Here is a 53,224-nt window from a genome sequence, read left to right on the forward strand (position 1 = left end):
CATTTATTGTCAGGTTTAATGATGTGCAAAACTGGTTTGAATTCCCTGCTATAGAATGCGGACTATTGAAAGACAATAACGGGCCATTTATACCTTTCTCTTTTGTTTCTTCTGTAAATCTTGATTTCGCCCTTGCTGACAAACACGTTTAAAGGCGCTGTTGTAGTATCGGAGCCAATTATGTTATTATGGCTTGTTATAATGCGATTACAGGGCTTGATCCCGGTGATTGTCTCTTTAAGAAGCAGTGAGAGTGAGAGGAGGTGGTGCGGTTTCACACCCCGGGGTGGGAAACGTGGGCGGGGCCTCCAACCGCTGACTGACGGCCGCTCAAAGGTTCTCCCGCACTCCGCCGCGCAACCAGCGCCCGCGACGACCAATCAGATGAGAGCTAAGCCCGCCCATCGAGGCGAACCAGCCAATCGCAGCGGGCCAGGGGCGGGTCCTCCAGCAACTGTTGTGGATCCAACGTGGGACCACGGAACGATCGCGGAGAGAGGAGAAAAAAGGAAAAGTAATTCAAGAAAGGAAAAAACTCATGGTGGTGGTACACGCACGGAGAGGAGGGGGACTAGATTTTGCTATTGACCAGATCGTCGAGGTTTCGTGACCGCAGTCTGCACCTGATGGACCGACGGAAGAACTCCTCTGGGACGGACTGAGCGCATTTGGAAGTTGGATCTATTCGACCGGAGAAGGAGCTGCGGGCAACACGGGGAGCTCCGCCGGAGAGACTGATGATTCGGGATCCGTTCCCGCACCTCCCGCACTTACTGTCTGCATCCTCAACTCTGTGGCTGGCATTTACAACGACCTCAAAAGTCGCCGCGTTCACCGTTTTACCAACTTAGAAGCGGCTGTGATTTATTTTTTTTAATAAGAGAGACTACATTCAAAGCTACAGTTCGCTGTTTTTTAAAAAATGTCACTAAAGTCACCAGCACTGCCGATAAAGTAGTTTTTACTGCTTTGCGGACAACTTTTTTGGGACGTTATCTCCAAGTTTAGGGTGACGCACACAGCCGGTGATCTGGGAATCACCTTTGATTTCCAGCCCGCGTCGGACACCAGAGAAAGTTGGACTGGGGAGCTTGTCTTCTTAACCCCTCTTCCCTGGGATGGAAAGCGCTCCCCGCTGCAGCAGCCTGTGTGAGATAGTTGCCAAACGAGACATTTAATGTGCTAAAGCGGCGTGCGGTCTCCCCCCAGAGCTGTTCCCGGTTTGTGGGTGCGAGGACATAGTTCAGCGGTCGCGCTATTAAAAGTGGATACAAAATGGCGGCGTCCCTGGGACGATTTGGATTTGATCCCCGGTGTGTTTTGTATCTAATTTTGTCGGTCCAAGTGATCGTCAGTTCTGGAATCAGTTCGGACTTACCCTGTGCCCTGAACTGTACCTGCAGCGGGGACTGGGTGGACTGCAGCAGCCGGGAGCTGACAGCTGCGCCCCCGGACCTGCCGGCCCGGACCGTCTCCCTGTAAGTGAAGTTGCCCTTGCCTATTTATTGACGTGCCCATAACGGGGCAACGCTGTAAAGGTAAAATGGGATAACGTGCAGAGGTTTTCCTCACTTAAACTTTCAAAAGTTTGCAGTGTTTTTTTTAAAGTTTGCGTCCAGAATAGGCTTTATGGAGGGACAATGTTGTGGTTCTGCTCGTCCCGCTGTAATGAGCACCGATGTGCTCGTTTTAGCTTTTTAATTTCTGTTATTTGGTGAGTTGAGTGGAAGGTCCCTTGCAGCGAGCCCCAGTCCCCTGGTTTAGGGCCCCATTTCTTGTGAACTGAATTAATTGAAGCGCCAGCGGCATTTCTGCAGGGGACCCATCTCATTCGGGCTTGAACAAGACTGTTCTTGCATTTTAGTTCTTTTTACCACGTCTCTTCCAACTACGCTGTGCCATTTTTTTTTTTGTTTTTCAGTTTCTGAATTAAGGTAAGAAAAAACGAAATTCCCTTGAGTCGTGACGTGCATCTGCCCTTTCTTTGGGGCAGAAACTACAAATCCAAGTGTTGGAGTTTAAATTCCCCTGACTTTTGCCTTTGAAAACCTCCTTTTTACTGAACTAACTGCTCTCTTAGGTTTGAGAGGTAAATAACGTGTCATAACTAATAAACTTTTGCTTTCCTTACACACGACAGGTTCGGCCTTAGTTTACAAATCACATTTCCAGCAAGTGGAGCATTGTCTTCAGGATGGAGGCTTCAACAATCGGAGCCCTGTGCCGCCGGCTTGTTTAGGAAATTGGCCAATCTAGAACATTATCATGGAACCTCAGGAAATTTCAGGAGTTACCAAGTTGAATGGCACAGTTTATGTAAAGACCTCGCCGTGCGTTTTAAGGACGTCCACCGGCGGTTCTGAAACTTCTGCCACAGTTTCACATGTTGCTGCAGAATTTACGGCATCTGTGTTTGTCGCTGGGAATGCGGGGTTAGAGACCAAAGGCTCCCAGGGTTTTCTCTGGCTCAGAATAGACACGAGGGTGACCGTGCACAGCAGTGAGCAGCGGGATCCATCTGCGTAGCGTCGTCTGCTAAAATGTTAGCTGACCATTTGGTATCCAGCGTTCTTTTGTCTGGGCAGCCACGCCGTAGCTGTTTTTTTCCCCTAACACAACTTTTAAAAAAACAGCTGATATCACATTACTGATTGTTTATCTCCTTGAACCTGCAGATTTTAATATTTAGGAGCTGTAATCTCTTTCGACAGGTGATGAGAAACCTAGGCTGTCCGTTAGCGTTCCCCTGGGAAGCAACCTTTGCGCAAGTCCGGTGAAATGATGAATAACAAGACTTTGTCTCTGGCAGCACCACTTAGCCCAAGTTAAAGTGCAGATTCTGTTTTTCACGTGCGCGGAGCTGCTGCAGCCCTGCTTAAATACCAACGCTCAAGCTTTGCTTTGTGTAAAGAAGAGTCCTTTGGGAAACTCACACAAGTCCGCTTGTAACATCTACTTTATGATTACCTTTACCTTATCTTTCGAGATCCAAGGAGCCGCCGTCTTGTTGTTTTCCGAGGGAATGGCTTTATGGCTTCAAATTATCTTCTAAAACACCTAGGTTGCATATTTCCACGCTGCCCAAGATAGGCTCATTATGCTGGCGGTTAAATCAAAGGGAGCCGTCAGACAGACAATTATTGTCCTCCATTTATAATACCCACCCACGTTCAGACCTTTGGGTGCTGCCTGCCGCGCACAGGAGGGATTTAGGGTTTAAACCATACCAGTTGTCCTGTGCTGACTCCAGCCACCCGAGTCAAAGTGAAAGCAGCACGGATTTGACCACCGCTGTCACGTTTATCTCGTGGAGGGCGGCACGGCGGTGATGTTGACAGGGAGGACAGGATCCACATGTGTCGGTAAACACAGGCTTTCCCCCTGCATGCCTCCATCTTCCATACAGTTTTAAGTACATACAGGCGTGTTTCACAACAACCACAGTGTTTTGCTTTACTCCCAGTGGAGGCGGATTAAACCCTTTTTAAGATAAATCAGGCGCTGCCCAACCGTTGGTGTGGGTTTTTTGCAGTTATCTTAATGCAGGATCTTAAATCCAGCTTACGGTAACGGACAAACAGCTCACTAAAGGGAATAGATGCACATTTTTTAGAGCTTTTGCATGTTCTATGTGCTGAACTCGGATGATAAGGAAATCCTGCAAAAACTACCTCTTTGCTGTTAAATATCTGGCCAAGGTTTGTCTATTGCTTCTGTTAGATGAAGAGTTTAATAACATTCAAAGCGAGTCGGGTCCAACATACTCACATGTTGCCTCTCAGGAGTGGTGCTTTATCTTATTTGGAGTCATGGTAATGTGCATAAAAAGCATTTTCCCCCCACCCCACAGTGCAACAGGCGTAATGTGATTTTCAGAGCAAATAGCAACAAAAGCAGTAATTTGGCCCCCGATAGCTGCGGTTGGGAAGAAATAAGGCAGATTTATCGTGTCATATCCTTACAGCCAGTGTTCCTCCTTTTTAAATCAATAAAAAAGCTAATTTTTAAAAGGTTGTTTAATGTTATATCTGCTACTGTGGCTATTCCCCAAGGTGCCGCGTTAACCAAATGTTCTGATGCAACTCATCCTCGAGCCCTGACCTCAAACCTTGCTGGTAAATAACCCATCATTGTTGGTTTTGGTGGTTTCCATCAGGAAATGAGTCTGTGTTGGTGGTTTCCGGACTGGAGCTCAGACCTCAGCTGGGTGGTTGGTGGGTGGAGGGTAAAGCTGCAGATTTACCTGGCCTGGGGGGGCGGCTGATGCCTTCAGATCCCTTTTCCATCAGTATTGACTCACCACTTATTTATTTTTCCTGTTAGTTGTGCTCACATGGACTTGATAATGGATCTGAAAGTATAATAAATCATAAGTTTGTGTTTTATTATAGCGTAGGTGGAGCTACAACAGCTGTATTACTCGACTGCACGGCCCCTGGTGGTTTTAGTGCATTTCTTTTATGCACTTGCAATCTCGTGGTAACGGGGACGATTATGGCAACTTGGTTGACTGGCGGTCTTCTTTAGATATTTGGAAGACCAACACAAGGATTTAAAAGGGTTTGCGTTATATTATCCACGGCCCTCACTTTTTATGTTGTTTTTTGTCAGTGTCGGAAGCTGACGGTCGGTACATGTGCTGTGGGAACAGCTTTATAATAACATGCTAATAACAGTCATTAAGTGTTGCTGTTAATGGTGCTGCACATGTACTCGGCGGTCATCAGGCTATTGTTTCTGCAGTTGGATGATATTGTAGAATCTTTTTAAACCGAATCAGGAATGATTCCCACCCCCAGTTGCAGCCCAGATGTGGAACAGTTTGGAACTTCATCGTGGCTCCGTGGTGTTCACACAAAGGGCTAACAGGTGCCCCCTCCCTCAGTCTAGTGTCTTCATGGATCTCCAACTCTAACCCCTTCTCTGCATCCATCCAGTTGTCCCTATGAAGGCACACAGGGGTGTTTTCCCGCGCCCATGAATGCAGCGTGTAAGAAGCATGCTCGATCGATGAACATCTGGTCGGACTTTCGCAATGTGGAGAGGAAGAGGAAAAAAAAGTGTGACTTGGACAGTGCGATTGTGCGCAGTTAAAGAAGCTTCTCCCCAGGAATTCTGGCTTACTGGAAAAAGCAAAGCGGCCTCAGAGTCCTTGTGTCTAGACAGTTTTACATGTGCAGGCCGCCATTAAGACAATCGTTCTCCCCAAATGGGTGGAGGGTGATTGCAGAATTGCTGTATCCCGCTAACAAGCAGGATAGAATTTGACTGATGGCCCTGTCTTTTTCTCTGCCCTTGAGTCGAGGGGTCAGCCTGTAGCACTCAAATAATAACCGTAGGGTGAAAAGACATACAGCGCTTAAGTACTCTGGACTTATTTGTTCAGATTAATTGGGGGACACTCATTTCCTTTAACTCACAAGGAAAGTAATTGAGTGCCATTAGTTTAAAACCGTGTGTGTACATTATGTGTATATTGTGTGGATAGCAGGATTATTGTGCCTCTTGCTCGAGGAAGTCTGGTCTGGCGTCGTTTGGCTCGACTGAAGGTTCACGCAGTGCCTTGGGCAAGTGCAGACGCTCCTTCGTGACCTCTCCCTTGTTGGTGTGGAGCGCCCCGCGTCCCCTTCAGCTTAGCCCCAAAGTGGCAACAGGAAGCGCGGCGGCGCACACGCAAACGATGTTGTGCGTTTATTGTCGTTAAGGCGAACCTTTTTGGTCGGGGCGTGCCTTGTCAAAATTGTTAAAACTGTGACCTTGTTGTTGTCCGTTTCCTACCTCTGCATAAAATGGTGGCCTGAAGCTGGTGTTAGCGTTGTGTACACTCTCGCTGCAGTTGCCCGGCTATAAACTGGCTTTAATGACAGGAAGGTTTCTGTGTGTGTGTGTGTGTGTGTGTGTCTGACAGTCAGACACTCAGGTTATTATTTGACCAGCTTTATGACACTCTGAAATCAGGCACATTAAGGCTTCTTTACCTCCCAAATGGACGACAGGAGGCTTATCGCTGACATCACTTTACACTTTCAGTGAGCAAATTTCACGCTGTATCAGCGATGGAAAGAGGAAAATAATGATGATGTATGTGTACATGAGTTAATCCTTGCTCTCTTCCTCTCTCCTTCATATCTGTTCTCTCCCACATGCAGACCGTGTGCTGGCGTACATACTGTCATGTGCTATGACATCACTCTTCTCCCCTGTCCTCTTACTCCCATGGCAACAATAATACCACTATTTATAAAAGCCTTTTAATGAGTGTGATGTGTCAGATCACCCGTAAGGTTCAGCGTTCGAGGCTGATCAGCAGTTAACAGTGCCGTAAAGTGATATTTGACAGGTAACGGTAGAATTATCTAACTTTTATGATGACGGGGGGGGTGCCATATAATGCACACATCATTGATAACTATTAATTTCTTGGAGATCGGCCGCGGAGCCACGGGTTAAACGGGTTTTTTGTCTCAGCTTTGTGTTGAGGGAAACGATTTCTCATCTGGTCCTGAACATTCTGTAAGTGTTTGTTATAATCCAGCACACATTTGTGTTTTGGCAGCTGAAGGAGGATCCCGGTGAAGGTGTTCATCTCTTTGTTCTTATCCAGATGTTTTTATTTCAAATGCTCTGCGTCTCTCACAGAATAGTTTGGAGAACCCAATGAAACAGTTCTAGGAGTTAAATACGGCCCATCTTCTCCATATAAGTGCATATTTAGTGTCAGTTGCCCTCCAGACAGAACAAATTGAGCTCGGTGTCGAATTCAAAATAAAAGAATTATAACACACATGCCACACAATCGGCACAGAGCACTTTCTTTTAAGTGTCCTCGATTTTGATCGCGCTGACTAATGTCAAACAGTCCAGCCGGTTTGTTTAAACTAGTTGTACCGTACAATGGAATGTTGTGTTTGAACCATTACGGCCAACTGCTTTGTAGTCTTGGCCATGATTAATCACAGGGGCCTGAATCTATTTCCATCATGCATACTTTTCTAGGCAGATGAGCTCCAAACTAAAAGAAGCTGCCGTCTTATCTCTGGTTTTTGTGGAGCGTCACAAAGAACTTGTCTTCTCTGTCCGAGCAACTAAACCCTAACAATGAGCATCTCTGACAGTAAAATAGTTCTAAAATCTTCAACTCAAATGTGCTGTTTGCAGTTCTCTCAATCCAACTGACAGGTGCTGGTTTTTACAGGAGGGCCGGAGCCAACAGTGGTGGTTCGTGACGAAAGCTACCGTCAAAACGCCGCTGGCCTCCATCTCAGCCAATTACAGGACTTCAAAACACACATTTTTACCACGAAATAGGCCAAATTGAAATAGCTTCACTAAAACGTCGAGAGTTGACCCCGGATCAATCAACAACGCTACTTTATACCGAAATACATTTGATTTCAGCAGGAAAAAATAGATTTTGGGCTTTAGTTGCTCTTGAAACAGGACTGATGAGGAATAATAAGCTTGCTGCGGCTGCTCGGCAAACACTTGGAGAAATGACCTAATTGGAAGGTCACTCTGGAAAACATTAACTGCACTTAGAGTCCACCCCATCTTCATCATCCAGCGGAGGCCGGATGGGAGGCAGTGGTGCAAACCTTTTAAAAGTTTGAGTTGTGTAAACAGCTCAGGTGAAGGACAATGAAGCACATGCGTGCTTGTGCACGTGTTGAAAGTGGCTATGGCATCAGGCATCGCTCTGTTAAGATACACAGAATTGAATTGAATTGAATCAGATTTATTGCCATTGTTCATGTAATACACAGTATTACACAAGCTAGGAATTTGTCTTGGTGTGACGCTGCGACATTCAACATAAAGAAGACAACAGAAAAGCCCTGGGCTGAATTTGTGTTAAAAAGGATATATTTCAAATCTGAGGCTCATCTCTTAGGTGACCACACTTTCCCGGTGTTGTATGTGTGCTGGCTGAATTTATGACCCTCCAGCCCGAGGTGTCCCTTAGGCTCATGACTGGGAACCATATGTGTGTCCCTGTCCCAGGGGACGGACACACACAGGCTGTACAATGTTGAAAATCTAGAGGAGGCTCATAAAAATGTGGAAACCGGGATTTTGTTGAACACTTTTTACATTTGTCTTTCCCGTTCCCGCTCATCCGGCGGGCAGCCAGCGTACTCTAGACACGGTAACGCACCTCCCAGTCAGACCTGTGCCTGGGGGGCAGCAACAGGCTCTGCTATTATCTTGTCACACAGATGCAGAGAAGAAAGCCTTTTTTGAGGGGGGCTGTCATTATCTGCAATCAAGAACAAAAGACTAGAAATGGAAACGTGTCCACTAAGGAAGGTGTTGAGATTGATGGGAGTAAAGGCAGCGCGAGGCGTGTGATTCCAGCCTGTAGTGATATTATTGACCCCACCTCCACCAATACTAGTTCTGTTTTTTCTGAATAAATCATTGATTTGACGTAACAACCTCTGTCCAAGACTGCCCCCGTCCTTTCTGATGAACGTTTATGGAAGACCAAGGGAAAGTTTGGAGAAATAGACCAGGCGGCCGGGAGGCTCGGCCCGTCCGGGCCTTTAACACGCAGCATAAATGAGCCTAAAGTTACAGGTCAGAGGATTTGTTGGTCCTAATCCCACAGACGAGCAAACAAACCAACAAACCTCTGGGAACAAATAGCCATCTTTCGGCAGGCCTGCGAAACATTCCTGGGCTGTCTCTCACGTCTGGACCAGAGGGACGGAGGGGTGGGAGGCAGTCGGCTCAGTGCTGTGGGTTCCATTGTCTCGCCTGGGTTAAACTCCCCACCACACAAACACCACTGTCACTGCCGCATTCCCTCTGCCAACAGGCCGGCGGTGTGCCAGCCAGGCAGGAGGTTGTGTGTGTGTGTGTGTGTGTGTGTGTGTGTGTGTGTGTGTGTGTGTGTGTGTGTGTGTGTGTGTGTGTGTGTGTGTGTGTGTGTGTGTGTGTGTGTGTGTGTACATATTTGTTTGTGTGTGACAGAGATAGCACTTGTTTATGGTAGGAATAAATTTGATTCATGGAGCCCGAGGAGCTCAATCTCAAATATAAATGTGTGTTATACACACACACACACACACATACACACACACCTCTCATCACTCTGATGGCAGTAATGTTGTATCACCGCACAAATCACACTAACAAGCCTCCTCACAAGTCAAGTGTCGGCTATTAAATACACTGTTAGCGGAAAGTGCAAATTGACTGGCAGAGGCGGGCTGTGTGTAATGTTGGGAAAGGGAGCCAGGACAGAATTGATGGGATTGATTTTGCGTTTTCGGGTGCGCTCACTGATGCCAGAGACAATTGTTGCCATTGATCTGTGACAAATACAGGGAGTTTGGTGAACAGTGTGGTTATTACATTTAATAACTGCTTTTTTTTGTTTGTTTCTTCTCAGAACTCTCAGCCACAACAAACTGACAACCATCGACGTTGAAGCGCTGGACAACCTCCCCAACCTGAGGGAATTGTAAGCAGAACAGGGTCCTGAATCCTTGGACAGGCTGTGAATAATGCAGGCAGAACATTCACATCATTTCTCAATGACCACTGCGCTTCTGCTCCACTTCCCAGGAGCGTTCGCCTGCGTTGCCTTGAACTTAGTCCAATTTAGAATAAAGTGTTGGTTTTCTATATTAAGCTTCTTCTCCAGCACCTGATACTGTAGCCACTGCTGGCCTTGTAAATATTTTATATGGTGAGGAGAGGTCTTGGCTCTGTGTCACTCGACGCCTGTGTGCGTACACACACACACATACACGTACGCGCGCACACACGCTAGGCAAGTGATGATACCCACTATGGTGACATCTTTAGCAGCCTTGCCAGCCAGTCATCTATTACAGGGATAAAATACAAACTGCAGGTTCTGGTATTGTTTTGAAGCCGCTAAGCTACCGTAGATGATCTCTGCGAGGAAACTTCAGCTCTTTTTGTCTTTCTTCAGTTTTGTTCTCTGACCTATTGTCGTTTGTTCTCCTCATCTCAGGCGGCTGGACCACAATGTGCTGACCTCGATACCACATTTAGGACAGGCTGCCTCCAAGATCGTATCGCTCTACCTGTGAGTACCCCTGATGTGCTGCTTCACATGGTAACAGAATTACCCTGCTCTCCGTTGCTGTATTTTTAGGCGAATAGCCTCTTTGAAATGCTCTAGAAATAGTCTTTTGACATCTATGTAAGGCCCATACACCCTCGCATCTGTGAAGTAACACAACCTACTTATTAAATTTAGCTGTGAGTGTAATGCTGTTTCATTAAACAAGTTCAGATGCTGCACTTGAGATCTGTTCGAGTAGAAATGGGGCTTCGTCTTGAGCAACCGCCGTGAGGTCACATACAGTAACTGATCGGTCTTGTTCATCTGGCTGTGTGCCTGCGGTGACTGTTGCTGGTTGCCTGGAGTGTCAGCATGTAACGTTCCACCTTGACTGCCTCCCTGTTGTGAAACTGCGCCTGTAGGGACTGCTTACGCTTGCATCTCACTGGAGATTTAGTATCTCATTCAGGAAGGGCGTGTGTGCTCTTGTCTATGTCAGAAAGTCGGTGGCTAGCTTTATTTTGATTTGAATTTTAGAAGCTAGCGAAAGGAATGCTTCTGAAAAATATATCCTGTTCAGTTGTGTCATTAAATTGTGTCATTCTGAGGTCACGACAGTCTGAAAGCTCATTTGGTTTGTGGGAATTTATTTCTGCAGAGATAGTTGACAGTTTTAGAGTTAGATGTGAATTATGGGAAGATCGGGACATGCATGTTTATTTAGCACTTACTGAATTAGCTGAATACATCATTTTGACAGATTACAGTGGGATGTTGTACAATTAATGGGGAAATGCAAGATAATTGTGTATAAATGTCTCGTCTTTCTGTCAGTGAATGACCTCTCTGTCCACCTTGTGGTTTGATTGACGTTTCCTCCCAGGAAAAGTCATCTGTGTCGGAAAAGTTGTGAAATCCAATAACGGTAGCCTCTGAATCAGAGTTTCTTAAGACTTTAGATGTAATACAGAACAACAGCCATGAGACACTTCATATTTTAGATAATGTTCAGAAGTATCGTCATTCCAAGTTTCTTGGGATTAAATATCAAAATGCAAACAATGGCCATATTATCACTAAAATATGTAAATTAGAATCGTAGCCTAGTAAAAGTGACAGTTTTAACAGCTGCATCTGTTAAAATAAGACATAAATGATATTTTAGTTGTGCTATTCATGAGTTTTACATTAACCCAAAGTTGCTGTGGTACCGCAGCTCCTAACGTCTGTGCTGAACACTGGTTTATGCTTTTATAGTTTAGTTTTAGTTTGGATTACATTGGAGATCAGATAGCCTCGTGCTAAGTTGCCTGAATTCTTTAGTGCTTAGTGCTTGCATGCTGATGAACTGACTGTGCAGCCGAGTTCCTGTAAAATCACAGTCATGGTGGAGTCACTGCAGGTGGTAGGAGTCTCAGCTTGGGCTTCCACAGTCTCATCTGTCTCTGAATTTATCCTGATGATCAACATAAAGACTTATCACGTTAACAAAAGGTGTGTGTTGTTGTTCTGCCTTCCTTTTTAGTCTGGAGCTGCAGCGTTAGCACAAACGGTCTTTCTCTTTGTTTAAAGCAAAACAGACCGGAGCAAGTTCACCTTTACTTGTGCAAACTAGAGTCACAGCCTCTCCAGATGATCAGGGTGTCTTTTTTTGGACCGACCGGGGGCCTGTTGCTAGGGGAAAGCCTGTAGGTCTGATGGGAGGGTGGGATCTTTCCAAAGCCACGCAGCTGAAGAGAAGGCCCACTTCCAGCTGCAGCTGTCACTCACATGGCCAGGCCAGCGTGGAAGAATAAAAAGATGGGAAAAGAGAGGTGGGCAGTGGTATCTCAGGGGTCACGACACCACCAGAACACACTTTTTCAGGAGTACGGAAGTACAACAACAGGAAAATATTGGAAAATTAGAAGCCAGAGTTGTTTCTATAGGCTAATGTGGTTTGGAATGTTGTCAGACTGCAAGTTTGTTCAACAGTGACACACGCACCTCGTTAGCTTGCTGACAGTATCACTGAACACGGCACGCTAATCAGCCTCCTCACAGCTGCCGAGTCTTTGAATAAATCAATATTATGGAAGAGCATGTAGGCGATCTACATTAATCATGGTTTACATGGAGATTTTCCAGACGAGAACCAGGTACAAAGAAAAGATGTCGGCCTCTTTCATTATTAGTGGGATTTGGAGTAAAATGTAGAGTCTTTGCAACCTGTTGTTGGTCTGTGGCTTCTCCCAGTTCAGTGTCCAGCCTGGTAGAATGAGTCACAACTATTATTCTGAGACGGTTTAGCCACCGAGGCTGAATAAAAGTACTCTGTTGGACAAAAGAAGCAAGCCGTTTAAGGACAAATCCAGTCTTTTCATTGGTGGAGAACTGATCCAGCCTTTTTACTGTTTCCTGTAGCCTTCAGGCTATTGTTCTCATTGACAGACAGCATATATCCTCTCTGGTGGGAATCATCAGGAACAGATAAGCTCGCGTTTTTATGAGGGTAGTTACTAACCCTAACCTTGTTAGTCACGCATCACTCAAACGTTGTGCTAGTTTCTGGTCACTAACCTTAGATGGACTGATGGAGTTTTCAGTTTAATTAGATAGCCTATCAAAGCAGCCCAAATCAAAACGACCCTCCGTGGCAGTGGTCCCAGAATGCACTTGTCAAACCCGCTGGGTGTGCATGACTTAACACAGCCAGGCTGTAAAACCACACAACGCAGTTAAAAAAGCCAATATGGAAGTTCCACCACGGAAGCCCAGACTTCTCCTTTGTTTCATTGCTCAGTGAAGATCAAAGAAGCTTTTTAAAACAGGCTGCAGTGACCCGAACCTCCGGATGATTCGACTTTGACGCGATTGGATTTTAATCCCGACCGTAACTTCAGACCTAGAAGGAGAGGACGAAAAAAAGCTTCCCTGGTGTAACGCCGTGTACATCAAAGAGGTGTCGAGATGAGTGAGGCTTTGATAATCAGATGGTCAATGAGGCACTGTAAAAAGATTTAGAATTTAGAGGTATTTAGAAGCAGGACAGAGCGAAACGAGACTTCAAAGGCAGCAGAAACGAACTGGGCTCATCTTTATCTGAGATGTTGGAGGCCCTCTGATAATCACATTTGTGAACACTGCCAGAGACGTGAGTGTGTGTGTGAGTGTGTGTGTGAGAACTTCAGCTACGCTGAGCTCGAGCTTCATCTGTGTGTCATCCACAGCTGGAGCCTGACTGTGGGAGGGGTGAGGTTTAGTGGTGGGAGAAGGCGGGGGAGGGGAGCAGAGAGGTCAGCCTCTCCCACCAGTTTCAGACAGATCTGTTTTTCCCAGCAAAGGTCACCAGCTGTTGACCCCACTTACCCCATCACCCCCCCATACCTTTCCTGAGCTTTTCTGCTGGAGCTCACTGCAGCCACTGTCTGCTGCTTTGTCCCACACGTGCACTTATTTGTTTGCGAGTGCGTGCGTGCGTGCGCGGGGGGGGGGGGGGGGGGGGCTCGTTTTTTAATGGTTCCTGCCACTGTTTATTCAGGTGGGCTGCTGTGACGCGGACCCTCCTCGCCTCAGACACCATCAAATGTGTGTTTATGTGTCTGTGTGTCCATCTGCTGGCTGGAGGGTAGAAAGAAGGGAGGGGCGTCTCAGTTGGGACACATTTTGCCTCCAGGCTGTGTGGTAACGGGTGTTTAACACCCCCCCATTAAAAGTTGTCAGTGAAAGTCAGGAGGCGGATTATATGGAGTGAAGGCGGACAACAGGGGTGAGAAGGATGCTGCCTGAGGGAAGAAGTGTTTACTAAAGAGACACGTTCTCAAGGACGCCGTCACGTTGCAAACGCGCACGTGCCGCATCAGATAAACATTCGATACTTGAGAGCGTCTTTCTGTTGGAGGACCGATCCTGTAAAAACAAAAAAAGGTGACTTATGTGCTATGAAACGCAGCAACGCCACAGTTGCCGCCTGTCTGCTGACGTTTGAATGCAAATTCCGCCGCCTACACGGAAGCATAAAGGTGCAGCCTCCGTCGTGCACCCGCTCTCCTCAGGCGCTTCGTGCATATCTGGAATATTTCCCCGAGTTAGGAAAACTGATTCCGTGATGGAATCTGGTCTCCTCCGAAGTTCAGATTTTAATCCCCTTTCCCGAGTTGTAACGCGGAAACACGCTTCTGAAACATGGCGTGACGTGACGTGGCGTGACGCGTGCACACACAAATGTAAACATCTCGACGGAGACTCCAGGTGTAACGAGGTGGACGTGCAACAGGGTTCTTTATTAACCTGTGTGTTTCCAAATGGAGCATCTGTGTTGTGTCGCTCTCTAAACTGTCCCCCGGTTTTGAAATGCAGAACAGTTCCCCCGTCTTTGTCATGTTAAATTTGACCCCGATTTCCAAAAATAACCCAACACAAATTTTTAATGGCACAGAAAATGCAAATGAATAATTCAAAGTCGTTGCAGTCAGATCCCCCAAATAAAAGCTGCGTGCTTATGAACGGGGTTAAAAGGTGACCAGTTAAAGTTTCACTAGATGAAAAACTGCAGTCAACTAAAATAAAACTGGGGAGGGAAAAGACGATAAAATGACTCCTGTGCTCCCATTAGTGTCCTCAAACCTTCATTTCGATGAAGAGAAGTTGTGGATCATGTGAAAATATTGCTGCTAACGGGATGACAGCACCCAGCGGAGGACCAGCAGAGACTCGCCCTCCTTCTCTAACCTTCTCTAAAGAGGCCAAATATGATCAAGATGCTTCATCCATCAAACCAATTCTGCATTTTAGCCTCGGCGAGGATTACAGCCGTGTCCTTAAAGGAGGCCAGCCTCTCTCCTTAAGTACACATTTAATGGTGCACGAAGTCCTCTTTGTTCTGTGTGCTCTGCTCTTGTGCCAGAGTGGCTTTAGGGAAGTCTGGGAATTTGGAGTGGCTTCCTCTGGTGACAGTAACTCCTCTGGTGCTTTCACAGCCAGTGATGGGAACGCTCTGCAGGTGGAAACAGTAGGTCTTCAAATGCAAACAAGACTCACCTTTTTGTGTTTTATCCTCCTCCAGACATCATAATAAAATACGCACGATAGAAGGCAGTCGGATCGCACCGCTGGTGTCCGTGGAAACTCTGGATTTGAGCAATAATGACATCACAGAACTCAGAGGATACAGCTTCCCAGCAGGCCTCCAGATAAAAGACCTGTGAGTAGAACCTGTTGATGATACTTCGTTGTAATTCTAGTGATTCTCAAGAACTGATGTGCTGTTGCGTTCAGGTACCTGAACAATAACAAAATCGGCGCGTTGGAGCTGGGAGCGCTGGACCACCTGGGCTCCACCCTGCAGGTGCTGAGACTCAGCAGGAACCGCATCAGCCAGATCCCCGTCAGAGCCTTCCAGCTTCCGAGGCTGACCCTGCTGTAAGTACCCCCGCATCCATCCATCCCCAGGCCCGTCAGGGTTTGATTCTAATCTGTCAGAATATTCAGCTTTAGTCTTATTACAACCGTTATATTGTGTTGCGTGAGTACTTAGCATCACGGCTGGTGTGTTTTCAGTGCTATTAGCAGGAGCCGTCTCTCCAGGGTTGGATAAAACCCAGCTAGGTAAACACCTGAGCCATATGAGCAGTGATTTATTGCCTCCATCCTTATCCCCACAGTGGCTGTTTCAGTCCCCACACTGTGAGTCTTTATCTTTGTTAAACTTCCCGCTAGCATAAGAGCGCGCTTAACTGATTTGTTGCTCAGCGGTTCCAGTCTAGTGAGCGACACACTTAGCGCCGTCCTCCCCATTGTGGCTCCAGCAGTTTCCTCAGGTGCCTTTTGTCAGACAGGTGGACGCGGTGATGCTGCACATCGCGCACACACGAGCTCATGGGGATATTTATGTGGCCGACCTGAGGGCTTTGACAGCCTGATTGACCGCTGCAGCATGAATAAATAACCATCACAGCGTTTAAAATTTTACGCCATGTTTGTTGCTGGGGCATCTCTTTTGTGTTACTGTTAATTTATGGAGTCATAAGCTGACCCTGGTCGGTAGGCTAACCCCTCAGTGTATAGAGTCCTGGCTTCCTGCCACCGGTGGAACGGACACCAGAGAGGAATGTGTGTAAAGCTGGGGGATTGTTAGCTACAACCCTCTCTGCCTCCAGCTGAACCGTGCAGGATTTCTTGGTTTTGACTACGATGTGATGGATGGAAGTGTACAATGAGGGCGAAGCATTCCTCAATCAATGTCTGTTTTACAATGTGGGACATATTTTGACACTTTGAAGTATGATTAAACGTCTCCCCGACTCTTTTCTACTTCCTTTCAAATGTTTTTACTTTCTTTTTCTTCTTCTGCAGTGAGCTGAACAGGAACCGCATACGTCAGGTGGAGGGTCTGACCTTCCAGGGTTTGTCCAGCCTAGAAGTTCTCAAATTGCAAAGAAACAGCATCAGCAAACTGACTGATGGAGCTTTTTGGGACCTGGCCAAGATGAAAGCCCTGTATGTAAAAAAAAACCACAACCCTGCGGTTTGAATAAAACGCTAAGAAGATATATTTATCTGACATTCGTCTCTTGCAGCCACCTGGACTACAACAATCTGACGGAGGTAAACAGTGGCTCCCTGTATGGACTGACCTCCCTTCAGCAGCTATTCCTCAGTAACAACTCCATAGCCCGCATCAACCCAGATGGATGGAAATTCTGCCAAAAGCTGAGGGAGCTGTGAGTAGCACTAGCATTTAAATTAGCCCAAACCCTCAGACCCTCATGCCAGATGCCCTCATGCAGAAAGCTTTTGGTAGACTGTGGTTAAAGACCGTAATCCTGTAAAGATGAGCGCCAAGGGAGAGCGCAGGGCAACAGAGAAATCAAAGCTGATGCAGTTTGATAAAACAAATTGGTAGTTCTTTTTAAAGCTAACTGCAGAATGTGTTACGTATCGTGTAATCTGAACCTCTTGTCCTGTAGAGAATCCCAACACAACCCGCCCATATCATCCTCTGCTCTCTGAAGGATGAAGTGACACTGTGCTTTAACGCTCAATACACAACGCTATTCTCAGTATAAGCCTGTTTATCCCATAATTAGAGCTCAGCTCAATAGCACTGAAGCCCTCTGACAAGAGGTTTTGTATTCGTTTCTGAAGCGCGGGGTTTTAGCAAACCAGCATGTAATCCTTTACCGGTCGTGTTGTGGTAATTTCACTCAAGGATCACGTTCACAGCCTTTGTCTAGCAAATTTGTGAGCCTATCCTGTTGTGTAGACACGGCTGCTGTCATCGCTGATGTAAAGTGCCTCCTAAGCAGAGGCCTCGCTGCCTGTAGTGTCGTGGAGTACAGACACAGCTAGCATTCGCTTTAGTCCGTTTGTGCTCCCAGCAACACCAGTGACAGCAAAGAGTGACCTGTCCTTATGAGGAGGCTGTTATTGCATTCCTGAGGGGGGGGGGGGGCAGGGTGGTCTGTGCACACATGACTGGTCGAGCACACCTAAGGCTTGGTCACAGAAACAGAGGGCAAGAAGGCAGCAAAATGTACCGCTCTGCCTTTATCAGCTCTTTAAGAAATATTATCGGCTTTGTCGACTGTTTTCATCCGCGAGATGTGTAAGGAATAAATTAGCAAGAGAAAAAGTTTTGTGGCTTGTTTGAAGGTTTTGGGCAACAGCACGTGGAGTAGACATCTAACCTAAGTTAACAGCGCCTGTTTCCTTGGACGGGTGACAGCCAGTCGTCTCCTTCCAGACCTCACACAGAACCGTCTTTTTCCCCTCCCTCCGTCTCCCCCTTCATGTCTACCTCCAGAAATCTGTCATACAACAATCTGACTCGCTTGGATGAAGGAAGTCTGTCTGTGCTGGGAGACCTCCACACCCTGCGCCTGGGCCACAACGCCATCAGCCACATCACAGAGGGAGCCTTCAGAGGCCTCAAGGCCTTACGTGTCCTGTAAGTACATCACCGTGGTATTAAATAATTCACTATAGAGGCCTCTGACGGAACACCGCGTACCTGATAACCCACCATAAAGGCTGGGGTAGGAAGAAGAGGACGTGGGAGCATTACCTCAGTGCTTCTCTCATGTTTTCCTTTCTTGGCTTTCATTAATCACCTTGTTTCATTTTGCAATGACCTTTAAAAGCTCTCTTAATGCACATTTCTTCCCCTCTTATCTTTATTGTGTTCTGTCATATGTTTAGGTAATCCTTCTGTGCACACACACGTCTCTGTCTTTTTATTCAGCTCGATCTGCTCTTTCAGTTGTATTGCCCCCGCTCTCGGTGTCTTTGAGGCAGCCCTAATCTAATCAGTGAAGGGCAGGATGGGCGTAGACTGGGCCCTGAAAAGGAGCTGGGGGAGCTTTAATTGGGCCTCTGCTGTGGGTTATGCTGGCATGGGGCTGGAGCCTGTGTCAGGGTGTGAAAGCTCCAAACAAGCCAGTCTTCCATCTAATTCGGCCACGGGGGCTGTTAGCTCGCCGGTGCCCTCCCTCCTCTGGAGCCGATCTCGCTGCTCGACACCCCCACCACTGGCCTTGCTTTAACAAGGCGGTGGGCATTCACATCCAGCCAGCCAGAAAGAGAAGGAAATTGGCAGCCCCCTTTCTCCAGTCCAACTTAGACAGCAGCCAAAGGAGGCTGAAAAGAACCAGAGGGGAATTCAGAAAGGAAGAGCAGGAGGGGGGGGTTATTGTTCACAGAAAGAAGGGTCCTCTGGCTCACTCACTTGTGTTTTCGATGCACAGAAGTGTTTGAACGTTGGGACACCAGCAAAAGCAGCTCCCCGGGCCGTCTGAGGTGTTCAGGAGTGCTGCAACTGGGTAGTTTCTGGTTTTATTTCAGAACTTTTCCTGGTCATTTCTTCCTGAGGCACTCTCCCCCCTGCTGGGTTTGCAGAGAAACATCAATGCACACACACACACACACACACACACCCTCCACTCTTCTCCAACGGAAGAACGTGCTTGATTGGCAGAGCAGAGCCGGTCTTAAGACCAGGTGCAGCGGGGGTGTGGGGTGGAGCGAGGGAGTGAGCAACGGCCAAGGGGTCACCCGTGACTCCGAGACCGGACTGTGTAATGCCTCAGCGCTGGCGAAGCCTGTCCCTGTCCCGCTTCTCCTCCCATCTCTCTTTCTCATCCCCCTCTTTTCTCTCACTCTCCACAGGGAGCTGGACCATAACGACATCTCGGGCACAATAGAGGACACCAATGGGGCCTTCTCTGGGTTGGACAGCCTCAACAAGCTGTAAGTGTCTCCCATGGTGCTTTTTTTCTTAACCTCGGCTCCGCCCCCTCCTTCGTTATCGCCCGCTCATTCTCACCAGCCAGAAATTCGATTTTCTCTCGTCTTTGTGGACAGATCGGAGCTCTTTCTTCGGTCCATCGTGGCTCAACCAATATCAAATATGCCGTAGTCAGCGTCGGTTTGCCCCCAGTTCAGCCTGGCTTTCATTATTTCACTTTTTGTAATCTCACCAACAAGTGGAACGCCCAACGTTGAAAACTATTCCAGAGTTTCTGGCAGCAGCACTCATCAACCTGTGGGATGAAAAGATGATGTCCTGCCAAGATGGTTCCCAGTGTGAGCCCTGCTGAAGGAGAAAGGCCAAGCTGAGGAGAGAGAAAAGGGGCTTTTCTTCAAGCTGGCGGGGGTTAGCGCCCCAATAGGCTTACTTCTATTTCTGCTTCATGCCTCCACTCTCCCCTCTCTTGCACAGCCCTTGTTGTTTGGAACTGAGAGAGGGTGAAATTGAGGGCTGCATTCAGCCATCAACATCAAACGTCCCACACAGCCCGCCCTCTTGACCTCGCCCCTTTTGTCACGGCGTTGGTGGGAGAAGCCCACTGCATCCCAAAGCTGCCAGCGTGAGCGATGGGGGGAAAATGCAGCAGAATGGATGAGACATCAAAGTGCTCATCACAGCAAATGTCTTTAAAGCAGCTTATGAAGGAGGAGAGAAGGTTCCACAGATGAAAATACTGATCAATCATTACTTTCCTGTAAATGAAAGAGTGGCTTCTGGTCGTCCCTGGGGAGGTGCACATTTGCTTGTGTGGATGAATCTGAACACTGGGGTCTTCATTGTCAAGCAGCCAGCCATGTCTCCCCTTCCTGTGAAGCCTTCAATGGGGGGGGGGTAGCAGTAGGGAGAGGGTGGAAGGAGGGATTAGGACCCTCAATCAGAGGGAGCAGCAGCTCATTTCTGGGCTCAAACCAGGCTTGACAGAAAAACACACATGCAGACACACTCACATGAGTATGTCCTTATAAGATCTGCATGGGAACACACACACACACACACACACACACACACACAGACACAGTAGTTGCTGTTAACGTCTAATAAAGATAAAAGTGGTCTCAGAAGAGCAGCGCAGAGTCCAGGTGCTCCCTCCCTATTTCCCAGTTCCCTCTCCAGTTTGATCTCCTGCCCAGTTCAGATTACCAGTCCCTCAATCCCCCTTTTCCACTGGCAGGTTCAGTCACTAATTGTGTGTCTCTGCTTGTTTCTACCCATCCTTCTCCTGCACAGAATTCTGTTTGGGAACAAGATCAAGTCAGTGGCTGAAAATGCCTTTTTGGGCCTGGAGAGCCTGGAACACCTGTAAGTATCCAACGTTGATCTCCCGCTCATCCCAGAGACAGAAACCTAAACCCATTTATTGTGCAACGACAACCACGTTTAGTCTGCTCACACACACACACATGCACGCACACACGCGCGCACACAGCCATTTATTCATGACACATCTCAGTCCCAGAAAAGGTGAAAGTCTTTTGCATATTTGGGATTGTGAACATCATTTCCTGTCCAACAGAAACCTGGGAGGCAACGCCGTGCGCTCCATCCAGCCTGATGCCTTCAGTAAAATGAAGAACCTCAAAAGCCTGTGAGTTCTCTTCTGTTTTTAACACTTCCAGCGTGTTGATTTATGCGGGCGCTGACACTCCGGCTCTTTCCAGTCTCATCCAGAGCGACAGCTTCCTGTGCGACTGCCAGCTCCAGTGGCTGCCCGGCTGGTTGGTGTCTCGTCTGCTGCAGGCGAGTGTGAGCGCCACCTGTGCCCACCCAGAGGGCCTCAAAGGCACCAGCATCTTCCAGGCTCCTCCCAGCAGCTTCGTGTGTGGTGAGTATGTGACCTTTGCCCCCATCCTGGAATTCACACACTTGCAAACGTGCGGTTTGGATTCGCCGGCCTCTTCAAGCTACAGTTTTCCGTCCTCTTCCCTTCAGACGACCTCCCGAAGCCTCAAATCATCGCCCAGCCCGAAACCACCCTAGTGGTCCTCGGCAGCGACGTGCGTCTCACGTGTAAGGCCGTGAGCAGCAGCTCCTCCCCGATGGCCTTCGCGTGGTGGAAGGATCAGGAGCTACTTCGCGACGCCGAGACGGAGAACTTCGCCCACGTGCGGGGTCACCGCCCAGGCACGTCCGAGGCCCCGGGGACAGGAGCAGGCATGATGGAGTACACCACCACCCTGCACCTGCGGCACGTCACCTTCGCCCACGAGGGCCGCTACCAGTGCATCATCACCAACCACTTTGGCTCCACCTACTCCAGCAAGGCGCGCCTCATCGTTAACGGTGGGTTGGCAACGCCGAGGGGCTCTGGGCTGAAGCTGCACGGCGTGTTCTTAGTCGCATTTGGATGTTCTGCCCACAGTTCTTCCGTCCTTCATCAAGACGCCCAGTGACAGCACCATCAGGACGGGTCACAAGGCCCGACTGGAGTGTGCCGCCAAGGGCCACCCCGCACCGCAGATCGCCTGGCAGAAGGACGGCGGCACAGATTTCCCCGCCGCCCGGGAGCGCCGGATGTACGTCATGCCCGACGACGACGTGTTCTTCATCACGAACGTCAAACCGGAGGACATGGGCTTGTACAGCTGCACCGCCAGGAACACGGCCGGCACCGTTTCTGCCAACGCCACTCTGACCGTGCTGGGTAAGAACCAGAGCAGGTCGAGCCTGCGCTTCCACTACAGATGGTGACCCCCCACCCATCCCGCTCCGCTACTGGGTGTTGAGCACGTCCACGTGCACGCGCGGACAGGCGGGAGCGCCGTCCTGCACCGCTCAGCACGGAGCTGCAGAATGATCCTATTTTTCTTTCTGTGCAGCTGTGGCCTTGCTGTAGGTCAAGGACCAAAGGTCAGAGTTGGGGGGTCAAAGGGGGGGTTGGGAGGGAAGAGAGGAGTGGATCTCACAGAGGGGCGTTTGTTCGGCGTCCCCCCCCCCCTCCTCTCTGTGGGAGGGATGGTCACGCCTGCTTCACTGCTCCCAGTTTATTGGCTGTTTTACACTGTTAAATCAAACAACGCGGAGCTGCGACCCAATAACCATCGCGGGACACACACCAGCTTTTGTCCTCCGGCTTTGAACTGAGCAGAGCTGCTCGTGGTTAAAAAAAAAAAAAACCACAGGAAATGGCGACGCCGCCTACAGGCCCGGCGGCCGCAACGCAGCACTTCCCCGAGGGGGCTGAAACTGAGGGGCCCCCTGTCTGGACAAGGAGAGGCTGGGAGAAAAATGGGAGGCAAGGACATAGAGAGTGTGTGTGTGTGTGTGTGTGTTGAATTCATAGGTGGAGAATGGAGAGGGAGAAAGTATTGATGGGGGGGCTCCTGAAGTGGGTTAAGTGAGATCTCTTAATCTGTGTGTGTCCCACTGTGAGTGGAAGTGCTCAGTACGAGAGGAGAGGCCCGCCTCAAAACACACACACACACACACACACTCTGAAGTAGCAGAGCAGTGTGACAGAGCTGCTGTTTGTCTGGGTCTCAGAACATCTCCGCTCCGCTCCGCTGAGTCACCCGTTTGGAATCGATACTTTAGGAATCGATCCCGAGGCGGAGCAGAAACCTGAGAGCTCGGAACCTCTGTGAATAGAAACGCTGACTCGGTGTTCCGGCAGCTCCTGATGAGAACTCTCCCCCCCCCAATCACAGAAACGCCCCACCTGGCTCAAGACCTGGAGGACCGGCGCGTGGTGGCGGGAGACACGGTGGCGCTGCAGTGTAAAGCCCTCGGCAGCCCGCCGCCGCGCATCACCTGGCTCCGCAACGACCAGCCGCTGCGCCCCTCCGACAGACACCACTTCACCCCCGGCAACCAGCTGCTGGTCATCAGCCCCGCCTCCATGGAGGACGCCGGCCGCTACACCTGCCTCATGTCCAACACGCTGGGCACGGAGCGCGCTCACAGCCAGCTGATGGTGAGCCAGCGCCGCGGCCCCTGCTCGCCCCCCGCGGGGCTGAACACCGTCACCATCGGGATCATCGTCATCGCCGTGGTGACCAGCATCGTGGTGACGTCGCTGGTGTGGGTGTGCATCATCTACCAGACGAGGAAGAAGAGCGAAGAGTGCAGCGTCACCAACACAGGTGAGCTCACGCTGACGACAGGCGGCGTCCCGTCGTGGCGACGGCCGTCCTGCTTCAAACATCTGGTTTTGCTCTTCCAGATGAGACCATCATTCCTCCAGATGTTCCCAGCTACCTGTCCTCCCAGGGCACGCTGTCCGAGCGGCAGGACGTGTGCATCCGCGTGGAGGCCGGCGGAGGACCTCAACCCAACGGCCACCTAGTGGACACCGCTGGTACTACATGCGCTCCCTCAGGCAGGAACCGGTTTGGACTTAAGTAAGCTAATAACGTGCTATTTTTGTGTTCTGCAGCCTTCGACGGTGCCGTTTTGTGCACCGATTGCATGGAAAACCGCAGCAGCTACTCCAAAGACCCCGACTACCTGACACACGGGTTCGAGTACCAGCAGCACTCTGCCCCCTCGGCCCACTACCACTCAGCAGAGCAGCACGACACGGGGCCGCGCTCGACCTCGCTGTGTAACGGCACCGCTAACAGGATCCAACAGGACGGTCAAGAATTCCCACAAAACAACAACTTGTTAGAAGGGAGCCAACATGACAGAAAAGGTCCGTTTTTTAAAATCTGCTGATTCGGCAGATGGACAGAAACAAGCATGTTCGTCTGACCGCTGCTCTTTTTTTCCCTCCTCAGCGAGCAGAGCGGGAAAACCAGCGGCGTTGTCGCCGCCTCAGGAAGACTCCTTCCACAAGCCGGTGAAGCTGGCCGGAGTCACGAGTGACTGTGAGCCCGAGCTCAGGCAGACTCTGCTGTCCAACGGACACACCCTCAGAGCCTCTCAGAGTGAGAGCGCCCCCCTGAGGAGAGCCAGCGACTAGCGGAGGCGCATTAGCACGAGGACTTTGTTTCGTTTTCTTTGCACTGGGAAATAAACTGCTACCTCATCTCGAGGACTGACTCTGACCCTCCTGGACCTGGACACAAAAGGGAGCGGCAGGACGGCAGCGTCCTGACTGTGGAGGCGGAGCTTGAATGGGCGGCGCCCCATGCGAGCGTATCGGCTGTACATAGTTAGAAACCTTCTTTTTGGGAGGTTATTATGAAAGAAAAAGGTTTAGCTCAAAATGTGACTCGCATTTGAAACATGTAAATGTGGGGAATCTTGTACAGTGTACGTATGTGCAGGGGGAGACAGAGAAATATACCTTTGGACGTTGAACTGTACATAAGAGTTTTGCTATTATATAACTTTTACAAGAGAGTATTTGAATTTATTTGCATGACAAAGAAAGGAGTGATGGTATTTTTATTTTACTTCAAAAACACAAAAAAGATGCCTTTTTCAGCTTTTTCCCAACATCCAGCTGTGGTGCCTTATTGCATGATCAAAGAAAACGAGACTTTGTGTGAGATAACTGGTACAAGCTAACACTTGATTGCACTTGAATGTTTTTCGCTGCCAAACACGGTTTTACAGAGACGCCATTTCCCTTCCGTTGTTGTCGAATGAAGAAAAAGCTGCGATTATTTTTGGTACTTCGGAGAAGAGAGCACTTTTCCTGTTCACCTCACAGCCCTCCCGCGTCTCTGGAGCCGGGAGGAAGCCCTCTAATTAGCCCGGGGTGCTAACTTTGCCGTAATTTAGCAACTGAATGTGGTCGAACTAAGGGTTCTCTAAACGCCAGTAATGTTTTCCCTGTTGAGATGATCTGAAGATAACGCACGGTCGGGGAGAACGTGTCCGTGTTCCTGCTGTAAGGACGCCTACATCGACTGGTGTACGCGTGCGTTTGGCCAGTCTGAACTTATCAACGTGACAGAAACGCCACGGGGGGGGTTTCGTTGTTTAAACCAATCCCAGCGTAGCAGGTGAAAAGGGACGAGAGGCACACTTCATGTTGGGGTAACTTATTGAGACGGTGAAGTGTAACGTGGCATTGAAGTGTCTAATAAACCCCATGTTGCTGTTACCCAGTGGTTGCTTTGTTTCGCTCGTTTGGCGACGGGTTAGCGCACGTGACGCGGCGGTCGCGGAGGAGCCATTATTTCAAATGGAGCGTGCATGAAGAAGTAAAACCCGGAGGGGCCTTGATCTTCGAGGCAGCGCACGATCTTCCGACCAGGAATGTATCCCGGCTCCCAGAAGCGCCGCACAGCTGCTCAAATATCTGTTTTGATGTATAATTTAAGGGTAATTTATTTAAAGTTAGATTACACAGTGACTCTGAGCCAGGACGTTCTTGAATAAATATTTTTATTCTCAGATTTTAAAAAAAAAAAACTGAATTTTAAAGAACAAAGCCAAAAAAAAGAACTTTCATTTTGAGGATCAATGAGAGACGACTGATCTGAACCAAGTTGTAGCTGTTTAAAAACAAGTAACGAACGGAGTTAAAAAGTGTGTGAAGCTCCGGTGGGAAGGAAACGCCGCTGAGACGGTTCTGCTGGACGTCCCAGTGGATCCCAGCAGAGATCAGTCTCCAGAACCAGAGCAGGTTCCTCAAATCTCCCTCCCAGCTTCTCGCTGTGGTAACGTACCGATGACACCAGACACGGTTTGGACTCGACCTCAGCAGAACTGCGGCACTCTGGGAACTGTAGTCGCCACCTCCCCTTCACCGGCCCAGGGCGCCGGCGGCGGCCACGGGCGACGTGCTGGTGGTGTCTGAAGTGCTGCTATAGCAACGTCCGGCGGGCCTTCTCGTAGGCACCGAGGAAGATGAAACCGCCCAGACTGATGAAGGTCACCCTCGGGATGCTGCCTGCAAACAGCCTGGAGAAGAACGGAAGGACGCCATCAGCTCCAAGAGCGCCGCTGTCGTCTGTTTTAAACGCCGTGAACGCGCGGCGCTTATTTTCCCACAGTCCCTTTGTTCCTCCGGCGCCACGGTGCAACTACCGATCGACCACATCTGTGAGCCATTTAAGGCCTCGTGTTCGGGGGCCCGGGGGTCGAACCCGAGGCCCCTTCAGCCGCTGGAGGCAGAACGCTCCGAGTGGAAGCTGCTGACGTCGCCGAGGTCAGAGGATGCGATGAGCCATGAGAGCGTCCGTCTCTCCCCGCCCTCCCCGCTGCACACAGCTGTTTTTGGGATTAAGCTTCACCCCCGCGGCCCCGGGCCTCCCCGGACCTCCCGCCCCCCCCCTCCCTCCTTTCTGGGCTGATGGTTGGATGACACGCTCGCTGCTCTGCCTGCTGTGCATCCGTCCTCTTCTCCGTCTGTCCGTCCAGGGGCGACTCAGACGCTGGCTCAGGCGTTGGGGGATTTCTCCTCCGCCGCCTTTTCTCGCTGCGTCATCCGCTCCCAGCCACGCGCTCGCTTCAGCCGCCTTCGCCTGCTCCCATCCGTTCATTTTCCTGGTTTCTATCTCCGACCAGATGTCATGGAGGAGTGTGTGCGTGTGTGTGTGTGTGTGTGTGTGTGTGTGTGTGTGTGTGTGTGTGTGGGGTGGCAGAGGTGTAGCGGAGTGAGCGTCAGTTCTATTTGGGTGCCGTGTTTATGCCGGGTATTAGCGTGTCTTTGGTGATCCGACAGCTCCGAGTCCGTCACTTCACACGCGGCATTAACGCACGTCTCCTGTGACCACTTGTGATCTGATCTCACGTCTCCGCTCCGTACGCACGGACACGTGTTCGCCGCCGGCGGGGAACGTCGACGGAGTCATTCAGTCCTCGGCGTTCCCAGATGAGCGACTGGGACACGTGAAGCGGACCCGGCCCGCGCTCCCTCCTCTGATGGAAGGATTTCGTTTTTAATAACTCGGCACTAATGTTGTGTCTGCAGTTGTGGAGCGCTGCTGCGTCGTCTCCCGTCTGGAAGCGGACCCACCTGTGGGCTCGGAACGCTGCTCTCGCCTCCCGCGGGAGGCCTGGAGGCCTAGCCCCGGGCTAAATATAGCCGAGGTCGCGACAGGTGATGCTACCGTGAGCACCGAGACCAGATCTGGTTAAAAAAGCCGCGTTGGATGCTGCAAGTCCGTCACTTTCAGGGAGGAGACGTCAAAACCAGCGGGACACGTGGACGATTAGCTCCGGGTCCCGACAGCGTTTCAGCTCCAGGAGTCTCCGCTCAGATGCGTTCAGGAACCATCTGTTAGCTCTTCATCCGGCCTGATTTACATAAGGCACCGAGCAGACACAGCCTGGGGGGGCTGCTTCTTGCGGACTGTTTCGACATGTTCCCTGGGTGCTGTGTGCAGCTCACTGCGGCGGGAGCAGCGCTAACGCTACGCTAACCCTGGTCTCTGGGGCACGACGCACACATGGAAGCACTTTAGAGCTTCACTACACTGCAATTGGGCCGATTACCATAATTACAGCTTTAAAGCCGCAGCAATTTGTATCAGGCGTGCACCGGCGCAGCCACCGGGCCTGTGGCCCCGCAGAGCAACAGCACCCCCCCTCTCCAGTCTGGATGTTTCATTTTCACTTAGTCGCCGTCTTTCTTCTCGCTCCTCGCCGCCTCTGGTTACATCAACGTCAGGGGAGGCTGAGCTCATCTGGGAGCTCGAGGCGCTGCGGAGCTGATGGTGCGGCTGGTCTCAGGACAGTTGGAGGCCAGACGGAGGTGGGGAGACGGACAAGGACGGGGGAATTTCTCTGAATCCACCTGCTCCTTCACCGGAACCGTGCAGCTCTGATCGTTGTCGAGGCTGAAATCTGCTCCTGAGCTCAGCTTTTTATGTGGAATCATCCGCGTATCGAAACCCACGATTTCTCCGTGAGCGTTTGGTCGCGTCCCAAACTAAATCTGCTCAGAGCATCGGGCCGAGCTGCGTCCCGAGTAAACGATCGGTACACAAGCCAACCATCAGTCAGTCCGGGTTTGTTCCAGAGCTGGCAGCGCTCGGCGGCCCCATTAGACCCACTACATTATAAACACATCAAAACACTCCAATAAACCCTTCTATTGGGCCCCCGTGGTGCTTTAATCAATAGCCCCGCGCTGGAAACGTTTGCGTGCATCTCATTTTTCAGCCATTGCTGTAAACACCCCCCCCCCCCCCCCCAGACGAGCGCTCTAATCCAACCTGATTACATGTGGGAGGTGGATGTAAATCAAATCATGTAAAACAGAAGCGGGGGGGGGGGGGGGGGGGGGGGTGTTCAGTCTGCTTTCACAATCTGCCCCGACCAGACCGATGGAATGACCTTCACCCAGACCCCCGACCTTGAACTTGAGACTCACCCGGTGAGGCCTCGGCTCTTCCACACGTCGTACAGGACCAGCGGGATGTTGCCGCCGGCAGTGGTTGTCCCAGCCTAGGATGGTGGGGGGGGGGGGCAGAGGGGGGAGAAAGAGAGAGAAGGGGAGAGAGAGAGAGAGAGATGGGGGAGAGAGGCAGGAATTAGAGCAGTGATGACTGACAGACGGTCTGCTCCACTTCCTGTTCCTCCAGCAGACCCTCTGTTTAGTCTCCCTCTCCCCCTCGTGCACAGCTGCACCCCCCCGGTGCTCTCCAGCCGTCTGTGCACCCAAACGCACGCTCAGCAGGTTGTCCTCGTCCTCGTCCACCTTTAAACTTTCGCTTCCACACCGCTGCTGACGGGGCAGGAGCGTTTAGCAGCACACCTGTGCAGGTCCCAGTGGGGGGAGGTGCCCCCTCCCCCACAGAGCTCCTCCTCTCCACAGCTGCTCCTCAGGTGAGAGGAACCTGACGTGATCCGTTACCCACATTTCCTCTTCAAACGGCAGCAGCACGAACTCCCTGCTGCTTCAGGGACTGTGGGAGTTTTTATAACTGTAAATCACACCTTTACAGGCGGGGAGGCGCGGCCTTGTAGAATGGTAGCTGTGCTAAACAAGTTAGCTTAGGATGCTGAATATTCTTGTGGCATACTGATTTAAAGGGATATTTCTGATTAAAAATATGTCAAATTTGAACATCTTGGTGGTGGAGAATTTGACTTTATTCCACAGGGGGAACAGGATAGGAGGAGTTCTGTGCTAGCAGCTGCTAATGTCTACAGGTTTATTTTAGCTTACTCCACCTGGAGCCCACAGCTCCTTGGGGCTGCTCGCGGCTCCTCACGTGTTGATTTCAGTATCTCATTAGTCAGTACGGAGGAGGAGGGAGGAATGGAACGCTGCGTCTTCTCTCAGGACGGCACGTATGCCTGCGCACGTTTGCAGGGGGCTGAACTCGCTACCCTTTACACTAGCGCACAAATCAGAGAGTGAGGGAAGCCAGACGATCGGTGTGAAGTGAAAGAGGACGTGGGGGGGGGGGGGGCAGTCTGAGAGGTTGCGCAGATTAGTAGCGTTAATGTGGGGGGGGGGGGGGGGGGGGGTGACAAGCAGCCTTGAGATGGAACTTTTTCTGGGAAGGCGACGACTCCTTGTTCTAACGCTAACCATGAGCACAAACACGTCTTCCCGACAGTGTCCACAGTCATGATCAGAGGGCTGCGTGCATGAGCGTGTGCGTGTGTGTGTGCATGTGCGTGCACGATGTCCTGGAGCTACTTCGGCCCGTTCTGTTCCACGGGCTTGACTGGTGGTGAAATCTGCACGAGCTGCAGGCCCGTTCAGCTCCCTGCCTGCGAGCCATCACCTGACAGGAGTGTTTACAGGCGGCTGTCAGGAGACGTGCTCGAGTGTGTGTGTGTGTGTGTGTGTGTGTGTGAATGTGTACCTTTGCAAGCATGATCCTGGTCTTTGCCACATCAAGAGGAGTGGTAACAAACGCAGCGACTGCACCTACAACAGATACACACACACAATTAGCAAAGCGTGAACATAAAAGTTCCTCTCAGCCAGCTCTGTTAACATCAGGAAAATGAGAACACACACACACACACACACACACACACACACACACACACACAAACAGACGTGTTGGAATTCTCCAGAACGATCTTGGTGAGACCCGAACATGTCAGCCGACTGTGAAAGGCTCCATGTGTAAATGTAGCTCACTGTGAGAAGGTTCTGCAGCCTCTTAATGCTTCGCTCATGTGGTTTAAAGCAAAACCCAGACAGCAACGTGACCTCGCCTCGTTCAAACGGGCCCTGCAGGCTGATGGGAGACGCCTGTGCGAACTCTCTCGCCGCGCTTCCAAGGGCCAAGTGGCTGAAACCTGAGAATCGGCAGATTCTAACTCACTACAACACGTCCGTGTCTCCGTCTGTCTGAACAGCTCGTTACTTAATTCTCTGTCCAGCTGCTGATGCAGGACTGAGGCTGAGCTCCTCGAGGTGCTGTTTCTCTCTCCATTTCCTTGTCCGCACCTTCGATTGTGCGTTAAACCCGCAGCAGCGGCAGAGCAGCGGCAGCGGCAGCCTTCCTGTCCTGTCCTGTCTGCCGCTGCAGCCTCACAGGAGTTATGGGCTGAGAGCTAAACCAGGACTGTCTGTTTAACTGCTTATGTGTTATCTTTGTAAAACAAAAAAAAGAGGAAAAAAGCATTAAACCTGAGTGAAAACACATATGATGGGTCAGTTTTTCCTCCTCAGATACAAAACTGGAGGGAGACCTCATGTGTTCCATGTCCTGTAAACTAGAACTTGCTGTTATTAAATGGTTTCTCTTGTCTTTACAGCAAGGGTTGCCAAACTGAGGCACACGGGCCAGGACTGGTACGGTGCATTATAATCCTCGGCACGATAACAAACACAGATATATATATATTTAACCCACACCTGTGACTCCCATCAAGAACTCTATGTGTGGTCTCCACTGGCCTCCCTCTCATAGTGGACCCCCCCCCCCCCACTGGTGCCTTTTCTGTGGCTCAGGCACACTAGCTGATTCCAGCACTGCAAGCTTACTGACCGTGCTGAGTGGCTTTCATGTAGTTTGGGAACGTTCTCTTTACCCGCCATCCATCTGAACCGTATCCTTACTCTCGGCATAACCCCTATTCGACTGATGCTAACATGTTCTCGCATCTTTCGGCTTTGCGTCTCTAAAATTAGCTTTCCTCTGCGCTCCCTTTCCTTTCTATTAGACCACTTTAGGCCCCAGTGCTCAAGAAGTCGTGCAGCTGCAGGGACCCAGGAGGAAACGGCCCCTCGCGTCCAGCGGTCGTCAGGACAGATCAGAGCCTTCATCCATCCATCCACCCACTCATCCATTCATCCATCTAACCATCCACTCACCCGCCAGCCACCCAAGCCAGGCAGCCAGCGAACCAGCCACGCAGCCAGGCAGCCAAGCCACCCATCCAGCAACCCACCAACCAAGCAGCAAAACCCAGCCAGGCAGCCATACACCAGCCAGCCACCCACCCACCCAGCCAGCCAGCCAGCAGCCACGAGCCAGACAACCAAGCAGCCAGCCACCCATACATCCATCCATCCACTCATCCATCCATCATCCATCCACCCACCCACCCACCCACCCATCCATCCATCCATCCATCCATCCACTCATCCATCCACCCACCCACCCACCCACTCATCCATCCATCCACCCACCCACCCACCACCCACCATCCACCCATCCATCCATCCATCCACCCACCCACTCCCTTTTTCCCAAAGCAACAAATAATCCTCTGCACCTGCAAACGCTCCACACACTGCAGCCTGCCAAGAGTCGAGCGTGTGACCCTGCTTCCACGACCACAGCGTCTGGGGGGGGTGAAAAGGGGAGGGAGACAAAACTGCAGTTAGCCGAGATCAGACACTGGAAACACATGCGGACCCTGGTCCAGTGGGCTTTCCGGCTATTTTGGTGTTGCCTTCTTCCCCAGTGATGTCACGCTAGTTTCCCAAGAACTGGGGTGAGAAAAAGAGGGAAGGAAGAGGGACAGAGTGGAGCGGTCCAACTTTGTCGTGTTTGCACATTTTCACCAGATGCCATCGTGATGAAGTGTTGACACGGCCTCACCGAGGCGCCGCTACATTTGTCAGCGTGTTAGCGCAGCGTTTAAACAGTCTGAAGGAAGTTTGATGCAAAACTTTAAGGTGTCCCACAAATATACAACTAACTTAAAACTGAGAAAATGACACTATCTGTTCAGTGGGCGGAGCTAAAGTGAAGACCAAGGAACGCTGCAGACCCCCCCCCCCCCCTGGAGTCAACGAGCTACTGACTGAAACCACCTGATGGTTTTGTTTTCAAACTGCAGGCCAGCGCCCCCCCTCCCCCCTGCCGTTTCCAGCCGAGCGGCGAGCAGGGGGACTCGGCCACGTCCTTCTTTCCCCCCCCTGAAACGCGCTGAGACAGCTGTGCTGCTTCAGGCTTGATTACTGCTCAGGATTTGAGCAGCAGCGCGGAGCCATTACTAATATTTTCTTTGTCTGCCCCCCCCCCCATGCTGGCACGGCTCGAAATTGTTGCGCATTATGTCCTTCTCGTCGTGTGCAAGTGCTCGTGAGGACACAAGCGGAGGCCCAGGATGCGTCCTGGTGCTGGGGGAGTCGCTCCATCCCTTCCTCCGGGTTTCATGAATAAACAAGAAGGGGTTGACCTGGGAAAACCTGCTTTTTGACCTTTGTCCCCATGTGTCAGGGTCAGGATTTGCACCTGGATGACTTGTCAAAGGAAGGAGGGGGTGGAGGTGTGTGTGTGTGTGGGGGGGGGGGGGGCATCTGCAGAAGGCCTTATTAAATATTAAAAATCCAAAAGTTCATGAGAAAAGTCCATCCAGCTCAGCGGTTTATCGTTGGGCTCAAATCCTTCCATCCAGACCCGGATCTGGTCTGTGATCCCACTGGGATGCTGAGAACTCGGACTTTACACAAAGTTACAAAGGTTCTGGAATCGATTTCGCTATTTCAGAGGAGGCAGGGCAAAGGGCGGGAAGGTCCGCATCTGTTATACAAAGAAAAACGAAGAAATCATAGCTGAGAATCTGATCTGGCGTCTGTCACTGTTGTCCAAAATATTTGGCTTGGAGGACAGCGGAAGGACAGCAGACGACAGCCTGGTGCGCACGTTCCAGATGTGCGATCTCTCCACGCAGGCTAGCGCTGCGCAACGCGTTCTCCCTGGTGGTGGAGCCCCGACCGCGGCGTCGGAGAGATCAGCTACCTACTGCTAAAGCGTTAGCGTGTTAGCAGTTCGTGTCCAGCCTCCACTTTAATGAGTCCAAAAATCTAAATCCGACCTTCAGCATTCAGACCTTTTCATATTTTCATGCCGACAGCTGAGCCGGCTCAGTGTGAACTGGGAAAAAAACAAAAAACAGAACAGATGGACAATCGCGCCACACACGCACTCCCTCAGACTCCTCCCACAAAAACATATTTACAAAAGCCCCTGAAGGTCACATGAGCTCCTCTCCGTCACCTGAAGGCGTCTTGGATGTAGAGTAGCCGTGACGATGAGACACTTGATGATTTTCTCTCATTTATGAATTTCTGTTGGCTCTTTGCAGCATGTTGCTAATAGAGAGGTGCATCTGGGGGGGGGGGACTCTGAGAGGGGATCCACTGGTAAAGAGACAGAGAGGAAAAGTCCAGATTCCAGTTCTCCGCCAACAGACAGATCCAGATGGTCCGGAGAGAGAGGGCCTTTATCTGAGGGACAAAGAGACACTTGTGGAGGACCACAAAATCTATCTCCAAATGTACAGGCGCACACAGCTGTGCACTGTATTGTTCACATTAGTGAAGCCATTAGCTCCTGACACGGTTGGGAATGTCCGACTGTCCGCCTCTCGTGCCCTTGAGACGTGATGTCAGTCCAACGAAATGCTGCTTTTTTTGAAGCGGGAAAACACTCGAGCGTGTTTCCGGACGCTGATTTCAAAAAGAGAGACGGCGTCAGAGAGAACGCACAGCTCAGCGAGTGCTAGATATACTGGACTGTCCATGCTAGCCATAAATCGGAGGGTGATTATGATGGTCACCACGACAACCCATTAAACTAGGACCCATTTTCACCTTTCACGGTGAAGCAGGGAAACTCAGAGGTTGAGCCCGCTGTTAATGTGTCACAACGTGAGCGCAGCGTCATAAATGTTCCACAGATTTATTACTGGGAGCGATCACTGCAGATGGGGGGTGGGGGTGAGCGGGGCTAAAAGAGAGAGATCATAAACACAAAGAGAAAATTAAGTCCTTCAACAAACATTTATGGAACGATCCAACACGTACCTTCAGGTACTCCCAAAGTGGAAACTGGACCAGTGAGAATGGGATCTGAAAAACCAAGCAGAGAGAGAGCTCTTTATCCTACAGAAGATCTCCGCGCTAGCTTTAGCTTACGCGGATGGATGGACGGATGTGGTTAACTTAAACATTTAAATTAAGTACTTTATTTAATGTCACTTACTGATGTAAAGATGACAAATCACACACACACATTTGTACATGTATCTCTGTGAGGACTCTCCCAAACTGCACCCCCCGTCCCAGACTTGAATCAAAATCTAACCTTTAAACCAAGTCTCAACCCTTAAACCAACCTCAGTAGTAGTGAGGAGCAAACAAAATGTCCTCGCGGAGCACGTAAACACACACACACACAATGGGGAAGAATTTGAAATGCGACACGTTCAGAAACACTCACATCTGCATCTGCAACATCTTACGCTGCTGGAACAGCAGAACAGGACAGGAAGGAAGTGGGGGAACAAAAACACAACCCGAGAGGGAAATAAATAAAGTGACACGGGGTCGAGTCATCAGCCTTTGATCAGAGAAACAAGAGGACGGTACGTCCATCCATCTGTGGCGCCGCCAGAGTCTCTCATGAGGCCACGTGAACAAAACTGCATCCAAGCCCAAACTGAGGCTCAGAGGTGATGTTTATGCATGAACCCGGCTCCTGTAAGCAGGCTAGCAGAGGGACTTTAAACGTCTCGTCATGGCGACGCAGGAAAATCCAACTGAACGCAGCGATCTGAAGCTCCTCCCATTTCTCTCAACACCAGATGGCGCACGATCAGGCAACGATTACGAAGACCAAGAAATAAACGCAGCTGCATCAAGATGTTTCCAGCTGTGGCCCCATAGCATCAGCTAACGCTACACGCTGCCGTCTAAGGCGGCTAACGCTAAAATACTCACAGCAGAGATGAGCTACAACTGCAACTCAGCAACTGACCTGATGAAGATCTGATGAAGATCTGATGGTCGTCCAGGATAATCTGGGCCGGGCCCATTGATCACTCCAAGCACCGATTCAGGGCAGTGAGTCGGGGAGGGGGGGGGGGGGGGGGGGCGATGCCCCTCCGTTAGGAGTGTGTAACTGTTATATAGACGGTTTCAACATGATTGTTTCACGGCTGTAAAGGGAATTCATGATAGAGATGATTTACTTTCATCTGAAAGATCGTTGGTGGACGGGAATGGAAAATGAAAAGGAGAAAGAGAGAAGAGAGAGAAGAGAGAAGGAGGGAGAGAAGAGGAGGGAGGAGAAAAGGGGAGAGAGGAGGAGGGAGGAGAGAGGAGGAGGAGAGAGGAGGAGGGAGGGAGAGAGGAGGAGAGGGACGAGAGGAGGGAGGGAAGAGAGAAGGAGGAGGAGGAGAGGAGAGAGGAGGAGAGGAGGAGGAGAGAGGAGGAGGGAGAGAGAGGAGGGCAGAGAGAGGAGGAGGGACGAGAGGAGGAGGGAGAGAGGAGGAGGAGGGAGAGATGAGGGAGAGAGAGGAGGAGGGAGATGAGGAGGAGGGCAGAGCTAGGAGGAGGGAGAGAGAGAAGGAGGGAGAGACGGAGGAGGAGGAAGAGGAGGAGGATAAGGGAGAGAGGAGGAGGGAGATGAAGGACGCAGAAGGAGGGAGAGGGGAGGAGGGGAGAGAGGAGGAGGGAGGAGGAGGAGGAGGGAGAGAGAGAAGGAGGGACCGAGAGGACGAGGGAGGGAGGAGGAGGAGGGATCATCGGGAGAGAGGAGGAGGGAGAGAAGGAGGGAGAGAGGAGGAGGGAGAAGCGAGGAGGACGAGCGGAGGAGGGAGAGAGGAGAGGGAGGAGAGGGAGGAGGAGAGAGAAGGAGGGAGAGGAGAGGAGGAGGGAGAGAGGAGGAGGGAGGAGAGGAGGGAGAGAGAGGAGGAGGGACGAGAGAGGAGGGAGAGAGAGAGGAGGAGGGGAGAGAGAGAAGAGGGAGAGGGAGAAGGAGGGAGAGAGGAGGAGGGGAGAGAGAAGGAGGAGGAGAAGAGAGAGAGGAGGGAGAGAGAAGGAGGGAGAGAGGAGGAGTGGGAGAGAGAGGAGCAGGAGAGAGGAGGAGGAGAGGAGGGAGAGAGGAGAGGGAGGAGAGGAGGAGGGAGAGAGGAGGAGGGAGAGAGAAGGACGGGAGAGAGGGAGGGAGAAGAGAGAGAGAGACGAGAGGAGGAGAGGAAGAGGAGAGAGAAGGAGGGAGAGAGGAGGAGAGGGAGAGAGAGGAGGAGGGAGAGGAGGAGGAGGGAGAGAGGAGGAGAGAGGAGAGGGAGGAGAGGAGGAGGGAGAGGGGAGAGAGGAGGGAGAGAGGAGGAGGGAGAGAGGAGGGAGAGAGGAGGAGGGAGAGAGAAGGAGGGAGAGGAGGAGGGGAGAGAGAGAAGGAGAGAAGAGGAGGAGAGAAGGAGGGAGAGAGGAGGAGGAGAGAGGAGGAGGGAGAGAGAGGAGGAGGGAGAGAGGAGGGGGAGAGAGGAGGGAGAGAGGAGGAGGAGGAGAGGAGGGAGAGAGGAGGAGGGAGAGAGAAGGAGGGAGAGAGGAGGAGGGAGAGAGAAGACAGGGAGAGAGGGAGAGAGGGAGATCTGGGAGAGAGGGAGATCTGTTCTGCAGAGAATCTGGAAAAACTGATCCACCAGTGATTTATGACTGGGTTTTACATCAGTGTGTGTGTGTGTTCTTGTTCATGTGGTATTGTGAGGACATTTTCTGTAGTCTTCATAACATCAAAGGTTTGTTTGAGGCTTCGGACTTGATTTGAAGGTTCAGCAGGGGAGTCCTTACAAAGATGGCAGTACAAGAATGTGTGTGTGTGTGTGTGTGAGACAGGATGTCTGAAATCCACTTGTTGACTAAACAGTTTGTAAAATTGATCGATTGCTAAATCAGCTGATGATTTATCGTACTGGCCCAGTGGGAGGAACCTCCAGAATCGACCCTGATCCCCATCTCCCACCCAGTCCAGCCTGACGCTTCACTGGGATCGGGCCCGTCTCGAGACGTGAATCCCCCCTTTGTTTATTAAAAAAAAAAAAAAAGTACCTCCATATTTCTCCGCTGCTGCTCAGAGCGAAAACGCTCACGGAGCAGAGCAGCATCTGGTCCCAAAGCCCTCAAACATCTGTGTCATGCAGCTGGCCTGCAGGGCCGAGATTCCATCGCTGGTAAACACACGACGGCTCCAACTCCCACCCAGACCTGCCATCCGGTTTTCATACATGTGCCTGTGGACGTGAGCGTGTGTATGGGAATATGGAGGTTTCTGCTGTGTCATCCTGATGCTGACAGCACTTCAGCCACTGTGTGTGTGTGTGTGTGTGTGTGTGTGTCCTTGCCAACGCCGACTGCATTAGCGTTAGCGTCATTAGCATTCGGAGCGGCTTTGGGCTGTCACAGTTAGGCGCTCAGTGAAGGGCAGAAAAAACTCCTGGTAGCCCGGCCATTGGCTGCAACTTGACAAATGACTTTTAATAGGTCATCCAGCAGCCTCCGCATACCAATGAGGGTTTAAAAGGGGGGGAGGGGGGGGGGGGATATTAAGATGAGGAGACAAGCAGCAAATCTATGGACAGCGATGCCACCAAATGAGATTATTCTTTCTTCCCCCCCCTGAGAGAGTTGTGTTTGCACGCTCGTCCCTCAGTCCGTTTACTTGCTAATATGGAGTCAGGCTAAATATCGAGCTAGCCACTACTGTCCTCCCAATACACAAGAATGAAAAAGGATTCGGTATATTGATCACAGAGCCAGACGTCCATCAATGCCACAACCGCTGCTTGTCCTTGTCCCCCGACCCGGTACATCAATACCCAAACACGTTAGCTCCATTCGCTCACTACGATGTTCCCATCACTGGCTTTTTCCACTGGCGTTCAACTTCCTGGGAAAATTTGTAGATCTTACAAACGGCATTTATTCTGTTCATTGTCTTACTAAGACAAAGCTACAAAGACAAAAAAGTGCGAGAAATATCACACACAATACGCTGAGTCACCTCAAAGGACGTTGCTAGCATTAGCACGAGGCCTTTTAGTGCTTCTATAACGTATAAAACATTTTTACAGAGTAAGAAACACAGATTCCTTTGACAGACAGTTCCCCTCCGTACGGTCCAAGAACCGAAGAACTCAGAGTTTTCTGTGTCCTTACGAGTTTGGTTCGTTTTTTTATTACAGGCTGGATCGAATCTGCTGTCGTTCGCTGCAGCTTTAATTAAATACTTCAGAGATGAGCGGCGATATGGCAGGATCAATGTCCATCGTTCCAACGCATTGCGCAACATCACTTATTACCACTAGCTTGAAGATGATTTAAAGCTGTTTTTATCTGCAAAAAGATAAAAAAAACGGGCCTTGACTTGCAGGTATTGTTCTGTGTGGCTTTTGTGCAACCAAATGAAGCAGGATATGATATGATCGTGGACAAGGGATGATTATTTGGGAATAATTCTGCTGATCTTGACACCAGATGTGAAGCAAATTAGCCAAAGCGATAAAGTTTCACGAGCCAAAAGAGTGCAGAAACCGCCATCGCGAAGGATTATTTCAACCACAAGACTTGATAATTACCAAGTGTACCGTTTCAAAGGAACCGTCTCTCATTCAAGTATATTTTCTGGCACAAGGCTGCATCATTGCACCGTCTTTTATTGACTTTAGGGCAGCCTTTTGTGCTAGCGTGCCCAAACTAAACTAAACTAACTCGAGCTAATTCTACAGCACTGACTAGTACCCTCAGAGTAACTCTCAACCTTGAGCCGTGGGCTGAAGTGACCTGTTTTGACGCGCTCCGACTCAGCATTTCCGTCGCATTTCTGATGGTTTTTTGTAGCAGCAAAGAACATTCGAACATTGTCGTCTGTCCAAAATAATTTATAATGAATTTTTAACGGTAGAAACACAGCGAGGTGGAGGAGAGCAGCTTTTAAGAGAAAGCAGATGGTCGGTGAATGGTGAAGCCATCAACGGCAGCCTTATTCAAAAGTTAGGAACGGCGAGGGCCAAGCAAAGCCCAGAAGAGATAAACACACACACACACACACACAACACACACACACACACACACACGTGCACCGGCCAGGCGCAGCAGAGCCAGAGTTTAAGTCCACATTTATTACCTGCTAATGCAACAGAGCTGCAAGCCGAATTCACTTGCCAGAGCTGTCCCCCCGTGCACACACCCCAGCGCACCCACGGTTTTTTCCTGTTACATTTCACAAAAGCACGACGGTGCATATTTCATATGCTGAGTGGATGGAGCCGTTCATCATGGGCGGGCGGGCGGGCGGGCGGGGTGTTGCTGTGCCAAGTCGTGCGGCAGGAAGAAGCCAAACCTGCTCCTCTGCTCCCCAAACAAGAACCCCAACGTAAACATGGAGCCAAGAAAGAAACAGAAAGGTCGGCTGGAGGAGCCGTTTCTACAGACCTGAATGGTTCAGTCCAGAGGAGAGAGCGTGTGTGTGTGTGTGTGTGTGTGTGTGTGTGTGTGTGTGTGTGTGTGTGTGTGTGTGTGTGTGTGTGTAGCACCTAAGTACCCCTCAGGGACGGGGGAGTTCGGGACCCTTTAAATAAATAAACAAACACATAAATAAAATTAATCGATAAGCCGAGCCCGATCTGGCACTCTGGGCCCGTGTTTGGCCGCTCAGTTCATAAGAGAAGCCTCAGGGAGAGATGGAGGGAGGATGCAGGGGAGGAAGGAGGGAGGGAGGAGGGAGGAGGGGGTGAGACTGTCGAAGCGAGAGAGAGAGAGAGGAGAGTTGGATTACTTCTCTCTTGGCAGTCTTAGAGCAGCGGTGAGTGGAAGTAAGGTTCTGCTCTCCCTGTAACAGAAAACATACCCTGTCTCAGCCCCCCCCCCCCACACACACACACACACACACACACACACACCACACACACACACACACACACACACACACACACACACGCACACACACACACACACACACACACACACACACACACAGATGGCAGTCTGCTGGAATTCTTCAGCAAGTGCACCAGCTCTTCGCTGTTGTGGAGCAGGACTGAGATCCGTCCTCCATCTTTTCGCTGCTTCCGTAATGGAGGAACTCTGGAGTTCCCTCCGCTGCTCCGCTGCGTGTCAACGTGCACGCGGCGTGAAATCTGCTCTGAGGGAGTGTTGACAAGTGTGTGCACGTCCAACAAAAGGCGGCGCAGGACCTGAATGTTCCCAACACATCAGGCCTCGGAGGTGGAGGGGAGATTTGGGAAGGTGGGGGGGAACTGGCAACCATTCAAAAGTCAATTCCGTGGACGTGAGCGGAAAAGTTTCCCAGAAACTCTCAATATTTATATTGTGCCGGTGATCTTTCCCGTCCTCCCACCTGTGCGGAGCGACACCTGATCCAGCCGAGAGGGTTCCTTATCAAAAGACACTTTTCTTTTTCTCCACGATGACAAGCAGAGGGCTCGCCGGGGGCTCTCACTGGGGTCACTGGATGTGTGCACCAGTCAACCGGGGTGGGCCGTGGCACAGGAGGCCCCCCCGGGGTCAGCTGATGCCCTGCTGACATCATCATGGTCGCCCCAGAGAGGAGACAGAGGGACTGATTCAAATAGTTGTGGGTCTGTGCTGCTGGCGCATGGTAAAGTGGAGGGGGGGTCCAGGTGCATCACCACAAGCGCTGGGCTACGCGGCTCGCTAGCGTGACACCTGAAGGTCACCAGGTTCGGGGGGGTTCCTCCACTGGCCACCGTGAAAGCCTTTCACGGTTTACACTGGCACTAAAATTAGGAGGCCGGCGAGGTTGAGACCTTGAACGCTCCTTAAACCATTTTTGAGCTATTTTTGTAGAGTGGCAGGTCACAGGGCCCACCTAAGGGAGGTCACTGCCATGGGGGGGGGGGCATCTTTGGTCTGTGACATTTAAGGGAGCAGAAAGAGTTGGAGGATGTTGTTAAGGATAATTGTCCAGAGGTGTCGGGTTTCAAATCACGCGAGCCTCGTGGTAAACTAAAAGGATTTAGGGCAAGTTTGCTAAACAATACCTGGGTGCTAGCTAGCCTAGCTAGCCTAACCTACGAGTGCTCAGCAGTGCTCTGTGGATGAGGTACTCTCCATCCTCGAGCAGCGGCCAGCCCGGCCGCCTCGGGGTCTCCGCACAAACCTTCAGGAATGACGCAGGACCTCTGTGTTCCAAATTCCAGGGTAGATGGATGGTGGAGGCTGAGCGGCTCAGTGGGGATAAGCCTATTTAACTCGAGTCTGTGATCCGCGGCGCTCAGTGCCACAGATTTCCAATCCATCATCGTCGGTGGGGAATCGCAAGAAAACCCCGCGCCGCCGCCCGGCCAAGTGGGGGTCTGGCCGACGGCGTGCAGCACATCCTCCTGGAGAAGTCGTTAATGAAACCAAGGGACGATTTTTCGGAAACTTGCTGAACTTTTTATGGTTTTAGTGCAAAAGTCACCTCAGTCCCAAACTAGCCAAAAACCTGATGTATAAGGTGAGTCCATAATGTTTTATTCATGAGCTACAAAAGGCTCCAGTTAAACTAACAGAAGTAAACTAATGTAAATCTCAGGTGCAGCACACATCCTCCAGAATGGGGGGGGAGTAAACCATTAATCTTTGACTGACGTGTGTGGTAAAATGATAAAGATCAACCAGGGACAGAGAGAAATTGTCCGTAGCAAAGAGCATAATCAGTCTTGGAGGGTCCGGCTGACCTGCCAACGACTGAGTGACAGTTGACTGGACAGACTGAAGCTCCGTCACCAAGGAAACGGACAGGAACAAGATGATCAAATGAATTAGGACTGAAGGCTAATTTAGGGAAGTGGTGACAACACACACTCTAAGACCCAAATACCTGTTGTCAAAAGTGTAGGAGAACCTACAGTAGCTGCCAGGAACCAAATGGATTTTCCCACTGCTCCATCTAAAAGGACTTCCAGTCCCGACTAAACTGAGTGGCCGCTGACCGCCAACGAAACCGCAACGTTTAAACCAAGTCCGAAGGTGCTTCGGCCAATACCGTCCCAAACAAAGTGGACTGCACGATGCCACCCTGGAGGTTAGGTCCACTTTTGAAGATGCCCAATCGAGCCGAGTCCCCCCCCCCCCCCCCCAAACATGTTTGAGAAAACACAAATCACACAGAGGTGGAGTCAGGTCAGGGGTCAAACCTGCACAGGTCAGCAGGTTTCCTACTGTAGCCACTGGATATGAGGCAGCAACAGAAGCTCACATTCCTCAAAAATCTCCAGCAGAGCCCAAATAGATCACACATGTTCTCAAATAATCTGAACCATGGACTGCAACCGGGACTAAGAATCAAAACTGCCCGGTCCAAACGGAAGCAAAACAGCTAAAACACGCCTAATATTCTGATCAAAGATATCATAAGTTGCGATTATTCAGAACGTCATTTTCCTGCTGTTGTTGCCATTTAACCGAAAGTCCAACATGTCTCACGTTCCCTCGGCGTGGGTCGCCACACGTACAGGATACGAGAGCGGTTCCCCTCCCCTCGTGTGGTGCCTCGCCTCAGCATCTCCCTCGCCGGCCCGCAGAACGTTTATCCACGCGGCAACGGAGCCTTTCCTCTTTCCGAGGATCCTGTATCACGCTTTAAATTCACCCCTCTGCCCCTCAAAGAATGTTTGGATTCGTTGAAACTGACAAGTTTAAGTTCTCATCAACCCAAAAGTCCAAAACAAAGCTAAAAGGAGGGGGGGGGGGGTCAAGGGGGACTGAAAATGGATGGAATGAACAGAAAGCAGAGGTGTGGACATGTTTCATCAGCGCTTCAACCCGATCCTGCCCCAGGACGCCAGGCCCCGGGCTGGGAGGCTGACTCAGAGGATCAGGAGGGGCTTTCAAACTAATGCCGACACATTAGAGTTCATCTGGCACAAGCTAAAGTTACAGCATTTATATCAAAACCATTACAAAAACTCCTTGGTAAGTGCTTGTAAATATGATAAAACTGGATAAAACTGCAGAGACTGAAGAGACTAACGAGGCGCTGATCTCCGTCTGCCATCTAGTGGCGAGCAGAGGTACTACAGGAGCGAACCCGGACAGGACCAGTAGCACTGATGATAATTAAGAAACCCCTGAATCGAGTCATTTTTCACGGCGCAATTTTGTTCTCACAGGATCAATAATTTTCATTGATTTTATGCTCAGCTGGAACCCAAAAGGTGCCGACTCAACACTTGACAGCCGGCATGGGAAAGATTAATGTGGTGTTAAAAAGGAAGGGGGAAAAAAGGTCTTTTAAAGTAAACCTTTTCCTTTCTGAGAAAAGTTCAAAAACGCCTTTTTAGTGTGATTGTTTTCAGGATCTAAAGTGGTGTTGGTGCGTCCATTGTAACATGGCCAATCATAGTGAAAATGATAAATAAAATTAGCAGATAACTTTATTTTTGTATAAGCTGTAGCAGATACGTTAAATTTGACTGTATTTGCACTCACTTCCATACACCGTCAGCAGTGACGACCCTGTTAATTAACCCAAAATAATGTAACTACAGGGGCCCAATAAGGAACTAACGACCTTTATATCAGTGGAGCGCTCCAACTGCCGGACGTACAGTTAGAATTTCCCACAGTTCACAAAAATAAATCCCCATAGAAAGGACAAAGTTGGACGCATTCGTGTGACTGGGACAAACAATGATGAGGCTCCTCTACCATCTGGGTGCTCCACAAGCTGATCAAACAAGATCGCATTGAGAGGGAGGCGATACAAAACAAACCCAGTTAAACAAAAAAAAACTCATTCCAAACATGGAAATCATGGATAATGTTCAACCTGGAACTCCACAGAAAGTCCCCAAACTGGGACACCAACCTCAAACCTTTGTCCTGAAGGCCAACGACTCCGCCGCTGTGCTGCAGTAATCAATAGTCCACCTGCTAAATGGGCTTATATATGTATTAATTTTGACAACTTAATTCCTGTGTGTACTCAAAACCATCCGTTGGGGAGCGTAACCACCTCAGGAATCGTATGTTTTTATGACATTAGTGCAGGAGAACACTGTTCCAGCCGCTGCCTTGTATCAGAGTTTATGTTTCACATACCTCCAGAATTGTCTGGAGTTCTGCAAACATCCCGGCTGTCACAACACTCACACATCCTCACGCGTGAGCCTTCTGAACCCTCATAAGTACACAGCAGAGAGAGAGAGAGAGAGAGGACCCAAATTACCAGGGTGGGGGCGGGGAGGAATGGAGGCGCAGCGCATAAACAAATTTATCTTGACGGGGGTGCTTGGTCAAAGGAACGAGATACTGTATGTAGATTGCGAGGGAGGGCGAGGTGAGAAGGAAAAAAAAGAATTACCTTCCAGACACATGTCAAAGCCAATCACCGCTGAGCATCGCTTGCTTTTTCCACACCCTAAATCCCTGCCGCCACCGCCGCTTTTCATCCTCCGGCGTTAGTATGCACGCGAGTGGCGCGCCCAGCCCCTAAATGTATTCATTTATTCAGAGCCCCTCGGAGAAATCACAGTGTCTTGTTGTCCTTTTTTTTTTTCCCCGGGCTGTCCAGATGGAATTTGCGTGAATAACATCAGTTTAGTGAGGCAGAAAATAAGTACAGGCTACCAAAGCAGAGGAGACTAGATTACACCCTCAACCTCACCCCTCCCACCAAAAAAACCATGAAGGATCAACTACAAGTGTCACCTTCGGATGCCTCCCCGCCTCTGCGTCGCCTTTATTTTCTCTGTGTATTGAAACAGGAGCGTCCACAACATCTACATCTAAAGTTTTCCATTACGGGGAAGATCGGGAATCAAAAGTTGGGCGGACATCGAGGGAGAGCCCCTGTGTTCTGGCTTAGTTTAGCATTTAGCGCGCGGCTAATTGCAAGAGTGAGTCAGATGTACTTATAGAGCGAGGCGCACAGGTAAATGAATGAGATGAAAGTCAGGCGGGGGGGAAACTGTAAATCAATACGTCCAACCTGGAAAAAAAGCCCCAGAGAAATCAAAACGAGAAGAAAGAGCGGAGGTTTTTCCAGCCTTATCAAAAGGAATTTACAGGCAGATCCAGTTACACTCCAAAGGATTAGAGATGCACAATATAACCCTGATGCAATAAATTAGCCGCCAAATAGGGGCAGAATTAAAATTAGAGCGGTTAAAATGAGTGAAATGAATGTACCCTAAATAGTTTTCATTGACTTGAGCACAGCGGCTACACGTGGATGCCGGCACGCATCCTTAAGCAGAGGAAAAAAGTTTTTCAGAATAAGTGCAAAGTTTCTCCCACCTCTCTGAGAGCTGTGCTCGCGTAGCCTCTGTACAGGCCTCGGACCCCCTGGGAAAGCAGACACTCATGTAAGATGCTCTTAAATAGGATTTTACATCATCATATAGACAAGAAAACAGCCTATAGTAAGACGCCGGCTGCCTGTACCTCCTCTCGGAGGGTGGTGACCAGCATCTGGTAGCTGGTGGATGAGGGCGAGGCCTGGGTCCTTTGTTTGACCACCTCGGTGGGCACCCGGATCAGACACGCCACCTACAGATTGAAGATTGACACAAGGGCAGTATTGTTAGCATCCAATTAGGCCAATTGACAGGTCAAAAGGTCAACAGGCAGACCGGGTCTGCGCACTTCTCCCACACACACCTTGGTGACCACGCTTCCTGCTGCAAGGACCGGCCCAGCCGCCATATGTCAACAAAAATCTGGCCTGCCAACAGCTCGGGAGGATGGACATGAATATTTATGCTTTCTAACTTCCAGCTCCCGAAAGGCGGGCGGGAAGGCGTGCACAGCTGTCCACGCGACACCACCAGTTTCCATTTATCTTGGATCGGATGGGGAAATATTGGGAGGCGCTCTTACGGAACGATAAGAATCTGCCCCCCTCCCCGTTACCCCTGCTGGGATTCATAATGGTCAGGCAGATGCCAGTGTACTGGTGCACGCAACGTGTCAGAGGAGAAGGCCGCCACAAGTCCAGGGGTGCCTTACGGACAAAAACTGGACAGAAAGTCAAGTGTCAAGTGACAGAAATAAAACAGAGGGACACGTAAGAGCGTGACTCTTCCAATGAATGCCGATTGGTCCCTTTTCCTACCTTTCCCATTTGACTCCCGCCACTGCTAAGGTCATGCTGAGCAGACCGGCATCAATAAAAGACCTGGATGAGTTCTGAAGAACCCCGGAGAAGCTTCCGCTGGCATTCACAGCGTGAGTCCTTCCGAACCACGGAGCAACAGCACCACCAAGTGGTCGCTTATTAATAAACACGATAATAATACAGTGAACACATCCATCTCGGAGATCCCATTTGCCCTCCCTTTGGTCAACTTACCATTTATAATCCATTGTACATCATTCTTTCACCACACCGACTCTCCAATGGGCCAGAATACGGCGGCTAAATGGAAAGAAAGTGGCTATGACAAGCAATTACTAGAGTAATTGGATGCAGGGCCCAGAGTTGAGGAGGCCTTTCCTCTCCTGTCAGTGCAGAGGGGATGGCGGAATGGGCCACAGATTATACCAAATAAATTAGGGACATTGTTTATTTGGGAGTAATTTACGCGCCTCGGGGTGGCGGGGAAGATATCGAGTGCGGAGCAGGTCTGCGGATCCTCCAAGGCCAGCGGGAGAAATAAATAAATAAGACGGAACGAGCGGTGATGAATCAGGGGATAATAAAATTTGACTGGGGCTTTGACAGTGTGGATAATATTCATGTCCTGTGTGGGGATGCAGCCAGAGCAGGAAGCAAACGCACAAAAGAAGTCGGGCTCGCTGCCTCCTGCTTGTTGTGGAAGGCTGTCAAGGTGACAGATGTCGGGTTCTGCGCCTACTTTGTTTGCCCTTCATCCTCCGAGCGTGCTTTTTTCCTATGTTGTAAACTTATTATAAACCCACTGGCAGTCTTTTAAACTTGTGCTACCATTCATCTTTATTTACAAGCTGTTGGATTTGTCAACCAGCCTTAATTAGGAGGCTGTCGGCCTGTGATTGGAGCCTCGCAGTTTCCCTCGGCGTGTTGTTTTTAATCCAAATGACAGAGCGCCTGTCGCCAAACAACAAGGTGAGCAGCCGGCGCTCCATCATGGGCGAGCCTCGCCGAGGTCCGGGGAAATTAGCAGGGACTTGCAGCACATTATCGGCACAGCGAGGGAATCAATCTGCGGATTGAGCCGTTGCATACGCTTATCCGCTTCCCCGCCAGGACACCGCGGCCAGTCGATAAAGAGCCGTGAAGGTACAACAGGTACAAGTCAATTATTTTGAATTATTTTAGGAAAGCACACGGGCGAAATAGACCTTTGGTGGCGAACACCTCCAAAACAACCATTTAATGTTGTTATCTTGTCCCTGCTGGTTCAAGCAGAGACACATTTACCATTTTTACACCAGACAAGAGAGCAAAAATGGTTCTGGTGCTGGAGGGTTCACCCTGGACAGGTCTCTCACACACACACACACACACACACACCAAGAGACACTGGAGAAAACCCTCAGACACACAGGGAGAACAGGCACAGAAGACTAACCCCATTTATCACGTTCCTCATCAAACACATCAGAGATAAGACTGTGCGCTCCTTCTTTTCTTTGCTTCTGATGCGTTTCACAATCAAACCTTTCTCCGCGGGGGCTGGGGGGGGGAGCGGAGGAAGGGAGGAGAGAGAAGAGAGGGAAGAATAAGGTCGTAACGGAAAGTTGAGGACACTGTGTGCCTCCAAATTTGATACAACGGCCAATAAATCACAGCGTAGCGCCGCTCGAAGGCGATGCATGAATTATTTCTCCGTGCCAACTTAAGTGGCTGCCAATGCGTACCCCCCCAAAAAACTCCTCCCCCTCGCTGTCCTATCTTTGTCACGTCACACTGTATTTTCCAGTACATCCTCCTGCAGATGTGTGGAGGAGAGGAGAGGAGAGGAGAGGCGAGGCAGGCGTGTGTGTGTGTGTGTGTGTGTGTGTTGGGGTAGCTTTATAGATGCTAGAGCCGCCTGGCCTTGACAAATGAGCTTTCAGGGCAGACGTCGAACGAATGGGAATGAAGATAAATCTGATCTAATGGCTGGATAACAGCCTGCTAGAGCCTGACAGACGCCATCAGCTTACACATTCTTTATGGGAGCATCTCAGCGACACACTCGCACAAACGTCGGCCCAGACGTCAGGATTTCTCTCAGTGTCTCGGCCCACTCTACTGCTCCCTCAACTTATTACAGATCTCCTCTTTCTTCTGTTTACAGGTTTAGCCAAGCGTGAACCCAGTTAGCGGAAAAAGTGGCCTTTGAAAGATTTTTGCCGAATAAAATAAACGTGTTTTCCGCTTCTGGTCGTTGATCTAATCTAATTTGCGCCCCCTAAATTTAAATCTGTAGTAAAACTTCGAATTGTTGTTGGAGCTGTTGTTGCCACCGTGTGATTTACCGTGTTGATGGACGTCCCACTGATGTCACAGAGATTCCGTCTTTCAATTACTTTGTAATTCTTTACACAGAATCAATTCGGGGCTGCAGCAGACTCCTGCGGCGTGATCACGACAGACATTTACACCAGTAAATCAGCAGTCGGGCAGGGCGTCAATGGAGGGAGGCCCGCGGACAGGATTAGCAAAGCATAAAGCCTCCGATATGGGCGCTGAAGAGGGGCAACTAAACAGGCTGCTGGGGGCAGGATGAGCTGATGGAGGAGGATTTACAAGTCAGAGGGGGAGAAAAATGAGATACTTCTTCGTCTGACGTTCCTGTGTGTGGACGGCCTGAGCAGGACCAGCAGAAACCAGGGTCGTTTGTCATCATCTGCCACCCGAGTGCTGCTCCAATTGTAAGTGTGCAAAGTACGCTCCAAGTGGCCGCATACAAACTTGCACCACCCAGTTTATGAAGTACGCACACATGTGACCTGTGTGTGCTTGAGACCGCCAAGTGTCCCACAATGCATTTCACCTCAGCCAGTGACAGCAGCAGTGGAACTGGTGGTTAGAAATGAAGTGCAGTTAACACCCTACAGTGTTTCTAAAATCAAGCTTTCAATTCAAAATGAGACAAAAACATATAAAATGTATGAACATTAACCACATCTTACGTCAAAGTGTGCAATAGCCTTTTGTTGTTACTCATCAACAGTAGCGTCAGAGATTCCTGCGTGGCTGCAGTTGCATCAGGCTGAAGGTGTTTAGGCCCAGCGTAAGGCGGCACAGGGGTAGGCCTTTCATGCCTAAACCCTCAGATTACACTCTTAGAACAAAGACGTATCCAGTTGCCACGACGCAGCTGCCTCTGCTCGGCTCAGCTCCAATCCCAAGGATTTGCGCTTTTGATGTGCTCAAATCCCAAACAGCGGGGAAGGGGTTAAAGGTAACCGCAACCCCTGCTTCACCTTTCGCACTCATCCTGACCCTAAAACCCGCAAGCAGGAAGTGGGAAAAAGACACATGAACGAAGAGAATTTGCCCCCTTGCTGCAGTATCAGACGGAACAAACGTACTCTTCCCAATATTCTGTCAAGAAACCTAAACTTTTATCAAATTTGTCCTTCTTTCAACGCTGTCCTTGAGACCCGGAGGTGCCTATGGACCTGAGCGCACTTGAGCGCGCAAGATCCTCCCGTGTGGAATAATCCACTTCATAAACATGCAGAACTTAAATTACATCCATCCAAAATCCATGAATACTGAAAACCCAGTATTTTGCAGAAACCCACGGTGGTATAAGCAGGGGGCATCCTGCTTTATGTGGATGCCTGTGGCCCCCATGTGGCTCAGAATCTGTACTCGACTGTGATTCGGATGGGATGGATTGAGGAGACTGTGCCGCCGCTGGTCACAGGTCTGAATCCCACAGACTCGATTGGAAGAGTCTGGGGGCCTGAGCTGGGCAAATCAACAGGCAGTAATGAGGGTCCCGAGGAAGCCCCCAGCTGGAGTTCTGAGCCTCCAGCCAACACTACACGCCCTCCCCCCGATGCCAACTCTGCATAGTGATCAGTGAAATCAGAAAGACGTAAACACTGAAGCACACACAAAGAAAACAGAGCGGTGAGACAGGGGGAGGAATGAATGAATGAATGAATGAATGAATGAATGAATGATGAATGAATGAATGAAGGAAGGAAGGAAGGAAGGAAGGAAGGAAGGAAGGAAGCAAGCAAGCAAGCAAGCAAGCAAGCAGCAGAGTAGAGGGGCCCAAATCGAACAAAAGTCTGGAAGGACTCGGGGCAGAAAGACTTACTATTTCACCCAGGGAGGCTGCGAGCATGTGAGCGACAGGTGCCACGTGCGGTGCTGCCAGCGGGCCACCGGCACCGAGCAGGGACTTTGTGCAGTCGTAGGTGACGAAGAAAGCGGCGGCTGAAACCAAGCAGAACCACAGCCGTTTAAGGCCCATTAGTCAACCAGCGTGGTGCAATTAATATCCCTTACTACCACTGACAGGGGGACACACTCAGGTGCGCGCGCGTGTGTGTGCGTGTGCATGTGTGTAAAGGTGAAAAGCTTAAACGTGGCTCGTTACAATGCAGTTCAGTGCTTTGGTAATGGGTTATGGGGGGGTTATCTTTCTCCAGTATTAATCAGAAAAAACTTTATTTATCACAAATAAAGAACCCACTGCACTGATGAAATATAAGTGTAATACGAAATATATGTGTAAATATAAGGTGCTAGCTCCGCTCACATATGTGAAGACCATTTACATTAAGATCTCTGTTATTCATGCACTTTGATGATCAGTCTCACTTTATGAATGGAGGACTAGCACTACAAAACAAAGGGAGAACAAAGAGAGACTTTAAATGATTCAAGACAAAGCAGAGACTCGGTTGTTCCCTCTCTCCCTCATTTGAACGGTCACTGTTCAGCACCAGTGACCCTCCTTCATTACATCCAGCAGCCACAGAATTCGTCTCACCGTTGGGGAAGGAGCCAACGGCAGCAGATGGGACCCCAGCGTAGATCCCCCTGAAGCCCCCTGCTTTGTAGAAGCCCTGCTGGCTCTGCAGTCTTGTCTTAATGGTGTCCAGAGGGAAGAGGGTCAGATCCACACACATCCCTGCACATCCCCCAGCCTGCAAACGCAAACACACACATCACCATCAAGACCAAGAAAGCATGAGCTCATATGACCTTTATGGACTAAATGCAATGCTCTTATTTTAATCATTTGCTTAAGGCATTTTACAAAGAAACATGATAATTACTGCACGAAAAAAATAAACACTTTGGAATCCTGTCCTGTCATAAAATAAGTCAGTTAACATGTGTTGATTTTGTACAGGACAGCGGACAAAAAAATAGACATCTAGATTTCAAGGGTAGTGTCAGGAAAGTTTCAGAATTAGAAATATAAATACATAAATATTAAATTAAGACCGCTACAGTGGAGCTATCCAACACACTAACAAATTGACCTGTCATTTCACCTGAAATATGTATTTCCATTAGTAGGATTTTTTGGTTTGGTAATGAGAAAGCTCAATCACAACTGAATCTGGTCTGTTCCAGGGCAGCTGATCAAAAGTTGTTTTGATCCAAAGTAACTAATGGAAAACTTTAGTTCCTTTAAAAAATAGACGGACTGATTACTTCTATTTAAAGTCCCGTCATGCTGCATATGTTGAGGTCCTGTCTTGTTTAACGGATGACACGTCAATAAAGCATATCTGTTTATAAAACCTAGCGACCAAGTTAATGTGGTTCAATTGAACAAAAAAACATTGAGATTTAAAACCTCTTGTACATGAGTCTCCTGGCCAAGTTCAGGTCTTAACGTTCACATTAAGTTAATCTACGGACGCTACGACGGACGGATGCTATAAACATGCAGTCTTACCACCAGAGAAGCGACAAACTCTCGTCTCTCCATATCCACGTCTCTGTCTAGCTGCACAGGCGGAAAATGTGTGACTTTGCAACATGTTTGATGCTCAACTACAATCAAAACATGCCTGTCAAGGACGCGGCCATCTTGACTGAGGTACTTCCGCGTTGCGTCATGACGTAGTCACAACGTCAGAGGTCCTAATGAGCGTATACGCGTTTACCGCCTGTTTGAATTTCATTGTATACCATTGTATACCATTCCATTGAATTTTTGTATATACAAGTACGGACACATGCGTAGGAATTAAAAATAAATGAACAAAAACTAAAAAAGAGATTTATTAGTGGTGATATGACATGATCAATTGGACCTGCAGATACAACGCGTATAAGATATAATCACCCAATAGTCTTATACTTATAGGTATGGTACAGTACTGCATGACAAAGAGTAAGTAATCTCCATTTCCTTGCATGTTTGGAAATCAATGTTGCAAACTTAAACACCAGTAATGACAGGACAGAATATTACTTGAGTTAAATGTATTATTTCGGCTGTGTATGTGTAACCTACAAAAATAACACCTCTCAAATCTAGGTTTCTTTTTTATTCTTCTTCTTTAGAAGTTCACTTTGCAGCCTAAGAAGCTCCTTGATATGAGCTGATCCCATGTAATCACTGAAAGGATTACCTATAGAGGTCATTTTATAACCTTAGACAACACAACACACCTTCTCCCCAACACAAAATGAATGCATTGAAGGGGCATTGAAGAAATTTCCTACCTCCCCTGCAGTCCCCCCCCCCCCAGTTTGTAAAAGTAAAACAGTGAAATGATGTCTGTGTGACCTTTGTTCACAGTCACTTGTGCTGCCGTTCCAGCTGCAGCATCTCACCCCTCTGTCCCGTGTGCTCAGGTGAGTGTGTTCTTTTCCAGGGACGTGCGGGCTGGGTTATTTATGGGCTGCTGTCAGCCAGCCAGCAGCTCCTATTAGGGAAGAGCAGGCGAGGGGCCATCACCTCTTTATTCAGCGCGGACCCGATGGTGT

The 53,224-nt window shown here is 49.9% G+C and overlaps 2 protein-coding genes across 3 annotated transcripts; one reads left to right on the forward strand and one right to left on the reverse strand.

Moving 5' to 3' along the window:
• Nucleotides 1-470: 470 nt before the first annotated feature.
• Nucleotides 471-25,317, forward strand: lrig1 (leucine-rich repeats and immunoglobulin-like domains 1). The gene is made up of 18 exons (XM_057031293.1): nucleotides 471-1,478; nucleotides 9,395-9,466; nucleotides 9,986-10,060; nucleotides 15,084-15,221; nucleotides 15,296-15,439; nucleotides 16,373-16,516; nucleotides 16,597-16,740; nucleotides 17,823-17,966; nucleotides 19,184-19,264; nucleotides 20,553-20,624; nucleotides 20,839-20,910; nucleotides 20,984-21,147; nucleotides 21,255-21,605; nucleotides 21,685-21,966; nucleotides 22,970-23,404; nucleotides 23,485-23,619; nucleotides 23,698-23,955; nucleotides 24,041-25,317. Exons 1-18 carry the CDS (start codon nucleotides 1,276-1,278, stop codon nucleotides 24,223-24,225), a joined length of 3,099 nt encoding a protein of 1,032 aa, XP_056887273.1. The 5' UTR covers nucleotides 471-1,275; the 3' UTR covers nucleotides 24,226-25,317.
• A 267-nt stretch (nucleotides 25,318-25,584) lies between these two features.
• On the reverse strand, nucleotides 25,585-52,333 carry slc25a26 (solute carrier family 25 member 26). Of its 2 annotated transcripts, XM_057031296.1 has the most exons (10): nucleotides 52,185-52,333; nucleotides 51,264-51,420; nucleotides 50,586-50,704; nucleotides 45,784-45,888; nucleotides 45,637-45,684; nucleotides 34,396-34,440; nucleotides 31,854-31,923; nucleotides 29,984-30,048; nucleotides 28,537-28,610; nucleotides 25,585-26,120 (listed from the first exon to the last, which is right to left on the reverse strand). In XM_057031296.1, exons 1-10 carry the CDS (start codon nucleotides 52,215-52,217, stop codon nucleotides 26,024-26,026), a joined length of 813 nt encoding a protein of 270 aa, XP_056887276.1. In that variant the 5' UTR covers nucleotides 52,218-52,333; the 3' UTR covers nucleotides 25,585-26,023. The 2 variants fall into 2 exon arrangements, with proteins under 2 accessions (XP_056887276.1, XP_056887277.1); XM_057031297.1 differs by lacking the exons at nucleotides 45,637-45,684; nucleotides 45,784-45,888.
• Between the last annotated feature and the right edge of the window lie 891 nt (nucleotides 52,334-53,224).

This window comes from Takifugu flavidus, chromosome 4 (genome assembly GCF_003711565.1).
Source record: "Takifugu flavidus isolate HTHZ2018 chromosome 4, ASM371156v2, whole genome shotgun sequence".
Taxonomy (NCBI): Eukaryota; Metazoa; Chordata; class Actinopteri; order Tetraodontiformes; family Tetraodontidae; genus Takifugu; species Takifugu flavidus.

Bases quoted from the DNA above. Each gene is read 5' to 3' on its own strand.
- lrig1 (XM_057031293.1), top strand. From the start codon at position 1,276: ATGGCGGCGTCCCTGGGACGATTTGGATTTGATCCCCGGTGTGTTTTG. The intron at 16,741-17,822 runs GTGAGTAGCACT...GTCTACCTCCAG, and splicing joins TGCCAAAAGCTGAGGGAGCT to AAATCTGTCATACAACAATC. The intron at 20,625-20,838 runs GTAAGTATCCAA...CCTGTCCAACAG, and splicing joins CTGGAGAGCCTGGAACACCT to AAACCTGGGAGGCAACGCCG.
- slc25a26 (XM_057031296.1), bottom strand. From the start codon at position 52,217: ATGGAGAGACGAGAGTTTGTCGCTTCTCTGGTG. The intron at 51,421-52,184 runs GTAAGACTGCAT...TTGCGTTTGCAG, and splicing joins AGTTTGTCGCTTCTCTGGTG to GCTGGGGGATGTGCAGGGAT. The intron at 45,889-50,585 runs GTAAGTCTTTCT...TTCAATCTGTAG, and splicing joins CAGCCTCCCTGGGTGAAATA to GTGGCGTGTCTGATCCGGGT.